The sequence below is a fragment of the Pipistrellus kuhlii genome, unplaced genomic scaffold, assembly GCF_014108245.1.
Source record: "Pipistrellus kuhlii isolate mPipKuh1 unplaced genomic scaffold, mPipKuh1.p scaffold_m20_p_3, whole genome shotgun sequence".
NCBI classification, from domain to species: Eukaryota; Metazoa; Chordata; class Mammalia; order Chiroptera; family Vespertilionidae; genus Pipistrellus; species Pipistrellus kuhlii.
Window position 1 is genome coordinate 134,178,885 of NW_023425529.1, and position 72,089 is coordinate 134,250,973.

Genomic DNA, 72,089 nt, shown 5'->3' on the forward strand with positions numbered 1-72,089 from the left:
TCTGGTATAAATATTGCTATCCCATGAGCAGTGTTTCCAACTTAATTCTTTCTGTTGTGTCTTAAATTCATTCCAGTCATACTTTTACCCTTAACACTCCATTGAGGCCCCCAATGCCCTCCACATTGCTAAAGTCGTGGTCCAATCTCTGTCTTTGTCACCTTGCCATTTCAGCGGCATTTGAGACAGGTGATATCTATCTTCTTCTAACACCCCCTCAGTGGCTTTGAGGATACCTCACTCTCCTGGATTTTCTCCTATCTGTCTAGACACTCCATCCTGATATTTTCTGCTTCCTTTTCATCTCTTAAGTCTCTAAAGTTGAAGCAGCCCAAGCTCAACCTGAATTATCTTCGTTCTCTATCCTCACTCCCTTAGTAGTCTCATCTAGATTTACAGCTTAAAATATCATTTTTTCATACTGATGTCTTCCAAAGATGTCGAACAAGCATCTTAAACATATCATGCCTAAAACTGAACACACGGTATATGTACTGCAAGATTAGCTCCTTTGCTAGTTAATTGCAACTCGATACATTCCGTTGCTCAGGCCAAAACTCTTGGAATCATCTTTCGCTCCTTTTCCTCTTACACCCCACGTCAGCTCTATACGCAAATTCTATTGACTATTTTTGCCTCCATCAGCATCTTCTATTATTCTTAAAGGGCTCGAAGCCTCCCACAACTACAGAAATTCAAAAGAACCACAAATGCTATTAATAATGTCAAAGAACCCAGAGGACCCCACGAAAGAGCCACAGTGCTGCCTGACCCTCAGAGCCCTGCTCATTCCCTGCCTCCCCTGAAGCTTCTGCCCTACCCCACGCCAGCTAAAGATATTATTTAACTTTTCATTTTGAAATAATAGCATAGTCACAGGAAGTGACAAAGATAGTACAGAGATCTCATGTACCCTTCTCCCAGGTTTCATGGATGCTACATCTTACATAACTATAGCACAACACCAAAACCAAGAAATTATTGTGGTGTGTGTGTGTGTGTGTGTGTGTAGCTCCATGTCATTTAATCACATTCAGTAGTCCCCCTTATCCATGGGGAATACACTCCAAGAATCCCAACATGTTCTTGAACTGTGAAAAGCACCTAACCCTTTAAATACTCTTTCTTCCACTAAGCACATATCTATGGTAAATTTTAACTTATAAATTAGACACAGTAAGGAATTAACAACAACTAATAATAAAACAATTGCAATAATATACTGTAATTAAAGTTATGTGAATGTAGTCTTTAATCCCCCTTCTCTCTGATAACCAATCTGATAACATTGGACAAAGAGATGATTCACATCCCCAACCAAATGAATCAGGATGGCCCAAGATTTCACCACCCTACTCGGAATGGCATGCAATTTAAAACTTAGGAACTATTTGTTTCCAGATTTTTTCATTTAATATTTTCAGACAGCTGTTGACTTTAGGTAACTGAAATTGCAAAAAAGCCAAAAATGGAGGAAGGGGCTATTGTCATTGGTGATCTTTTGAGATTGACTGTCTTTCACTCTTGATACCCTTGAGGCCCATAGAAGTTATTGCATATCAATAACCAGTTTCTTGTTTATTGTTGTGTAGAAAATATTCCATGGTATGCATATTTCTCAGCTGTTTAACCATTCACTGACTGGAGGACATTTTGGTTGTTTCATTTTTTGACTTTATGAATAATCCTGTATAGGTTTCATTTCTCTGAGGTAGCTGCTCAAAAGTGCAATTGCTAGGTCACATGGTTAGGTGTATGTTTAAGGGTTTTTGTTTTAGATTTGCTCTAGGAATTTTTGAACTACTTTCCAGAGCAGCTATGGCATTTTACATTCCAGAATGTTTCCAGAACCCAACCACTTCTCACCACCAGGTCAGCACGCTGATCCAAGTCGCTGTCCTTTATCTACTGACTCTACTTCCACCCATGTCCTTTCCCTACCCCTTCAGCCCATTTTCATTCCCAGTGATCCTGATAAAATAACAATCAGCTGGTGGTAGTCCTCTGTCTGAGACCAAACAGTAGCTTCCCATGCCATCCTGAGTAAAGCCAAACTTCTTACTATAGCCAATACAGGCAGTCCTTGGTTACATCAGACTTGACATACGTCGCTTCATTGTTATGTCGCCATCTCCCATCCTATATAATAAAGAACTAATATGCTAATTAGACTGAATAACAAAATGATTGTCCAGAGAAATCCAGGGCTTCGAGGGCCATGGCTCTTACACAGATTTGGTGCATTGGGCCTCTAGTTTATTTATTTCATTTCAATGTATGTACATAATATGTGCTTTATATTTTTTATTAAATATTTATTTGCCACAAGTAAATGTCAGGAATTGTTATCTTTCTTTTAATTTTTTTTACTGTGTTACTTATTACTGCTGTATGTGCTCCATGTGAGTAGGTGCTTATGTAGCTGGGTTCCAACTTACAGAGAAAATCGAGTTACATGCGCCATAGAAACAGATCTCCGATATAACCTGAGGACCTACTGTATAATGTGGCTCTTCTCTACTCTCTAATTTTCCAGTTATTGTTCCCTCACTCACTCCTCTCCAGCTATGACAATGGCCTCAATGCTCTGCCCTACCTACAAGTGCCAAGAACCCTCATGTCTTCATTGAATCTGCTGTTGCCTCTGTTTGCAATGCCCTTCCCACACAGATCATTCCCACACTCCTTTAGGTCTTTACCCAAACATCTCTCTCAGTGAGGCTTGCTAGCCACCCACCTTCTTACCAACCTTCCCTGCTTTGTTTTTCTCCTTAATACATTATCAGGACCTAACAAGCCACATACTCTACTTATCTCTCACCCTTCACTAGAATGCAAGCACCTTGAAGACAGGGACTTGTGTCTGTTTTGTTCACTGCTGAATCCCCAGTGTCTGGAATAATTTCTGGTGCATAATAGGTGCTCAATAAATATGTTCTAAGTCACATGTGTCAAACACAAGGCCCACGGGCCAAATCCGTCCCGCCAGGCCTTGCAATGTGGCCCGCACCGCGCTGTCATCACTGCACTCCGCTGCGTTTCCATCACAATGACAGTTTATGACTGTTCAGTAAACCATTCGGCCCGCGATTTAGGCTGGATTTTAGATTTTGGCCCCTTCTCTGATTGAGTTCGACACCCCTATTCTAAGTGAATGAATGGATAGATGTGGAAACAATCACTAGAAAAATTTGATTGCCAGCATTTCATATTTGTTCCCTGTGAAGAATGCCATTCAGGGCAAATTTAAATGGAGGCCCAAAAAAAGCACCCAAAGCAAAAGGTTCCTGGAAAACAAGGACAAATACGTATTTATAAATGGGCACGTCAAGAACTCAGAGGGCAGAGCCCTTGCATTTCTGCGTCACCAGAACAAACCACTGGAGCCGCCCCAGTTCTAAAGTGTCCCATTGGAACACACAGCTCAGGAAGCTAAACAGGAAGCTGCAAACTCATTCCCTGGTGACCTGGAGAACAAGGCCATGTGCAGTGTAGTAGTACACGTACCATTTAGTTGTCAACCCAAACACAAGGACAGAATCCCTCACCCCTACAATGACTCAGCGCCTAAAGGAAAACATCTCACATCATTACCCATTGCATTATGCTTTGGAACCAACCTTAGGCTTGGTAAGAAATATAATAGAAATTAACCCAAGACAATAGGCACATCGTTCATAGCAGGTATAAGAAAGTTCAAAGCCAATGAGGAGAGCTTGTTTACAGGCTGACAAGTACCGATGTATGATAACAACTGCTATTTGTTGAGTGCTTGCTATAAAAACACACAACACTGAGACAGAAGGAAGGCCAAGAGGCACATGAAAACATGCTCAAAGTCACTAATTATCTGACAGATCCAAATCAAAATGATAATGCAGTACCATCTCACACATGTCAGAATGGCTATCATCAACAAATCAACAAACGACAAGCATTGGCAAGGATGAGGAGAAAAAGGAACACTCATGCACTCCTGATGGGAATGCAGACTAGTGTAGCCACTGTGGAGAACAATATGGAGTTTTCTCAAAAAAATGAAACTCCCATTTGACCCAGTAATCCCACTCCTAGGAATATATCCTAAGAAACTAGAAACACCAATAAGAAAGGATATATGCACCCCTATGTTCATAGCAGCACAATTTACAATAGCTAAGATTTGGAAACAGCCTAGGTGCCCATCAGCAGATGGCTGGATCAGAAAACTATGGTACATCTACACGATGGAATACTATGCTGCCATAGAAAAGAAGGAATTCTTACCATTTGCATCAACATGATGGAATTGGAGAACATTATGCTAAGTGAAATAAGCCAGTCAATGAAAGAAAAACACCACATGATTTCACTCATTTAGGGATAATAAGGAACATTATAAACTATGAACAAAAAGATAGATACAGAGACAGTAAAGGATCAAACAGCCTATCAAATTACAACGAATGTTAGGAAGAGGTGAGGGAGATAAGAGATCAACCGAAGGACTTGTATGCATGCATATAAGCATAATCAATGGATGTATAATGCTGAGGGGTGAGACCATGTATGGGAGTGGGATGGGGGGGCGGGGGGGGGGGCGATGGTAAGATATTTACACATATAATACCTTAATAATAAAAAAAAAGAAAAATAAATAAAAATACACAACACTGGGATTTAGATACTATAATAGTCATCAGACTATGAGTTTTAGTAATATGTCTAAGACACACAGCAATGAATGAGGCCCCCAGGTTTGAAGTCAGGCCACCTTACTCTACAGATTGTGTTCTTTACTTTGCATCTTCACTTGTGCCTGCATCTGCTAAAATATGACACCTCCATTATCTCATTAAATGTTCAAAACTACCCTGGAGGGGAAACTGACAGGGAAACTGAAGCTCAGAGAGGTGACATAAATAGCCTGGGAAATGGTGGAGAGGGCCTCACACACAGGCTGGCCTGACTCTGGCAGCCCATCTGCGTGGCCTCCTCTGGCTTCTGCTCCCTTTCCTGTACCAGTCTCCCTTGGCAGGAGGGGAAGGCTGCTGTCCATTGGCTGCCCACCCTCACCACCCCCGCCCCCCTCGCCCCAGCCTGCACAGCTACACTCACGCATTAACCTCTCCTTCTCTCTCCTTCAAAACACCTTTCCCTCAATTATGCTGGAAAGGAATGTTATTCCTCTTTTATTGGGACATTTCATAAAAACTACTACTCAACTCAATTGAGTTTTTCTTATTTTGGCTCTAGACATTAAGACACGGATCTCAGAGAGCATCATGGAATGCTTTCAATGGGTAGGGGTGGTATTTCATCTCTTTCTGATAGATCACAGATCACACCCCCTGAGCAGGTGTCTTTGTCTACAAGCAGAGCCGGCTAAAGCCACAGTCTGTCACATACTGCCTGTCTGATCTCTGACAAGTCATACCATCTCTCAGTACCCCAGCTGCCCATGTACAAAAAGAGGTAGAAACATAGCTACCTCGTGGGCTGGGAGAGGATTGGTTAAGCTATGTAAAGAAAGCGAGGCTTAGAAAGGTTCCTTGCACAAGGTACGTGCTATGTAAACATCTGTTTTTATTATCACTAGGATTATTAAATTGAGTTGATTTAATAATATTGCTATTTAGATAGTGTTTTTTCTTCCCTGTTTTCTGTGTTTTGTTTTGTTTTGTTTTGTTTTGTTTGGGGGGGGGTTGTTGGTTTTTTATTTTTACATTTTTTTCAATTACAGTTTACATTCAATGGTATTTTGTATTAGCATTAGATGTGCAGCATAGCAGTTAGACAATCATGTATTTTGCAAAGCGTTCCCTCTGATATTTCCAGTGGTGTGTTTTGTCTTCCTCAAAAGACTTTTGTGCAACCAACATTTCTATCCAGGAGACAAAACAAAGAAAGATTGTATAAAGGGGAAATTTTTTAAAGAAATGTCATGGGGCTCATTTTCAGGAATGGCCTAGCAGCTGGGCCGCCCTAGCTGATTGAGGTGTGTTTAATGTTAGAAAAGGGACACAAAGTACCACAGAACAAGAGCTTCCATGGTACAAGAAAATGCACTTTATTCAAATATGGGAGAGGGGGTTTGTTTTACATGTATCAGGATTTTAGAGTAAATTTTCATTATCCTGAATGCCTTACATGCTGATTCTTAGGCTTTAAAAAAATATATAAGGGGGTGGGAAAGAAAAAAGAACAGTGTGATTTGAAACATGCATCCTTTGCTTACGTAACTCATGCTGTGGAGAGTTAGCAGAGACTGCTAAGGCACACTATCTCATTTCATTGCACAACCCGCTCACAATTCTCAGCTCACTTGATGGAAACTTCTATGTTTCCTCCTGCTTTTTCAGGTGATGGTTTCTCTTCCTCATTCAGAATCTGCTGACCAAGCCATGAGTCTTAAATTGCTCTCATTTAACTCTTGCCTCACTGTAAACACTGAGGAAAGTTCTGGGCCTTCCATGCAGGAAGGGAATACTGCTTCCTGCCACTTTCAGCAACCTGAACATGCGCCCACAACAATTCACTGCAGTAACTGGAAACACTGAGACACATGTTGAAGCTTCAAATGAAAGGATGTGTTCAGGCAATTATGAGAGAAACCCACAAAGTGGTTAAATACCTGCATGGTCAGAAATGAAAGGGTAGCATCAGACACCCTGCTCCTTCAAGCTGAGGGCAAAAGCTGCTGCCCTCTGAGCTGAGGGGTCTCTATCTGGCCAATTAGGACTCTCCTCAACCCATCAATCTGAGTAAGAAATCAGCTTTTGTGCCTACACGCCTTTCCTTTCCGGACCTCTGGCCTGTTTTTGACATAAGATACATTGGGTACTTACTGTTGGGGGCCCTGGGATTCTGCTCCACAAATAAAACATGCTTAGTTGATGGCCCATTTCATAGACAAGTTGATGGCTCTGTCCGGAGCCGTGGCTGTGGTGCTGTCACTGGCTCTCACCGGCTCTCACCATGCCCTGATTGTAGGGGTAGACTGCCCTTCTGCCAACAATGCAGCAATTGCTCTGACATGTTTCATCACATGTCTTGTTCACAGGCATGGACAAAACGAACTGTGTCCAAAGAAGCAGAGGGCTGTTGCATTTTCTTTATTAGACTGAGTGATTACCCAGTTCAGGGTATCCTTTGGCCCATGGTGGCCTGACTTATATAGTCGAGCAGAATTTGTATTGCTGATTGAATTCAGAGAAATTTGAGTTTTTTTTCATTTGTTCCCTGTAGCTTTCCTTGGTTCTCAGAATTCCTGAGTCAGTGCTCATTTCAGATGATTAGCACATTATTTTAATAAGGCCAGAGTCATTAATCTATTCATTTGCCAGTTAATGTCATTCACGTCCATGATCACAAGCTACACAAGCCTTAGTCAAACATCTCAGAAATGACTATCCATTACTAAGAACACCAACTTAAGAAAATGTGGCTGGGTCAGCATAAGTCTACCATCTTGAGAGATAAAACAATACAACAAATAAACAAAACAACAAATAAAAAGAGGGTTATTTTTCTTATGTAAGCAGCTGTATTGAATATGAAAGAGTTCTGTTAAGAGTGCCAATCTCCCAGAGTTTAGGTACAACTCCAAACCAGCACCTGTCCTAATACCTGCTGTTTGCAGTTAATATCTACAGCGTTAAAATTTCAGAGTCTAATGTTCACACAAGTAATGACAATACCATAACCCAAGCTTTCATGGGTTTTCTCTGTGGTTTTAGAGCATAAAGCGCAATGACATTGGCTCTGCCCCCAGAGTAGTTGTGACAAAGCTTAGTATGGCCTCAGAATCCGGTCTCTTAATAAACAGGCATTAAAGCTTTTCATCAATATTGGTCATTTTTAACATGAAAACTTAAAGTCTGAAGTCAGCATTTCACATATCAAAACAGCCAGAAGGGTGGATGTCCAGGCCCCAGGGCTGGCCCATCTGTTCCAGGGGTAAACATATTCCCACGATGAAGGCGAATTAATCAAGCTCCCTTTGCCAAATGCCGTGGATTATTCAAGTCATGCCACTATCCCTCTGGGTTCTAAGAATGTCTGTGGCTTTTCTACAGGAGTAAGATGCACTTACCTGCTGATACCAGTGCTCATTTATTAACTGAATTCAACAGATAGGCATTAACTGCCTATTTCCGGCTTAGACATAAAGTATCCTTTTGGAGCTTGACTTCTAGACAGACATTGATCAAAGAATTACATAAATATACATAAAATCCCAGTTAGGATAAGTGTTATGAATGAAAGGTAGCTAGTCCTAGAACAGCAGAAAATAATGTGAATACATAAGTATTGTTATTTACATGGATCAAGCAAAAATAAATATAATATTTACCTTTCAGAGGTCTTGCATAGATTAAATTTGATATCTATAAACATATTTTTAAACTCTACATACTGAGATAAAACTAAGGATCATTTTACAAGAGTGGGGAGGCTAAGCTATGATATAAAATAAATAACAAATAAAAGCTGGGTGCCTGAAATCACCAGGTTTGTTTCTCAGTTCAGGCAAAATCACCTGTCAGTCTGCAGCTCTGTGGGGCAGTTCCCTCCAAGCAGCTAATCAGGAACACAGTGCACTTGCACCTTGAGGCTCCAACATCCCGATTTGTGGCTTTTAGGCCACAGCGGCAACAAAGGCCCATAGAGTGAGGGACCACAGAGTCATGCACTGGCGTGTAAATGCTCCATCTTATCGCAGAGGCCCTACTCACCATGGGGGAGTCCAGAGATATTCTGCCTCAGGTGGGAAGAGCATGGTTCTTGAATAAGTCATCTAATTTTCTGAGACTACTTTCTCATTATTCAAGTGGGAAGGGTAATATAAGCTAGCTCACAAGCTTAAGAGGATTCATGTGAAGGCCTCCTATGCTGCAAGGAGCCCTAGGAAAGAGTATTATTGTAATTTCGACCACAACCCTCCGTGGCACCAGCCTAAGGAGAAGAATAAACTTGAGCTGAAACGTAAGTCTGGACTGTTTATCTCAATGCAACAGGCCAGCTGGTCAGGCTGGGCACCTCGAATTGGCAGCCTCCTGCACCATGTCACTGGAAGGCAGAGCAGGGTGACTAGAAACAGCAGTGAAGCAAACTAGACCCCGGCCCTCTCCTAACCTCCTGAAAAGCACAGTTTGACTTCTGGGTCACTGCACATTTACCTCATTTTCCTACTGGACTAGTGTAAAATGGTCTAATTAGGTTAACAGACCAACTTTGTGTGTGTGTGTGTGTGTGTGTGTGTGTGTGTGTGTTTTAAAGCTAAATATCCTTAGTTACCCAAGTGCTTTCTCATTCCAAATAATATTATTTTGGGTCAGAGACAAGGTACATTATTTGTTTAACTGGTATTATTAGTCTCTGTTTGACCATATAGAGCCAATGACCTTGATCTTCAGCCTTCTTTATCTAACTAAAAACCACAAAACCCATAAAGATACAGAATCTCTGGTTAACATTATGGCTCCCAATTGTCATTGTGAAGTTGGAAACTCTGGTAGTGTTTATCTACTTGAGAAATATTATATTTATTTATACCCTCTTAAGCTACCATCCTCAGCACCAATATATCTGCTTAATATGCTCCTTTATTGCGTTGGTGATAGATACAAACATTAGGTCCACAGCATAACAAATGTATATTTGAGACCTTGTGCAAATGATTCCAGGCTCCTATCATAGGTCTTAATGTTCTAGCTGCCTGTGCAAAGAAGCATAGCAAAGAAGCAGGGTGCAGTGATATTAAAGACAATACAAAATAAGGAAAAGGATGTTTCTATAAAAACAAGTAGAGGTTACAAAACAATCAAGTGAAGGTAATTGATTGCAAGAAAGAAGTCTCAGAGATTCCAAAGATCAAAGACAGAAAATCCAAAGGCTTAGGAGATTAATTTCACCACTGCCAAAAGATGATTCTGAAGGGGGGGTGGGGGGGAGCACCTATAACACTAATTGAAAAATAAAGGTTGTTTCAGAAACTAGAAAAACATTTAAAATGCTGAGAAGACAGAAAGGACATGGTTTCCAAAACTTTACTCATTTATTTTCAGATTCATTGCCAAAATGTATGTCATTATTAAAAGAGATGACCCAAAGGAAATTAAAAAAACAACAACACAGAAACACTATTCTTTTTGTTGTTTATTACTAGAAGTTATAGAATTTTGGACAATTTCCTACAAAAACAAAGCTTGAGAAATTACAGAAAGAAAAGTGACTCACTCTATGACCTTTATGTTATTTTTTTAAATATAATTTTATTTACTTCAGAGAAGAAGGGAGAGGGAGTGAGAGGTAGAAACATCAGTGATGAGAGAGAATCATTTATCAGCTGCCTCTTGCATGCCTCACACTGGGGATCGAGCCCACAACCCAGGAAAATGCCTTGACTGGGAATTGAACCATGACCTCCTAGTTCATAGGTTGACACTCAGCCACTGAACAACACTTGCCAGGCTATGACCTTTTATTATTATTGGTAGAAATTCATTCTTAACTAATACGAGAATATCTAACCAGTTTAGCTTAATTTATAAAAATTGTCTAATATGTGACATATTACTATTATGTCACATAAAAATAAATATGTTGGAATATTTCAAAAGGTGCACGTTGTGTTTATGCATCTATGTATTGTGATGGGTAGGAGTATGTGTATCACTGCTTGTATGTGTATAATATGTTTAGGTGTCTTCATGACATGAGAGTATTTATGTCTATGGCTGTGCATGACCTGTGTGGTTGTACATATGAGTATATGTGTGTCATGAATGTATATGAATGTGTAAAAATATGAGACTACATGTCTGTGATGTATGGGATTGTGAATGTCTGCAAGTCTATGCAAGCACATGTGTGAGTGTGAATGTATGAGTGGATATGTGAGTATGTAAGTATACATGTGAAAATGTGTAAAAGTGTGTATGAGTGTAGGTGTAAGGGCATGTGTGCATGTGGGCCCATGTGAACATATGCAGGAGTTGTTGCTAACAGCAGAACACTTCCAGTAAACCTAGAAGAAGACAAGAAGTGGAAATGTTGAAGGAGTAATTAGCACAGCAAGTTCTTCTTATGAGACCTCTTGGGCCAGAGCCACATTCTGTGCCAAAGTCATTTCCTAAATGGTCCCTGGAGGCCGAGGCCTGCTTTCCTGTATATCAGCTCTCTGCTATTTTTATCCTCGTTAGTCAAAGAAGGCAAAGAGAATGCTAGTATATCACTTCTTAGCTCCTGAGCAGGTCATCCTCATTTCTAGGTGCTCTGCCCATAAGGTCTTCCCTTCCCCGATTAAACATTTTCTTCAAGAAATCTTCTCTACCCCGCCTCCCCTCACACAGGTCTCCTCCTCAGCTCTTAAAAACAGCATTTACCATTTTGAATTACATAGTTTAGCTCTTTGCTAAATGTACATCTACAAAGTCACTACCAGCTCTAAAAGTCTGTGATTCAATGCTATAACCTTTTCACTTAGAGTACAAATTTATCAAAGAAAGGAAGCCTCGCTTCTCTTCCTTTTAAACGTATAAACTACTACTTTATACATTTGCCATGCTCAAAATAGTTGCTCAAATGGTCTTCCATTAAATGGAAGTTTTATGAGTGTTTCTGCACTATTCTTACAATTTTTCTGTATGTTTAAAATGTACAAAAACAAGTTGGACAAGCTCTGGTCAGTGTTGCTAAGTGGTTAGAGCATTATGAGTTTTGGAGCACATGTGGGAGGCAACCAGTCAGTGTTTCTCTCTCTCCCTCTCTTTCTCCCCCCGCCTCCCTTCCACTCTCTCTGATAAAAGCAAAGGAAAAAAAATATCCTCATATGAGGAACAACAACAAAGTTTGGCAAAATAGTCTTAGATGAAAACTAAAATTAATGGAACTAACATTTTACCCTCTGCTGTGTACCAGATGCCCACTTAAATCTTTCCAAAAAAATGTATCCCTTTTTTTACAATTTACTTTCTGCTTATTTTGCCTATTGTAAGATATTACTTTTTTTTTAAACTTCTCTTTCTTGTTGAAAGTATTATAGATGTCCTCTTTTTTCCCCCATTGATATCCCCTCCACCCCTCTCTCCTTCCCCCTCCCCAGCCTTAACTGCATTACTGCCTGTGTCCAGCGGTTGTGCATATAAGCACGTAAATTATTTGGTTAATCTCTTCCGCGCCTCCCCTCACCTCTTTACACCACACACACACACACACACACACACACACACACACACACACACACTCTTCCCTCTGAGATTAGTCAGTCTGTGTATCCCTTTTAGGTGGTTGCTTTGATCTCCATCTTTTAGACTCCATTTTGAGAAATCAGAGTCTCAAAATCATGTCCAAAACCACCCACCTAGAAGGTGGAAAGTTCTGGATATGAATCTAATGCTTTTGAGTTTGCAAACTTAGGCCCTTTCCCTTAGACCATGAAACCTAAATGGTATTTCTTACTGGTACCCAGCTGTTGATTAATAAATGCTAGTTGAATTTAATTAACTGTACAAAGAAATGAAAACACATGGCTGTCTACACGGAGAGCCTTTTTTGTAACTTCTGTTTCTTAGCTGAGATAGCCTAATTTTTCATTTGTTTCAAGAAAATCCATAATTACTTGTAACACATGTTTATGAGACTACTTTAGAACTGTTGTCAGATCATTTTAAAACCTGATTCATCTTGCTGTTGGCATCTGTTAATTGTCTTTTCTCATTCATGTTCTGATGTTTCCAGTATTTGGTAGGACAAGAGGCTTTCTAATGTAGGCTGGACATTTTGGAGATGCTACTATGAGATTCTGGATCCTATTTAATTTTCTGATTTTAGCAGATTGTCCCTCTGATGAAGTATATTGAAGGGTGGGGTGGGTGTGTTTGTCCAACTTCCCCCTGGGCCCTGACACGACCACCTTGGCTAGAGCAGGGCACCGACTCACATTGCCATATCATAGAAAGAGGGGTTTCTAGTCAGCTCCCCCATCTGCCCTATTGACACCTTCTGGGTAAAAGTGGGGGATCAGCTCCCACGCCACTGAGCTGTGCTGCTGAGAGGGGAGGGAAGGAGGGGAGAGGAGATCTAACAAGCCATGCTTTCAAACACCTAAGTCTATCTTGTTGCTACTGGATATGTTGATCCCAGGGGTAAGTTGAGGTACTGGCTACCCCAGAATGTGTCACCTCTTTAAGTCTCATTGCTGCTGGGTGAAGGTGGAGACTCGGGCCAACACTGGGTCCTACTGACACTACCTTAGCACAGCGTTTTTCAACCGCTGTTCCGCGGCACACTAGTGTGCCGCGAGATGTTGCCTGGTGTGCCGTAGGTGCAGACAAGACAAGAATTTTATAATTTTTCACTATTTTGTTTACTTAATATTTCATAATAAAGTAATTATAAAATACTTTCTTTGTGTTTATTTGATTCCTATTCAAGAGAATTACTTTATATATAGTCAATATAGGCACAGAGTTAAATTTTTTAACATTTTCTAATGGTGGTGTGCCTCATGATTTTTTTCATGAAACAAGTGTGCCTTTGCCCAAAAAAGGTTGAAAAACACTGCCTTAGCAGAACAATTGCACTGTCTGGCTCCCTTGTGCGGGGCACAGATCAGTTGCTCATGTGGTCCTGCTAACGTCATGGGGTGAGGGAGTGGAAGCACTGCCAGCTTCTGCCATGCACAGACAGATCAGCTTCCCACTCAGCCCTGCTGACACCACCCTGTGGGGTTCTGGGAGCATGCTGCCTGCTTCCATCCAGGTAGAGGAGAAAGGAGGCATTTTTCTATCCGTGGTTAGCATTTGGCTGGAGTAGGTGTCTTCAAATGCATTCTGGTCCTTTTCCTAGGGGAACAGACTTTTTTTTTAATTTCTTTATTGATTAAAGTGTTACATAGGTGTCCTTACTCCCCCATTATCCTCCCTCCCCTCCCCTCCCCAACTCATGCCCTCATATCCCTGTTGTCTATGTCCATTGGTTAGGCCCATATGCATGCACACAAGTCCTTTGGTGGATCTCTCTTCCTCACCCCACCCTCTTAGATTTGATGGCTGATCGATGCTTCTCTGTCTCTGGAACTGTTTTTTATGAACAAAAACAGACTTTTTTCTTGAAGGTTTTTGTGTCTATGGCTGTTGGTGGTTTGGGTTTGGAGGCGGCGTGTGCAATGACTGTGGAAATATACAGGTGTCCGTAGATAGTCCAGGAACTCGCTGCCATGTTCCTGCCCGATAACCAGGTCCCAGCTCATCCTTCTCTCGCCTTTCAGAGGCTTCCTATGCTTGTTTGTTTAATTGTAAAGAGGGACCTGGGAGGAAACCCAGCCAAGAAGGAATGCTATGGGGGTGATGGCTGCTGTGAACTAGTTCTCTCAGCACGTATACTGTGCCCTGGATGCTAGGACTGTGAAGCCCTAACACGCAGAGAGGAAGAAACCACTGCTCTCACCCTGTCAAGGAGAAAGAGTTGGTATTCAAACACTGGCTCACCTCACCTCAATGCTGGCCTTCCTCAGAATCCCCCTTTGTCTCTGGTATGGACACTCCCAACATCCCTGGAGCCACACTTTAGATCTCAGGATTAACATGTATCCATGAAAAGAGAGAAGTGCAGGGCTTCTATGTATTTGAATGCATTCTCTCAAGTAGGCAAAATGGAAAGAGGGCTGAACCCTCTTCTTATCTCATTGTAGGAAATTCATATTCTTCAGCATTAGAATATAGTCTATCTCCTTAAGATCGGACTTTCAGCGAATAAATTACTGAAACACATAGCAGGTCACTGGGCGCTTGGCCTATTTTTACCTCTCATCTGCACGTTCAGGGAGCATGCGTCCTTATTCTCAAACTATGAAGAATTTCATGAAGCAAGGAGAATTCTGAGCACATTTTAAATATCTGAAGTAAATGAGTTCATTATTTGTTCTGTGACCAATGCAAGAATTGTGCATAGCTACCAACCTGGGCTTCCCAGATAACATTGTAGCTGTTGTCCCAAGCCGCACCATAGCCATAAAGAAATAGTCCCACTTACTTTGCGCTGAATCTACAAAGCACACATTTTGCCTGCCAAGCCTTCAAGCCTTGGAAAGTCTCCCCCAGTGTCAGAGTGTCAGAGCCATGAATTCTGTGGTCCCGGTGGTATTTTACCGCACAGAATAAACAGTTCATTGTGGCAAATAGTTAGCAGAGGAATAGCGCAGGTCTGGAGACAAACTAGAACAATAAAAAGTCAAAAACTGGCCCTTTGGACACTCCCAGGTCTCTCCCTGTGGACTAATTAAACTACACATGCAGATGTTGGCAGTACTTCTCATTTTTAGAACCGCAGGGCTAATTACTGGGCTCCAAAAAGAAACTACATTTTATAGCTGAAATGATTTACAGCCAGTGTTTTCACTGCACAGTACGTGTGCCTCTTTGTTAAACAAAAGTTCGCCAAGAAGAATGGCAGTGAGGAGGGAAGGGTTTAAGATGGAAAGCAAAAGCCACATGCAAATTCAAGAGGGGAAAAAAAAATAGCAGTCTTTGGATTTCAGCCCTTATTCTTCCGGATTCAATGCCAAATGTGTATTTAAAGACACAGAAATATCATCAATTTAGAATTTATCCCTTGCCTCTGTTGGAAGTGCTGTTCTGCCATCAGATTTGTTGAACAATAAGCCCAATTCAGTCACCCAAGGACAAAAAACTAGCAGTCTATCTGTTTTGCTTTATTTATGAAAAAGTCAGACTTTCTGAGACCCTCTGCATTGTTTAATCCCCAGCCGTTAAAAATATTTGGAGGGAATGGAGGCAAATGGGCTTTGACACTTCATGCATAAGCAGGCAAAGTCTCAAACCTACAGGCAAGCCATCCCCGGAGGGGAGGGAGGAGTTTGCTCTCACTAACAGGTTTGGCCTCTTCGGTTTAAATAAAGGAGGCATCCACCTCCTCCATATGATTGTACAAAGCCATCCTTCCCTGTCGTGTGTCTTATAAATGAATTTTCTATCCAATGTTCAGTCTTGGGTAGTTAAGAAATTTCAGATGATAAAAAGGGACACTAACTCACAGAGTGGTACGGTTTTAACTTCTGTGAAACATCTAACCTCCGTGGTATGCAGTGCAGGGAGGGAGAGATGTTACCCTCCAAAGATAAGTTGGCAATGTCTGAGGCATTGTTTTTGGCATCGAGGGTGAAGAGTGCCATTGGCATCTAATGGGCAGAGGCCCAAGACTTGGTTAAACAACCTATAATGCACAGGATATCCCTCCCCCCTACCCCCTTACCCTTTTTCTCTTCTCCCCCCGCCCCCCACCACCAGTAATGAATCACCCAATCCAAGCTGTCAGTGCAGATGCTGAGAAACCCCGCTTTATATGGTACTTTCCCGATCAACCCTTTCAAAAGTTTAGCTAAGCACAGGGTTCCATAAGGTTTTATCTGAGCAAGGGTGCCTAGGGTGAGAAGGAATTACGGAAAGGACAGGGGGCGTTCTTTCTCTTTGTAGCACACCCAGTACCTTTTCCTTCCCCTTCCCCCTTCCTGCCACTAAAAAGAGCAAATAAATAAATAAATGGATAGGAGGTACTTCAGAGGAAGTAAAGAAAACTAAGAAGGGCAGTTAGTTATTGGAGTTGAACAGGACCCTTTCCTACATTTCACTTGGGCTGAAAAACCAATTACCTACAAGAGCCTTATTGATTGATAATCAGCCTTGTCACCTCGTCTCAGTTCTAAAGGACAGCTTGGCTCCAGTCCTGCTCCCATAGGTGCTCAAATTCTTCACTAACGTCTTCACATGAGAAAACAGATTTTTCCTTCTTTCTCACTTGCCCTCTTGGAGCTTCTTTCTGGACATGTGCATCCTGGTACTTCGCTTTTGGTATTCAAAACAGAAAATCGGCCTTTATAACAACTTTGGTGTATTCGAAGTCAAAGTCAACTTCATTATTCACCAAAAGTTCTGCACACTTTGCCTATGAAACAACACTGGGAGAGAAGTGTCAGCTAACTCAACAGAGAACTCACCTGACAGACTCGGTATTGGCCCAGGTCTTTAAAAGTTTTGAGACATGTCTCAATCTACCAGATCCGCGTTTCCCATCAGGTTTCCTTAGAAGAGGAGTGTCTTGTGTGTTGCCCCCAGAGTCATGCGGTCGAATGAGATTAGAATATTTTACTAAAAGTGAGTAACTGAGTGCTGACCGTGATCCTGACACTCTGCCAAATGTTTTTGCATGCATATTGTGTGCTCTCCACCCTAAGCCAGGAGGTGGGACTCATTAATCCCATCATACACATGGCAAAGAGGGGATTCCCACTGCACAAGGAAGTAACTCGTCTAACTGTTGTAGATAATAATGAACCTGAGTTTTGAGTCCAAGTTTATCTGTTGTCAAAGTTAGTATCCTTAGTTACTGTGTTCTATTGCTGGGTTAAAGAGTTTAGTAGGAGTTTTTTGTTTTGTTTTGTTTTGTTTTATCAATGAGAGAGAGAGAGAGAGAGAAAACATCAATTTGTTGTTTCACTTATGCATTAATTGGTTGATTCTCCTATGTGTCCCGATCAAACCTCAACATAACCTTGACATACCAGGAGGATGCTCTAACCAACTAAGCCACCCAGCCACGGCAATAGGAATTCTTTCCTGCAGAATTTCATAGACCCTTTAACATGCTATCTCTAATTATAAGCTCTAAATTTTTTCCCAAACTGATTTGTCCCATGCACCCTTTGACCATGAAACATGCTGCATGTGCAATGTTCCACAAGACCTGTTTACATGCTCTCTACACCATGTTCTCCAGTTGGAAAAGCAGGGTCAGGAAAAGATCAGGAGAGAAGCTCACACAGTTACTGGTCACTAAGGAGCCTGACCGATGGCCACAGAATCACCACTGAAACGCGGTGACGCAGCAGCAGTGCCCAGGCGCTGAGGGAGAAGACACTTCCTGAGAGCAGAACTAAAGAGAGGCAGGGCTTTTCCAGGGTCTCTCATAGAATTTAAACTAAGTACAGTTTTCTCCCCATGAGCCTCATGTCCAATGGACAGCTGGAGAGTATTAAAGGCTGCATGAATATTTTCTTACCTTCTGGAAGAAAGATGTTAAAGTAAACTGCCAAGGGAAGTTTGGTGACTTATGATGTGTCCTATGTTATGAGCAGTTTGGTTGGCTGCAAGATTGGTTCGTGCAAGCCAAAAATTAAGTGTCACTATTGAATGAGTTTCCACATTCCCCATGATAACATTGTTAGCTTATTATGCTTTTCAAGCGTTCCTTATTTTATAGTCAGTATTTAATTGGGGTCATAAGTCTGGAAATATTCAGACTCTGAGAAACAAGGGAAAGTCAGGTAAAGCACATCATATTTCATAGATCACATAAACACTAGGGAAGCCAAGAGAAGAGACAGTTAGCAAAATAAAACCAGATGTGAATTTGACATGATTACAACATCCCTTCCAATAGGAAGAGTACTTTCAAATCCACTTTTTTTAGTTGGCATGAGTTGCATCACTGAATTCTTTCAAATATGTAAAACACTGAGCAGCTCTTGCCCAAAATGAATTACATGAAGCCCACACAGGGCTTCTGGAAATTCATTTGCATTTGAATGATGCAAATTGTAATTAGTATAATAAAGCCTGTGTAACTGAGGAGAAGTAATATGAACAACCCAAATTCCAGTTAAGTCTATTCCTAGTTCTAATCACTATGTCCCATCTGAGGTGCTTTTCTATAAAAGAAGTTATATTCTTTCTGATATGAACCTCTGTCAACCTGCCTGATATAATAGGATTAAATGTGTCCAACACATTTGGTTGCTTCCATGGACTATTTTCTCAAGAATTCCCTAAAAACAATGGAGGCTTCTGGCTCATTGTTTGGTACAGCAGATACAGCATTATGGAGCCACGGTAAGAGTAAACCTCTCTGAGATCTGTTTGGGTTCTGATGTGGAGTTAACATAATAACAAATTGTATTGTGAAAGATTATATCTTTGCTAGAAAAACAATATTGGTCATTTGACTATCAGACTGCATAGAACTATGAGCATAGCCAAAACCGATTTGGCTCAGTGGATAGAGCGTCTGCTTGGGGACTGAAGGGTCCTGGGTTCGATTCCGGTCAGGGGCATGTACCTTGGTTGCCGGCATATCCCCAGTAGGGGGTGTGCAAGAGGCAGCTGATCGATGACTCTCTCATCGATGTTTCTAACTCTCTATCCCTCTCTCTTCCTCTCTGTACAAAATCAATGAAAAAATATATTAAAAAAAAAAAAAACTATGAGCATACCTTCTTATTTTCAAATGCAAATAGGATAACAATGCAATAAAAGTTGTCTGATCTTTCCTTAGATGATTCATTCATGTAATTTCTAAGCCTGGATATTACAACATGGGAAAAGGAAAACTAAGGTCACAATCTAGGGAGAACATAAAGGGGAAATACTATTCCCTTTACTGTGCAGGTGTGATCTGTCACAATAGCATGGTACTGTGGTCCCCTTGAAGCTGAACTAAACTTTTACAAAACACTTTCATAAAAAGTCTGACTTTTCAGACTTAGAAATCAGCTAGTGTGCTCACCCAGCCTGCCCCTCACCCAAATCAGGACTTACTTCTTAACTGACAGTCAGTAAGGCTGTTTTTAATGGGGAGGCAGCTAAAAACATATTGAGATAGCTACATCTTATTTGTGTGTCTTTGTCCTTTGAAAAGATTCCATAAACAAAAGCAATATTGACTTCCACAGAGTTCCTCAGTGCTCTTGGGAACAATACAGACTAATTGTAGTCTATCTTTTAAAAAGCTGAAAGATCCCTGCCAGCATTGCTCAGTGGATGAGCATTGGCCTATCAACCAGGAGGTCATGGTTTGATTTCATACCTGGGTTATGGGCTCCATCCCCAGTGTGGGGTGTGCAGGAGGCAGCCGATCAATGATTCTCTCTCATCATTGATATTTCTATCTCTCTCCCTCTCCCTTCCTCTCTGAAATCAATAAAAATAAATTTTAAATAAATATAAAAAATCTGAAAGACTCATTATCCCATCCTTGGAAGGATCTGCTCTCCCTAGAGCCAACCATGGCCCATTCACCCAACTATTCCTTGGGGATGGGTGGGGAAACTCAAGCCCATACAGGGTTTGGGTTTTCTCCTTTTCTTACACCTCCTTCCTTCTCTTTTCAAACCACCACCCTCTCAACAGTCATATAGATGATCTCCAATGCAGATTTCTCTCTCCAACTCAGTTCCTGACTGAACCACATGCCTGTACCAAAGGCATCTTAATATCAAAATGTCACAGCATCTTTTCTCTGGTTTCCCTCTCAGTTAATTTTATTTACCATCATCCAAGGAAGACACTCTTTAGTCATAATAATCCTCATTCTCCTTTAATATACCCTGCCAATAAAACATCCTTGAATTCTGCTTCCTCTTCTCCATGCTCCTTAATTTAGGTCATTACTATTTCCTCCAGGGACTGCTGTGGTACTCTCAATCTGGTTTCCCTGGCTCCAGTCTTATCTCACTTCCCTCGCTGTGGCAGAGTAATCTTCCCAAAGCACAAGAATGTTCGTGTCACATCCATTTTCATCACAATAAAAGATTGTTTCTAACTATATCCCTTTTTATGTCATATATAAAAGGTACCCTTACTGGTCATGTTTTGTAGACAAAAAATGTGCAATGAATTACATTCTCTTTTAGAAGAAGTCTTGAGTTAAACAAAAGAAGCAGTTGTCAGAATGGAAGAATTGCAGCTTTACAAAAAATTTCAACACACTTCATCAGTTCTAAGCTGTTCGTTGACAAGATACATATGGAGGAAACTACAGTATAAGACAAAGATGTAAGAGTTCCATAAAAACACCTGTATGTTTACATAAGACATTTTTCCAGACCCTCAGACCTGGATAAAATCAAAGAGCAAGTTCTGAGATGTCTTTCAGTGTTGAAGAAAAAGTTAGTCTTTCATTTCCCCCATCATTTATAACTCCATGGTATTTTTGGCACCTGTCAACTCACACAGATAATAGGGAATTTCTGATAGAGTTCTCTAGTAGGGATAAATGCACTGGGAAAAGAGATTGAAAGGATTGTGACTGAGTAACATAAAAAGAAACCTTTACTACTGTTTCCCTATGAGGCAGCTTAACTTCTATATCACATGAATTGCCTCTATCACAAGCATCGTCACAGTGGAGATGACACTGTATCTGTTAGACTTCACTCACTTTTACGGAACAAAGCAGAATGATTTAATTATATGTCCTTTGGTCCCAATTGACTCTCCATTTCTTGGCTCTCACAGTTGTCAACGAATACTAAGAGTCACATCTTTGAAGTTTCTTGAACCCTCCCCCCCTAAAAAAATTTTTTTCCCCAATTTGTTCATTTGTCTAAATTTATTTAGGGGGAAAAAAATTTAAGGATGATGATGGGCTGAACTCAGCCACATTCCAGAGGAGCAGGACTTGTCTTCAACAAATTTCTAAATTCACCTACTTCTCTTTGACAAAATCCATAGTATGTTCTCATCTATAGTGATATAAAACTAAAGGAAAAGTTCTTTGTTATAATTGTTGATTAAGCATGAGAGTAATGAATTCTGGGGTGGGGGGGGACAAATCATGAATAATAAATACTTCCAATTATATCCCAAGCCTTAAGTCTGACTTTTCTCATCTCAAAAGAAATGACATATACTCTACAAACAAAATTGGTTTTCTTGCATGTTTATAAGTATTTAAGTAAGTATGAAGCCATGAGTCTTATTCTTCTCTTTAAAAAAACAACACACACACACACACACACACACACACACACACACACAAAAAAAAAAAAAAAATTGCCCTGGCTGTTGTGGCTGTTTGTTGAGCGTTGTTCTATGTCCCAAAAGGTCACTGGTTCAATTCCCTGTTTGGGCACATGCTAGGGTTGTGGGCTCATTCCCCAATAAAGGGCATGCAGGAGGCAGTTGATGGAGGTTACTCTTTCACATCAATGTTTCTCTCTTTCTCTCTCTCTCTCTCTCTCTCTCTCTCTCTCTCTCTCTCTCTCTTTCCTCTCTAAAACCAATTTTTTTAAAAACATTTCAAAAAATAAATACTTTGGTTTATATTTTCATTGTCCTTTCATGCTTTGGAATTGTGTCAAGATGCTGGTGCAAATCTGTAAAACCACAGTTAAATGTTGCCAACAGATCCTGAACACATTTATCTTTACTTGTCAATTTTAAAAATCGATTTTTAAATTGACCCATTATCAGATATTATTTTAATTGAATTTTCACAGTTCTGTGGAAAATTAACAGAACACACATTTTTGTGGTCTTATCACAAATTCTTCACCCTTCCCAGGGACTTTTGAGGGTGGATATGTTCATAGACCAGTTACTGCTCTACCCAAAAAGATATGGTTTGGATCAAAATTATATAGATGTTTGATTTTCTGTTCCTAAGAAGAAAACAATCATCTTAAAAATCATTACAATTCTAACTTTTGCCAGAAAATAATTTTTTAAATTCTCTCCAGGAACTTGGAAACTTGGAGACAATTTCAGATGCAACAGAAAAAAAAATAAATAAATAAAAACTTGGTGGGAGGCAAGGAGGAAGGTTAGAATGGAAAAGAAAGAAGACATTATTAAACATGATATGATATCTTAACAGTACCAATTCCCTACCTAAATGCAATAAGAAATGAGGACAGGATCTCTCTATGGTGGATTAAAAAAAAATTAAACTTGTTTGTGAAAAATAAGAGCACTCTGAGAAGATATGTTAACAGAGGATTAACCCCTGAAATGCAAATAAAATAGGAGGGGACATGATAAGAAAATTAAACTGCATTTCTCCATGCTGACCCAAAGAGATCCAAAGAGATTAAAGTGCATCATTAGTCAACCAAGAATTTTTATAATGTTGCCATTTATGAAAATATACATATACCAATTTTTAAGCATGAAGAATACAAACAGTTTTAAACACCTCCAAATAGCACTAATTGTGATTTTTTTTTCCCATTAACTTTTTAAAGGACCATAATTCATTAAGGACTCATCTTTATATTTCAGCTCTTGGTTGAGGGCCTCTAGTATCACATATGCCAATCCAGGGCTATTTAGAACATTAACTTAAAATGTCAAAAGTGTAATTCTTCATTACAGCAGAAATAAAATTATAAAAATTAGATCTTTCAATTATACATGACATTTACCACTCTAATCAAGGTTAGCTGTCCATGTGGTTGGGGTCAGAGGTAGAAAGAGAATGATTCTCTACTTCAAAATAATTCTAGCACAGGTCCACCTTTGAGGTTTTGTTTCCACCTTTAGTAAATACTTCAGAGTCATAGCAGCCATAAAATAGCTATAATTTATTTCTATGTACCAAATACAATGTTCAGCTCTTGATGATTGGCATAAAGGCATCCTGAAGTACAAATGCTCAAGTCAAGCTTCATGTACATGAACTCTGTCCCTTGCATAAACCTACTAAACTTCTGTTTGCTCCTGTGTGAAATGGGCTTCCTATTATTTATGTCATAAGCTTGTTGTGAAAACAATGCAAAAGATGATGAACAAGAAAAATTCAGCAATTTTTTCTAAGATCTCACACAACTAGGAAGCAGAAGGGCCTGATTCAAACCTAGTCCTTGTCATTCCAAATTTCTAAATTCCCCTACCTTTCCACCATATCACACCATGTCTGAGGATGACCAGGATGACATGCAGATAGAAGGTACCAAAGAGGATGAAGACACTAACACAAACAGTATTTCTGTCCCTGAGAGGAGACACAGGCCTTTGGGGTTACTGCAGTTACCTAAAGCAGACAGGTCCTGTTTGACTCTCAGAGTCTTGGGAAATTATAGCAGTAACATATTATTCAGCTGGATAACGTGGCAGCTAATAAAGAGTTTCCAACCAACAAGGTTGGACAAACTAGAGAAGTTAAAAAATAAAGCCACTCCCAACAAGGTGCCACCTGGATTTGCATTCCCCAAACCTGAGCACCACAGCCAAGCGCAGGGTCACAGAGGGAAGGAGTACAAGCCACAACTGGGACGTTTAGAGCTGGCCTCCTCAGAGGTCTTCGCCAGGGCCTCTGGCAGTGAGTGAGCTGCAGGGATAGAGGCCACAAGAGTTGGAGCCACCCTCAGTGGAGGGGGCAGCCTTGACCTATTACTCCAAGCCCCACCTACACTGTCCTGCAGGCACAGCCTCACTGGCTAAAGGGTGACAAAATAAAACGGTGAAATCTGGTGCAACCCCCTACAAGCCTCGTTCTATTATAATACCTCTAGTGGGGCACCGCTGAGCTGTAGGGCAAGTGACTAGCCCCCTTCTTGAAGGCCCAGGACCCATGCCACCCCTAACAAGGAGCTGCCTGGACTTGCATTACCAAAACCTGCCAGCGCCAACCAGCCAAGCACAGAACCAAATGGGGGAGGAATTGTGGGTCAGAACTAGGTCATCTGGAGCCACCCTCTTGAAGGTCTACATCAGGGTCTCTGAAAGTGAGCTGCAGAGACAGAAGGGGCCCGTAAGCACTCTCTCTTCTTCCCAAGTGCCAGCACTACCCCAAGCAGAGGGGGCAGCCTCGAGCTATTGCTCCAAGCCTCCCCACACTGCACCGTTCCTGCAGGTGCAATCTCACAGTCTCACAGGGTAAGGGATCACAAATCAGAACTGTCAAACTGGTGCAACCCTTTGGAATCTCCCTTCCAGAGCTCTGACGTGGAACTAAAAGGAGATCGGCCACTTCCCCTCTCCAGGGCTAAAGACCCACACCATCTCCATCAAAGGGCAAGTTAGATTTACAACTCCAGATTCAGCTGGCCCCACCCTGCTATCCTCATACCTACTGGGGGAAGGAAGCACAAATCAGAGCTTGCACATTGGACCTGGCTTACTCAGAGCACCCCTATAGGGCCTCTGACAGAGCACTGCAGACATAGAAGCAGGCGAGCAGCTCTCTCTCCCCTCCCAAGGGTAAGTGTCACCCTGACTGGAGAGGGCTACCTTATTTTGTTCCTCCAAGCCTTGCTGGCACATCTGTGTGATACAGCCTCACATGGGAAAGGGACACAACTCAGTGCTCAGTCATCTGGTGTGACCCCTTGGAGTCTCCCCGCGGAGTCTCTGATGGAGCAGGGCTGAGCTAGAAAGCAAGCAGCTACCTCCCCTCTTGAGGTCTGAGGGCCTGTATTCCCCCAATCACAGGGTGCATTGGATTTGCACTCCCATTTTCAGCTGGCAACCGATTGATGTTTCTCTCTCACATCAGTGTTTCTCTCTCTCCCTTCTTCTCTCTAAAATCAATTTAAAATTTTTAAAAACTTTAACGTATATTATTCATTGATGCTAACATTCACCTTTTTCCACATTTTAACATCTCTGAAATTGGAATGTGTCATAGTAGCTGGCATCTTATTATTCCCCTCAGCCACACAGAGGCACAAAGTTCCTGTCATTGCAAGGCACATGTGAATTTGGTCAGAGATAGTCATCCTGTCATTATCTCAATTGAATTAAGGTACATTGTTGGTATTACACGTGTTCATTTCATTGCTATTTAAAATGTCTTCAAAAGTAACACTATGAGTTGGCATAGAGATGAAAAGTCATTGTGTAAACAAAAAGGCATGTAAACAGAGCAGCAGCTGGGAAATGCTATATTGGTGCAACAAATATGCATTATAGGGAGAATGATCACTACTACTTCAAAGCAACAAATCTGGAAGCGCTTTATGGAAACTAAGCAGGTGAAGCCATGTTACATTTTGCTCTCTGGAGCATATGCAAAACATCTTCTGGTGGCCAAGTAATGAAACTAAAGGCAAAAGAATTGCCAAATCTGTGGATAGATGAAAGAAATGTCAAAGCATTGAGAGACCGGTGTCACCAACAAATGTGACATGCAAGGTGATCTTTAAGGCTTTGTGTCACAGATTAATTGAAAACATTTTTGTCTTTTATAACAGTATGTAAAATTATAATGTGCCTAGCCAGTTTGGCTCAGTGGATAGAGCGTCAGCCTATAGACTAAAGAGTCCAGGGTTCAATTCCAGTTAAGGGCATATGCCTGAGTTGTGGGCTCCATCCCCAGAAGGGGCCATGCAAAAGGCTGCTGATCAATGAATTCTTTCTCATCAATGATGTTTCTATCTCTCCCTCTTCCTTCCTCTCTGAAGTCAATAAAAATATATTTAAAAATAAATAAATAATAGAAGTATAGCCTTCTTCTCATATCTCCTACCGGGTATTCCTAGATTGAGCCAATGAATGTTAACCCAATCTATATTCCTCACACTTTCATAACATTCAATAAAACCTTCTTCACCTTTGCCATTCCAACCAAAATGCTAATTTACTAATTTTTTCTCTAAATATTGAAGCTCTTTCAGAAAAATTAAGAACCTTTCCAAGCTGTCTTTCTTAGTACTTATAATTATTCCAAGTTTGCTACTTTAAGCTCTTCTGAAATCCAGTCTATTGCAGACCAAGCATATTTTCAAATTTCTTAATAGTGGTATCTTTCTATTTCTTTCCTATATGATAGAAACTAAGAGGGACAAAGAGAAAACACAGCTTGGCCTGGGTATGTTAGTGATTGAAAGTCCTTTTAGCTGGCATATTTTGCAGTCAAGGACTTTTGGGTAGTAACTTAATATCAAACCTTAGAGTTTCTGAGGTCGCTAGGAAGATAAATGAGGAGAGTCGAAGGAGGAGCTGGAACAGAAAGGAGACCTCCGAACCAGGGGCTCCTAAACAAGCTGGATTCATGCTGGGGAATGATTCCCAGGCCCATTTTTCCCTCTGCCCTGTATCTAAGTTTCATTGCATTTACAAACACCATCTCTTATCCCTCTCGCTCTTCTACGATGGAAATAAAGAATGTCCAACTGCCACAGATGGCCATATGTTGCAAATAGAAAGCAAGATGAACCCTAACTTCACACATTTGGCTTCTCGTCAGTCAGTGGCTGAGAGAAGATTCTCCCCAATAGAGATTCAAAGACAGTCTCTGTTTGTCTCTGCAGTTAGTAAGGTTCCATCCATCCTTGAGCCTCATGAACTCTTCCGTCATTCACAGAATCTGTGGGTGACCTTCTGTGGATGAGGTGAGGGTACCAGACAGCCACCAATCAATTCCACAAATGATGGTTGCCATGCCCCCAGTTTAACCTTCCCCACTGGCACCATCAATAAGCCAGGTCCTTAGATCAAAATTTGATTATCAGAAGCTCTGTTTTCATTTTAAGTCTCTCCTTTAAAGTAATCTTATTTGATGATGCAATTATAAAAATCCTTTAGGCATTTAACCTGTAGCCCATTAGCATGTTCAGCTGCCAATTCATGCCCTATCCCACCCCTAATTTGTTAAAATAATGAATAAAAGTTGGCTTTAATGCTACTCATTTAAGACTAATAATAAAAGTCAGGATTAATCTAAGATTTTGTCAAGGCTTATTTTACTAAAGACAGACTTTCCCAGAGACTTGGACACAGAAACCTGATGGAATAAGAGGGGATGCAGAGATGCCATCGCCATACATACAGAGCTTATTTTAAATCAGAGCCACAACACATCTGCTCAGCACAAAGAGAGGGACATCCTGGGCACAAATTTGGAGGAGCGGGAAGGGCCTGCTAGAAGTGTCTTGACACTGTTCCAGGAAAACCTACACTTTTGTCAGAATCTGCCCAAAATAGTAAAATAGGGATCCATCTGATTGCTGTCATGTGAGATGTTCATTGGCATTTCACGCAGGCAGACAGAAAATTACTGGAGAAAGAAAGAAATCACATTCCCAGCTCATCCCCCACCAAGAGCTACAAATTTGGCATTTCTGCACAGGAGGAAACCATACCCTGCTGGCAACAGACTCATCGTCAGCCCAGCCCACAGGGAAAGCACAAAGAAAGCAAAATACTCCTGCGTGGTTACTGCTCTCTGTACCTTGTATTTATCAGACCCGGGAACATTTTCTGGAATCATTACATACACTCTCTTTTCACCCAAAGTACTTTGCTCCCTACCTGAATTCTGCTTGTTTCATTAGAACAGAGGTATAATTAGCCTCTTTAATTATCTATATACTAGATCATTATATATAGATCATTTCCACTCTTCATGGGGAAGAGTGGAAAGGAAAAGCGTCATTGTGCCCAGAGCCCTAGAGAGAAGCTGGCTTCATCTACCTCGCCCCATTCTCCCAGTGAGCACTTTTCAGAAGTGGGGCCTCTCTAATCATTTACTCGGTTTCCAGTCCCAAATGATAAACCAGCCCTGATGCTGGGTTTGACTTTCACCTGTGAGGTTATGTCAGCGCTTGCTACTCTGCAAGTTCCCAATCATCAGCAACAGGCAACCCAAGAAGTAAATGAAGGCAAGCACTTCCCATACTTTACCTCATTCTTCACTGCACTGTGCCGCGCCAGCACAGCCAATGGTGAACCTGAGTGGGGGGCGGTGAAGGATTGAGAAAAGACAGACAAGAGAATGAAAGCTGGGTCTCAGTGGGACGCTGTCCTCTGTGATGGAGTTTGTGGCAGCGCCAAGGACTGCAAGCCAAGCCCTGTCTTCATTTTATAGCCAGATGCCACGAGGCAAAGGAAGGGCGTAATCAAGATGTTTACAACATTCTCGTAGGTTTGGATCCTACTCAATTACATGCACCTGAACTCTATCAAGCCCATATCACTCAGGCACGTGGGACCACGTGTTCGGACCATAAGTTTAAGCTTACAACTACAGCTGTTGGCTATCATTGTGCTGGGAGGGCTCTGCCTTGCACATGGCCATGAGGGAACTGTGCCCTCTCGTGAGTCTGAGGCTTGAACCTGTCCAAACGCTGTAGCCACTCTCTACATTGCACCTTTTCGAAAAATTGATTAACATGGAGCAAAGTGGGCTGCTGTGAACTTTACCCCTTCCTGCTTTAACTGCCCAGCTTCTACTGGAAAGGTAATAAGCAGTGGCATGGTCTGAAGTCCATGTGCTGAAGGGAGACAAAGGAGGCTGGGTAATCAATGCCTGAGTTCTGGAGTCAGTTACGCATCTGACTCACTTCCCCCGAAAGATGAGTCCTTGATAGCATGGCAGCCTGCAGTGCCCACTCTGTGGCTGGGGGAATGCTTTGTAGTATATGTTGATGCTGATGAGAGGACAAAGTCAGAAATGATTGCATTGTCTTAGGTGTGTGTCTTAGAATTGACTTTCTGTCACCTGCCTCTCAAGGCCCTCGTGTGGCTGCTTGCAGAGGACTGGCAGCCCTCAGCTGCTGCTGTCCCTCTTCATTCCAGGCTCACATCTCAGACCACAGCACCAAACCTCAGCACCCCCTTTCTTCTCATTCCGCACTTATTCCATATCATGCGGTTCTAACAGTCCATCACTTAAAACAATCAAAATAAAAATAAAACAACAACCTGAGAATCTTATTTAAACTTTTAGAAATTGTATGTTTTCAGAAAATTTGATGACATGGGAAAATGCTCATCATATAATATTAAATGAAAAAAGGATAAAAAATTATGTATACAGTATGATCTGAGTTGAATTTATATGTGTCTATGTATGTGCACAATTTCAAAATATTAATCTTGATCATTTCTTGACAATGCAATTAATAATTTTAATTTTCTTCTTTGTGCAAAAACATTTGAAATTGAACATTTATCATTTTTGTTAACAAGCAATAATAATCTTTTCAAGCTGGCACACAGATGTAAAATATCCCTCAGGTTAAACCCGAGTTCTATTGTTTATTTAGATGACATTCTGTTCCACTAACTCCATTTCCTATCCTCTGGATTCCTCAAGTTCCACATGGTTCAAATTTGTTTCCAGTGTCCAGAACGCAAATAAAATGAGCAGGCTGACTTCTGGGTGACTCCTCAGCTCCCGGTGTGTCAGGAAGAGGAATGAGCCAGAAGAGCCGGCGTCCAGTCTCCATCCTGCCCCTGGCAGTGATACAGGGACCTTAGGAAACCCCTGTGAGCATCCTGGGCCAACTTCTCCCCATATATGAACTGAAGGTTGGGCTGGATGACCCCAAAGGCCCGTCTTGATTGAAATTTCTACTTTTCATGAGCTGTGGTATCCAACCACAGCACAAAGTTCCAATCACTGTGAGTGTGAGGTGACTGCAAAACTCCATTCACAAGGCAAACAACTCTCATTCATCGGGAAGTGGTGAAAGCCAGGAGTCATAAATATCCTGGAGATCCAAGAGGCTGTTTTATCTCAGAACAAATCTCCCAGGAAAAATATTCACTAAAGATGTAAACAACATAATTTGATGAACAAGAATAGATCTAGAGACAAATGGTAGGGGATGAAGGTTAGAGAGCAACCAAAGGACTTGTATGCAAGCATATTAGCATATCCAATGGACACAGGCACTGGGGCAGAGGGGGCTTGTCCAGGGTGGGAATGGCGGGGGAAGGAGGGTCAATTGGGGAAAAAGAAGATATATGTAACACTTCAGACAATGATAAAAGAAAAAAGAAAAGGAAAGGAAAAAATATTCACTAAAGATGTAAACACAGCCCAATACCCACAAGTATTGGGGGCGGGGGGGGGGGGGGGGGGGGGGAGACTCAAAAAGCCACAGGCTAAGAGGGCCTTTTGGAAATACTAAATTATGTAATATCTCAAACATTAAAGAAGAGTTAACTGTATACCTAAAAATTAAATTTAATGGAGTCTAAATTCACCTGAATTATCAGATAACTCAAGTATAAACACCTGAAATGATTAGGATAATCTGAACAATTAGCTATAGAAAATATCATCCTTAACTTAGATGAAATTGTTGACATTTTACAATTTTTATTCTTTTACATTTATTAAATTTAGTGGCCTGGTGCACATAATTTGTGCACATTAAAAAGGAATTAATTAGAGGAAAAATTTTAATATTGCTATTTGACCTTTCTCTATAATAGAAGTGTCAGAGATTAAAGAAAATTAGTAAAATGTATATGAAAATCTTCCTTCTGTCAAAGTCTGGGATGCACTGCAGGACCCAGAGTCAAGTCCCCACCCACCCGCATGTGCCTCAAAATTGTGCGAGACCCAGATCTGGCTGGCCCCACCCCTGTCAAACCCCGCTGAGCAAGGGGCACAGCCTCATGTCCCTGCCTATCGCTCATTAGGGCTCCTGATGGGAAGCCTGCCTCTGCTGTGGGTGCAGCCATCTTGTGACAGCATAATGGCATGAGCACCACCTAGGCTTTTATTAGTAAGATTGTGGTGACATTGGTCAACATGAACATATAGGTTTCAGGTGTGGGTTTCTATTTTACAAAACCTGTACATTGTACTGTGTGCCCACCACCCAAAGTCAAATCTCCTGCCACCTTATATTAGGACTCCCTTCTCCCTCCACCCTTTTCCCCCTAACAATCACCACACTGCTGTTTGTGTTTCCCCGATTCAGTTTTATATCCCACCTATGAGTGAAATCATATAGTTCTTAGCTTTTTCTGACTGACTTATTTCACTTTGCATAATGTTCTCAAGGTCCATCCATGTTGTTGCAAATGGCACTATTTCATCCTTTCTATGGCTGAGTAATATTCCATTGTATTATATACTAGTATATGTACCACATCTTCTTTACCCAGCCCTCTATCTAGGGCACCTTGGTTGTTTCCATGTCTTGCACTGTGAATAATGCTGCAATGAACATGGGGGTGCATGTATCTTTGTGACTACATGGTTCCAAGTTTTTCAGGTATGTACTCAGGAGAGGGATTGCTGGGTGGTATGATAGCTCTATTCTAAATTTTTTTTTTTTTTGAGGAATCCCCAGACTGCTTTCAATAAATAACTGACATTTTTAAATTTTCTTCTTAAAATGATGCAAATAATACATAAATGCACTGTAACATAAAATTCAAGCTAGACAGAGGTATATAGAGTGAACAAGTGGAAGTTCCCCTTCAAATGTCCCCTCTGCCATCCGCTCTTCTACCTATGGGCAACCTCTGCTTTAGACCCTTTTTCCTTTAAATGGACTTCCCTCCCTATGATTCCTATGATCTCTCCCAAAGCACCACAAAAATATCTGTAAATATCACATGTCTCTGTTCTGTCGTATTTAACGAAAAACTTGGCAAATTTCTTACTAAGATGAAATGGTTGTTTTCAAAGAAAAATCCAGCATTTGTATCTTCTAGAATGGATTCTAACCATTATTCTCTGGCTCTGCTGATCTTTAACGTAATAAGCAGACAAGCCCAGATATTCAAGGAAGAAATGTTCCTAGGACAGCAAGAACAGCACAGAAGCCTCAGCGAGTGCCGTTTCTGGCCTCGCAGACACAGGCACATGCAGATCTTCATTAGCTCAGACTCTTAACGGAGCTCAACAGATGCCCCAGGTTAGTTACCATTTGACAACATCCCTTCTGTGGGCGCTGCTAGGAAACAGCATCACCACTCCTCCCTCTCACTCTTCTCACTCTCAGCTCTGCCTTCTCTGCAAAACTATTCTCAAGCAGAGCTGCAGGTCGGAGAGGAAGAATCATGTATTATGGAGGTACTACAGGTCTAGAGATGGTTCTTAGAGGTCTGCCCCTAAGGCCCTAAGGCTTCATTATTTAAATGCTGACATGTCAACGTAATACTGGCAAGACCAATTCTGTGGGGAGACTAAAAATCAATGAAGATTTTGCAGAGATCAATGAAGTGTAGAGCCTTTAGGAGAAAAAAAAATAATTGAAGTAATTAAATACAATTAACCAAACAGCTCAAGTCTCAAAATTTATATTGGGTTCAGAGTTGAGAGGGGGAGGAAGGGAAAATGATGATGCTTTTTTTGTTAAACTAGAAGGAACATACTATATCTACTAATAAAAATTATTATTTATTGACTGCTTGCTAGTCTAAGCATCGTACATAAGTTTAACGATTTAGTTCCACAACAAACCTAGAGTAAGACACTAATCATCTCCATTTTTTTAAATATATTTTTATTGATTTCAGAGAGGAAGGGAGAGGGAGAGAGAAATAGAAACATCAATGATGAGAGTGAACCGTTGATCAGCCACCTCCTGCATGCCCCCCAACTAAGTATCGAGCCCACAATCCAGGCATGTGCTCTGACCTCCTGGTTCAAAGGTCAACACTCAACCACTGAACCATGCCATTGGGGCTATCATCTCCATTTTAAAGGTGAGGAAACTAAAGAACAGAGAGACTTCATCCTCAAAGGATCTGGGCTCCCCCTCAGAGTAGCAAAATGTCTGTAGCAATGTTAGCCTTCACATCTACTTACCACATCATCCAGAGGAAAAGAAGGTCTCCTCTGGAATTCACATTCTCATCGGCCTCATGTTCTTCCCATGTGATCCAGGACACTGGGATATGCTAAGACTAAACCAATTAGGACCACCTCATTATACAGGGGTGGACAAAAGTAGGCTTACAGTTGTGTTGTACATAAAACACACATTTATCCTTGTATTATTATCTATTAACTAGAGGCCCAGTGCATAAATTTCATGCACCGGAGGGGGGAGGGGGTGTCCCCTCAGCCCAGCCTGCACCCTCTTCAATCCAAGACCCCTTGGGGGATGTCCCAGGGATTGGGGCCTAAACCAGCAGTCGGACATCCCTCTCATAATCCTAGACCGTTGGCTCCTAATTGCTCACCTGCCTGCTGGCCTGCTAGCCCCCAACTGCCCCTCCTGCCGGCCTGGTAGTCCCCAACTATCTCCCTGCCATCCTAATCACCCCCGCCAGCCTAGTCACTCCTAACTGCACCCCCCCCCCAGGCCTTGTTGCCTCTTACCACTCCCCTCCCCACCAGCATGGTTGCCCCTAATTGCCCCTCCCACCAGCCTGGTCACCCCCAACTGCCCCACCCTGCCAGCCATGTCACCCCACACAGCCTGCTGTTCAATTGTTTGGTCGTCCCTCACTAACACCCTTGCTGGCCTGGTTGTAGGCAGCCATCTTTGTGAGGGTATGGGGGTCAATTTGCATATTACCTCTTTATTATATAGCATTATTGTATTATTTTTCAGATGAACAACTGTAAACATACTTTCTCCCACCCCTGTATACATGGAAATAGAAGTAGGGTTAATGTCCTTTAAACTTCCTGTCTGAGAATGGAAGTGGCAGGAAAAGGGAAATAATGTATGCTGGAGAGGGGACTGCCAAATGTGTACCATATTACTTATCAGCCAGAATGAGAACAGAAAGTTTCTCCAACAGTTCAATTATAATCATATTCCAGCTTGAAATTATTAATTCCTATTGGCACTATTTGTTCTGGAACAATATGCTCTCCATGCAATTCCATTTTCAATAAACGTCAAAATTTTATTCTGTTCCTTCTTCCCCAAAATAAAATTCTCCCAGGAACTATAGTAAGTTTTCAATACATGTTGGGGAAGCATGTGATCATTTTTATCAGGAAATTTGATAGTGCTGAACTCGACTATCATATATTTTGTGATCAGAGGAAAACCACAGTTTCAAACGAGATGATTCTCTTTTTACCCAGTCATCTTGTATGTAAGTGTTATTTCACCCCTGAGTTATGGATTTAGTGATTTGCTTACACACAAGCAAAGCTCACAAGAGAAATCAAGAGCTGTACGAATCCTTATGAAGTACTCAGAATTATTCCTCTACTTTTATTCTAAACAGATAATTAGCTATCCAATTCAAAAAATGTTCTCAAATGAAGATGCCACAGTGTTCCTTGGGAACACATTTTAAAGTTTAATGATCTTCACTACCAGCATGTTGCTTATATTAAAACTAATGTTGAATTCAATTTAATCCAATGAATATTTGTTAAATATAGAATATCTACTATGTGACCATCTTGAAGCTCAGGCCCATGTCTCAATAAAAAATACCCTCTCCATTAGCCTTCATGAACTTGAAGACTACAGTTAGTTAGATATAAGTTGATTAACATATATATATATTTAAGCGGGTGTGTGGGGAAAAGTGGCATGCAAACACATGTAACCATCACTCCCAACCTTATTTCTCCAGGATACATGTTACCACTTCATTTTCCTAGTCTTTCATCGTTTCTGTGGCTTTCCTCTGAACCTTCTGCTAGCTTTCCACAGCTATGATAAACTGATGTCTCACAACTGAACTCCAGAAATAGAAACAACCAAATGGATCCTAGGGGGGAAAAATGGTGGGTTATTTTGGGAGTCAGATCCCTACCACACACTATTACATTAAATTGTGTTTGAATGGAAAAGAAAAATAAGTATAAAACTGAAAGAGTAAACAAAGCAGATATCAACTAATAATCCAGGGAGAAACACATTGTTACTAGGCATGACTAATTCAATAAATCCCTTTGCTAACACCAGCTGTCCATAATCGAGCAGACCAGCAACCATTCCCAGGCCTAAGAAGCACTTACATGCTGCTTCTATCAAGGCCTAAGCAGCTCCAAAGTTCACTCAATTCTGCTCCTGAAGAAGTTCCAATGCCATTTCAGATCTCTCCAAGGTAATATAAAACTCCAGAGTGGACATATTAGGGGGTGACTGAGGTCATCTTATTTAATGCAAGAATTTCTCTACAGCCGAAACCAGTTGGCTCAGTGGTAGAGCGTCGGACTGCGGATTGAAGGGTCCCAGGTTCCATTCCTGTCAAGGGCATGTACATTGGTTGCGGGCACATCCCCGGTGCGGGGTGTGCAGGAAGTGGCTGGTCAATGTTTCTCTCTCATCGATGTTTCTGGCTCTCTGTCTCTCTCCCTTCCTCTCTGTAAAAAAATCAATAAAATATATTTAAAAAAAAAAAAGAATTTCTCTACAACCCTGATTTCCTTGACTCAGCAATGGAAAGCTAGGCAAGTTGTCAAGATCCAAATATGGGGAAGACATTTCTAACACTAAGTCAAAAAGTTCATATGCCCTTCCTCTCTGTCATTCCCACCACAATATGTCTAATTTTTCCTTCCATGACAAGCCTTTAAAAAAAGGAAGACAGCTATCATTTCCCCTTCTTAGTCACATCTTCTACAGTCTTTTTCATAGAATATCTCCCAGCCTGCATATATTTTGCATCTATCTTTCTCCTTTTTGTTAAGAAAATGAAATAAAAAAATTATATAAAAATCTAAGTTTTTTAAAAAATAAAACTTATCTGCTTCCTCTTCTACTCTACTTCTTTTCATAAAGATGTTTATATTCATTTTGAGGTCACTCAGAAATGAGCAAACAAGTGAACGAGTATATATCATAATTAATGTTCTTTTTTGTCACGTTCAACATTTAGACTGCTACTGTCTATTTAAATAGAGGCCGCTGATTTCCTCTGCCTTTGAGTCTCTGTATTCTATCCTCTCCATTCAGTCCATCTTAGCCTGTGGATAGCCAGTGTTTCTATTCTGCATCATCTAATTGATCATGCTGGTGTGACATTTCAATCTCTGCTTCATCTGAAGCAGCAGCCTCCTGTTAGAAGGTAATGCTGTAGAGGAAAAAAAAACAGGTCTAGAAAAAAGTCTATTAACCTTCAGCAAATGATAGTACATTTTGTGCTTCTTTTGACACCTGATTATTTTCTAAGCACTAAAACTTTCAATGTATTAAGCCCTAGCTGTGTCAATGATGCTTTTACAAAGAGAGGGCATGAGATACCACTTTTGAGTAATTTTGTGGCAATCACACAAACTGGGAGAGACTGAAGTCAATGACAAGCTATGAAAACCACAGGCTGGGGTTCCAAACATTGAGGTGTTCTTTCTACACATTTCCACGTTGTTATTTAGAAAACTCTAACGTGTAACTCCAAAAGACAGAATTCAGGCTTTGTCTGAAAGATCTGGGTTATAATCACAGGTTAGACCAAAGTATTCACTATCCATCCAGCTTCCACTGTGTATGGCACTCAGTTATTCTTTAAGACAACCCACCAAGACCGGGACAATGAGTTCTGTCTTACCGATGAGGTCACTGAGGCTTGGAGACTTGTGACTTGTGACAAGGCTCACCTAAGTGCCAAATGGAGTTAAAATAGGAAGTATATCAATCATTCACTCGATATAACTATAATGTGTTTATGGTAGTATTATTCTTTAGTGTCTATTGTAGTCCTTCCTCTCTAAATCGAATATGACAAAATTAACTTCTGCCCTTACTTGTCCTGGATTTTGACGAGTGACACAGACAAAAGAAACAGTCAGAGAGGAAGAGGCATCCTAATAATACTGAAAACATGGGGCCAGGGCAGCAAACCCTATCTCAGCCTCAGTGACTTGAGGGAGAGAAGGAAGCCATCATACGTCACTGATCATGCATGAACACTGTAAGTTTCTCTTGTTACCTGCTGGTGACCACTCCTCCTTCTGCTCCTTTTTGCAGTAACCTGATTCCAGACTATTTTCAGTAAGTATACAGGACCTTCTGATGTACTGGCTCTCAAGACAGTACCCAGTTTTTCACTCTCTGAGTTGAGGTATGAAAACCTATTTTTAAAATGTTTCGGGGCAAGAGGGCACCATTTTTTTCTTGCTTATTTTCTGAGGTCTTTGAGGAATTTCCCAGTGAAATTTTTTTTTAATATAAAAATAAGAGAAAGAAATCCTTGGTGGTGGATCAAATTTTCCTTCTACAGTTTTCCAGATATTTCTGAATCTTCACACCACTTACTCTGGGATTAATCATATGAAGATGATGAAACTATTTTAGGTCACTAAGCACAGAACAATTTTCTAATCTCTACTTTGCCATTTTCTTTATAATTGTGTGCTACTGACATATGTTCCTTCGTCTGTAAAATAGTGATAATATTAGCTTACTCCAGGGAGATTTTGTAAGAATAATAGAAGAAAAGCTTTTTAAACCCAGCTATGGTAACCACCCCCATAGACAAAGGTTTCTAAGGGATTTGGGAGGAGTGGGAGAGAGCACAGATTGGGTAGGATGATAGAGGAAAATTCAGAGAAAAAAAGCTCAGCCCACCTATGCCTAAGGCACAACACCCACCTTTTCTTTCTCTCATACAGCTTTCTCTTGTGATCTGCTTCTGTTCTTCCGTTTCTCCATCAGATCTCCTCCAGGTCCCAGGAAACTATGTATATCCCCAGGTTAAAGACCCTTGCTTAAAATGTTGCTTGAGATTCTCACACTTCTATATATGCATTGCTGCTTAATATGATGCCATGGGTAAAGATTCTTTCATTCAGAAAATTATAGTAATGTGGAATCTGTTGACTTTACCTTGGAGACCAAATACTTTACCATTCACTTTCAGTTTTAGTTCTTAAACGGTTGACAAGCTCTACAGCACCATGTTAGTAAAACAAAGGATGGTCTACAACAAGCATGTCAAACTCAAAGGCTAACACGGGCCAAATAAACGAGGCATGTGGCCCCGATGGCCATGAGTTTGACATGCTTGTTCTACAAGGTAAATCATACTGTAATTCTTACACAGGGGTGGGCAAAAATAGGCTTACAGTTGTAATACAAATAAGTGTAATAGTTAATAAATAATAATACAAGAATAAATGCTGTTTTACATACTATAAACCTACTTTTGCCAACCCCCCCAAAAAAAGTATACATACATTTTGAATAATTATAAAGACAATGTTTATTAAAATAGATTTCATTTTCAAAATTGAGCTATCAGCTGTTAAAGTGTGCATACATTTTGTGGGCACCTGGTACAGTCATCCTTAGAGATAATAAATTAATACTCACCATTGGAGAGCTATGGGAAGGTAGGAGGAGCGAGGGAGAGACCAATCTCAACTGAATACCATCATGAAAAAATACTGATTAAAAACCCACAACTGAATTGGTTTTAAAGGGAAATTGCATTTTTTGAAATTACGTATGGTGACAAATGTTAACTAGACATTGTAGTGAGTGTTTCACATGCATACAAATATCAAATTATCATGTTGTATACTTGAAACTAGTATAATGTTATATGTTAATCATACCTCAATTTTACAAAAAGGAATTACATAGAGAAAAGCACATTTCTTTTGGTCCATCCAATTAAATAACACTGAGCTCCATCAGTAGCTTGGAAATGCCCCCTCTTTGAGTAAAAGCACTTTCGTGTAGTTTGCAGAGAATATGTATCAGTAATCACAGATCAAGGCACTAACACAAAATCAGAATTCAAAATAACTTAGAATTGGTTTTTGTGATTACAGTTGTCACAGCATTTTCAAATTGCTATAACTTACTTTAATAGTAACCACTATAAAGTTAGCCTCTTAATTTTATTTGTACATAAATCTAAAATAATGTGATCGCCCCACTTTTAATTAAACAACATTTTAGTATCTCTATTGAGCTTGACTAAGAGCTTGTTATATATATATAACAACTAACTCCTTCTATAGGTACAATCAAGACAAAAGATATTAAAAAGAAATTTTTAATTTTTTAAAGAGACAAAAGATATAGTTACTAACTATCCTGATTCCACCACTCTAGGAGGAGATTTCTTTGCTTTATGGCTGCAGAGCATTAATGTAATGGTACAGATTTTAAGGTCTTCCCTTTTACAACCTTATAATATCCTTTTCTCTTTCTGTGCAGCAAGCCTGATATAATTATCTCCCAGAAATCAGTAAAGATACTATTTTTGTCTTTGATTGCCCTTCATCTTTATTTGATTAAAGTACCCATGCTTAATTGGACTGGGTTTACCTCAACCTCCTCAATTCTAAATATCAAAGGTGGCAGTGAGACTGCTGGGGTGGTTTTAACAGTCTCTTTGGATTCAGCAGACTGTTCTGGGATAATCAGTAAATCAGCATCATCTACAACATGCAGTTCATCTTCTTCTCGCTGCCCTGTGCTGCCACGCCCCCCACATCTCTCCTGAGCACAGGGCCCTTCTCTTTCACAAGAATGAGGAGGGTGTGCGAAATCTATTATTACCCATTCTAACCGGCCGAAGTCTCTTTTACTCTTGCAGGTCTTTGAAAACATTTCAAGAGCTATTTGAGGCCCTGCAGCATTGACAAGAAAAGGGCTCAAGGAAAACTTCCCCATATGAAAAGGAAAGCGAAAAACGTCCACATGTTTTTAAAGGAAGTATAGATTTCATTGTGATATTTTATCACTGAGTGAGCTTTTAATATACCAGGACAGCGATGGAGGGGAGGAGGGGGGAGCATTTCTCTTGGCTCCAAGTGGAGCAATATCACATCAAAGTCATTTTCCCACCAGGAGACATTTCAGGGCTCTCCCCATGGCACAAGACACAGCGGTTAACACAAGCAACGTTAATGGAGGGAAAGACTGATTTCCACATTACCCTCAGTGTTCGTTTCCTATAGGGCTGCCATAGTAGAGCACCACCAATTGGGTGGCTCAAAGCAGTAGAAGTGTATTTGTGTGTTTTTTTTTTTTTTTTTAATATTTTATTGATTTTTTTACAGAGAGGAAAGGAGAGGGATAGAGAGCTAGAAACATCGGAGAATCATCGATCAGCTGCCTCTTGCACACCCCCTACTGGGGATGTGCCCGCAACCAAGGTACATGCTCTTGACCGGAATCGGGACCTTGCAGTCCACAGACCGACGCTCTATTCACTGAGCCAAACCGGTTTCGGCAGTAGAAATGTTTTCGTGTCACAGCTCTGAGGCTAGAAGTCTGAAGTCAAGGTGTTGTCAGGGGGAGGTTCCTTGTGGAGGTTCTTCTTGGTGCCTCTCCCCTAGCTTCTAATGCTCGCCAATTCTTGGTGTTTCTTGACTTGCCACTATATCGCCCCAAGCAGAGACTCCGTCATGACATGGAATTCTTCTTGTGTGTGTCTGTGTCCTTCTGCACAAATTTACCTATTCTTATTAGAATACCAGTCATCGACTTAGGACCATAATCCAGAATCTCTCTCTCCCAAACTCACCTTTACGTCTCTCTCCTTCAGAAACCTCCTCCCTACTTTTCTCCATGAAATACTCCAGCCAGAAATTCCAAGCCACTATACTAATGCGCTGACCAAAGTAATACGTACCATTTCACAGGACACCCTGGTGCTGCTGAGTCCATTATGCCTGTTGGTGTTGAGGTGGCAGAGACTGGTAACCGCTTTCCTCTTCTTTCCTGGGCACACAGCTGAACCATGCTTCCCAGCTCATTTGTGGATTTGAGGGCTGTGCACCACTCACAGGTCTGGCTTATGAAAGTCCCACGCACAGTGATTTGTGCTCTTCCCCTATCCACTGGCCTGATGTAACAAACACTTTGGAGGCTGTATGAAGAGGATGACAGAGCCACAAGATAGAAGGAGCCTGGGTCTCTGACTAGGAGCTTACATTCAAAAAATACCCTTTAGGATATTACATAAGTGAAAAATAAACTTTTATTCTCTTTGAACCATTATTCATTCTTACTCAGGTTTGTTTGTTACAGCAATGAATTAATTAAAATGCACCTTCTTTCTGAAGTGCCCCCATGTAGACTATATGCTTCCCTACACTGTTTTTCACAGGAGCAATTCATGGGACAATCGTGCTTCTGAGAACATAATAGATGGTATAGGATAAACTCCCCTTTTATTGATGAAGTAAAATATTATCATTAAAACAAATATCTTCATATTGCATATTACATGAAGAAAAATATATTACATAAAGACAAATACTTTTATTATTAAACGGACTTCTTAAAAACACACCCTGAAATGATGAATGTCTTAGAAAATAAAGTAATAAAGCACTTTGTTCCATCCAAGACAAGACTGTATCACACACACAAGAAGGGCTAGCAGGTGTTAAGGTAATAATTTCACTTCCTGGAGATTGTTTCAACAAGGAGAAGACTCATAAGCTGCTTTTGAAATGGAAAACAGGACTTGGGAGGAGAAGTCAGAGCAAGGGCTAAGGTAAGAAAAATAGGTTGAAATTAAGCTTTGATACACCTGGAGGAAATGTAGTTCAATTACACTGTATATAAATAATTGCCCTGATTACATTCAAAGAACATTGAAAGAAGATGTGGTCAGGTTCAAAGTGTCACCAGGAAAGCTGCCAGGTTTAAGGCCACATGACCCTGCAAACTTCCAGGGCTTTCTTCCCTAGGCAAGGCCAAGTTGTCTCCTTCGTAGGTAATGATAGTTCATGGTGTCCACACTCTTGAATGAATACAGATCATGAGGACTCTAAGCTCATGGGAGATTGAGGGATAAACAAGAAAGCCAACATATCTATCATGTACATGGAGTCATACAGTATTCAGGATATTCATATATGTCCTTCTGGTCAGCCCAAACTCTCTGATTATTAATACAATGTGGAAATACAGACTGAAAATAGAAGTCCATTTAGTGAATCTGGTCTCGGAACTATTTGGACCATTCTGCTTATATGACTGCAGTTCATTCATCACCACACCAGGAAGACACTTGCCTCTAGGAGGCAATGCATCAAGTCGGGGAAAATCGGAGCCCTCCAACTTCCTAGGAGAGAGCTTGAATGGACAGTGCCAACTTTAGCCTCTCTGTGTCTTATTTTCCTGCATCCCACACTCACCTGCCCCTCACTTTCACCTATGCCTGGATGGCATATTCTTTCTCATTCTTTACAACAAGGTTCTTGAGCTTCCTGTTGATTGCATGTGAAGTGCTTTATTTTTTGTTTTTATTAATTTTTTAGAAAGAGAGTATGGGAAAGGGATAGAGAGATACAAGCATGGATGAGCCTCTAGAAGCCACCTGTGCAAAATGTTACACTGGCCCAGGATAAGCAAGTTGGGCACCTGCTAAGCCACCATTCAAGAGTCAATTCTTGCCGAAACCTGTTTGGCTCAGTGGATAGAGCGTCGGCCTGCAGATTGAAAGGTCCTAGGTTCGATACCAGTCAAGGGCATGTACATTGGTTGCAGGCACATCCCAGTAGGGAGTGTGCAAGAGGCAGCTGATTGATGTTTCTAACTCTCTATCCCTTTTTCTTCATCTAAAAAAATCTATATATATATATATATATATATATATATATATATATATATATATATTTTTTTTTTTTTTTTTTTTTTTTTTTAAAGAGATGATTCTTCTGAAACAAGACTGCTCCTTCCCGAGGCTCTCTTTCAAACTGAATATTCCACGAATTGGGAAGCAGACACTCCTTCCTCTGAGCTGGTCCATCAGATGCAGCTGCCAAGGCAAGAGTTCTCCAGATGCCTCGAGAAATTGGGAAAAGAGAACTGATGAGAAGGCGAAAGGAGAAGGAATAGGAGGGCACTCAAGGGCAACCACCTACTTCTCCCTTTGTTGGGACCAATCCAAGAGTGAAGAATTTTGTTCCTGTCTTGAGCTGGGATGCTAAAGCCATTATTTATAACCTCCAGTCCCCTAAATCAAGTGTGACTACTCATGTAGGATGGTAGCCAGAAGAGGCAGGAAGCATGTCATAGTGGGGATATTACTACAGCAGATGGTGGCCATGTGAGCTACAGTGGCAGCTTGTTCAGAGGGGATTCTATTCTGCTTTAGTGGCATCTGTTTCCAAGCTAAGGCTGAGCCTCCAGATCTGCTGACGTGGCTCCTCCAGTATCCAAGTCAGTCGTCGGCTCAGCCTCCGGACACCTCAGGCTGCGGACAGGCTGAATTGAGCTCAGGCAGAAAATGGAATTTCCCTTTCCTGCCTCATTAAAGGAACCATCTGAGTTCACTTCTCTAATAGGAGCAAGTCTGGCTGGATTCAGTCCTACACAGTGATAAGCCAAAGCATCAAATTCCATCATCCTTCCTCTGTCTTGGTAAGAGATGCACTGGAGAAAGAAAGAAATCTCTGCATTCGTCCTCACTCCCCTGGGGAATATATGGCTCCATCTGCCATTGCACATGCTAAGTGCTATGGATGGCAGTCAATTCTAGAAAACCGTAAAAAAAAAAAAAAAAAAAAAACTTCACGGGCCTCACTCTGCATTTTTACCTTCATTGAGCATGTCACTGGGCACCAGGCAGAGAAATGCTATGGATCACAGAATCTCTTTGACTATATTCAAGAAAGCAAGCCATTCTGAAATTTCATCTGGAATATCCAGGTAGTGAAGGTGCCACATGGATAAGATTTTTCTTACGATATCCCTCATAGCCCATTTCTCCATTGTCCATGTGTTGATCCAGCTTTCCTTTCAGCTTCTTCACCCCTTCGTAGGCCAGAGATGTGTGGTTCCAGTGTGAGAATGAGAACACGGATTTCATTAAATCTGCTTCCCCAAAACACAATGAGCCACTTTTAGCAGCCTAGCCAGTTGGACAGGAAGGCCAGTGGCTGGGAAACAGTGCTGAACGTTAACTAAGCACTCAGTGTTGAAAGGTTTCATGTGGAAGTCCTGAAGCAGAGCAGTGAAACTTTCAGGGAGTGGAGCCCCTGACTCCTGTCCTAGAAATAATATCCTTTGGATGGTCTGTAACTCCCAGCAACCTGGTCTCAATTTCCACCAGGCAAACAGAAATAAATGCAAACTTTCTGTTGCCCATCCTCCCCGCCCTTCCAAAGCAGCCAAGGGTTTGCAACAGGCTCTGACTTCTCTCACTTCCTTCCTGAGCACAAGCTCTCAGTATCCTCTGCCCCACACAGAAAGTGGGTGGCAAACAGCCAGGCTGTGGAACAGTCAGGGGAGCAGGGACACAAAAATCAGAGGCCTGAGCATGTGTACTGGGCATGTGGGGGGGCGGGGGGCGGAATGTGAACGAGGTTCTAGGTACCCTTAGAGTTTAAGGTCCAGGCATTTCAATGTAGGGGGACCCTTGTCCACTTTCATCATTTACTGATTTAAAAAACAAAACAAAACAAACAGCTTAGTAGGAACACACGATTACACAGGCCAGAGCCAGGACCAGAATTCAGGTCTTCTGATGACTTTCTTCTACCACTCCTCACTGTCTCCTGGTGCACAAGATGAGAAGAGACAGGAAGTAAATTGCTTCTTGGAGTTGTGTGAGGACATCTAGCCCATGGGTTTTCTCAATCAGAGATCGTGCAGCTTTCAACGGTTCTGCCCACACTCTGCACAAGGCACCTGGTAACCTGCTTCGGAGCATGTCAGAATCGCAATGTGCCAGCTCTGGATGCCCTGGGGCAGAACAGAACTCAGCTCCTCCCTGGGCACGCAGAAAGAGTCCTGTGGGTCCAGGCCTCTCCCTTGCAGCCCAGGCAGCCTGCAGCTACAGTGGAAACATGTGGAAACTTACAAAGGGAAGCTGTGGTCCCGCAGAGCAGACAATATGCAGAGATAGAGTGTCAAGGGCTTTAAGCTAACCCACAGCTGCAGAGGGCTCTGGCCTCCACAGGCATTGCTCAAAAGCTAGCGTGAAACAAGATGGATTTTTCTGCCTGTGACAGAAACCGTCTCATTAACTTGTTTTAAAACAGGGTTTTGAGAGTTTAAAAATAAAAAGCACAGTTTCGTCTTCTTTAGATTGTGGATCTATTTATAGGAGAGAAAAAGAAAAAAAAAAAACTATATTTTAACCCGGGACCATGCCATCCTTAGGAAATGCTGACATCCAAGCTTCCAGAATTTTTCATGTGGGTCCTCCAGCTGTTGTTACTTAGTTGCTTATGTGCTCAGATAACAGGAACCATTTCTTGTGGTACATGCCCGAGATCTCAAATACAACAGGCAAAATAGGTATCATTCTTCCCATTTTATAGATGAATAAGCTGAGGTTAAGAATTGCTGTTGTTCCAGATGTCACCTGAGCTTGAACAGGTAACAGTTCAAGGCCTGAGTGTCAAACCTGGGATCTTTCCATGGTCTGCTCTTTCCACCCATCTCAGGTGCAGCTAGTCAAAGCACACCTGTCAAGTCATTCCTCCTCTCCTTAAAGCCGAGCACACAGGGAGCCCAGTACCCCCATCCCACCACTCTCCCTGACCACCAGGACTCAGCAAAGGTGAGCTTTGCTGTCACGGTCCCCTGGAACACCGAAAGAAAGGCAATCTACCTCCTGTTCCTCGAGGTACCTTCTCACACTTACATATCTCCTTTGGATATGCCAATCACACACCTACTTTTCAAATGAGCTCCTCATGCTGGCTGACATCAGTTGGTTTCAACTTTCTGTAATTTCTATAAGTTTGTGCCCATACCTGAGCTTTTAGTGTCTACTGTAGGTTATAATCATCGACAGATTAGACAGGAATTTAGACTGTTTAGCATTAACCATATTACCCAGAATTAGGTTCTTAATGAATGTTTGAGCTCTACAATGAAGATAAAGAAGAAAAAGGAGAAGGAAGAAGGAGGAGGAGAAGGAAAAAGGAAGAGAAGATGGAGGAGAAAGAGGAAGAGAAAAAAGCCTTGAGACTCTGTCCTGTAAAAGCATGCAGAACACTTGGCTAAAATTTCCCATAGAAATTTCACAAAGAGCTGCAGCAGAGGACTCAGTCAACATGGAAAGCAGAGCCTTTGAGAACTGGTTTTCTCTGGCAGCACCAGATAAGAGTTTGCTATGTCCTCTCCCCAGGGCATTGAGTGAGGGGCGGAAGGGGCATTTGCTTTAGGAAGAGCATCTTTTGGCAAACAGGAGCATCACCTGTTCTGCACAACAGAGAAGCAGCCGTTCTCAGTCATAATTCATCAAGCCCAGAGCCAAATGGACAGGTTGGAGAAAGAAGCTAACAAAAGCCTCATGTCCAGTGTGTGGGCTCCTGGTTTCCCTGATGGAACTGAGCATAACAGTAAGGGTTAGGCTGAGCATAACACTAAGTGAGGGAAGCTGGAGCAGAGAGCCCAGTCCCCGGGCAACCCAACTACATGTCTCCGCCTTCTCAGAGAAGGCTCTGTGTGCCTATTGGCAAGCACACTGACACTCCAGGCCTCACTCACTAACCAGCAACAGCCATAGATGAGGTCTGAGTGTGAAACGGGCCAGAAATAAAAAGGTACGAACTGTGGAGACACCTTCACACCCAGATGGGACTGTTTCCAGAAGCCACCCAGACCTTAGCTTTTAAAATGATACTTCCCCCTGTTGGGAGCTAGCAGAGTTGAGGCAAGCAACTCAGTGTTAAGGAAATAGAATTAAGTTCCTTCTAGCAGAGGTTGTGTGGTGCCCTGAGGGCTTGGCCAGAAGATAAGATTAACCTGGGGTTTAGCATCTCCTGTCTTCCTGCCTCTTCCCCTTCCTGATCCTCCCCCCCTAGATAGCCCAGCCTTTGAATATTGCACCTTGGAATGTCACACCGCCTCTGGCAATTAGTCAATCCTGTGTTGCCATACCAAAGACCCCCCTGCATGGGCGGCCCTGCCCCCCTTTGTCTCTGCTGTATAAATACAGCCATTTCAGAGAATAAAACTGAGGCTTGATCAGAACCTTGTCTTGCCTCCATTCTTTCGCGTTCCTTGTTTGATTCATTCTCTTAGGTGGTTCCTGCGTGCCCCCGTTGTTGTCCCGCGGGTCGGGACAAAATGGCGCCCAACTCGGGGTACTTCTGAGAATCTCTAGCGAGAACGTCTACCGGAGAAGCCCTGGCCAGGCACCCCCAGAGTCGCCGCGAGGACCCGCGAGTGAAGACTCAGCACTGGATCGCCACGGTCCGCCCGCCGTGAGACAGATCGGAGTAAAGGTAGGTAGATGACTTTTCAAACAAGATTTCAGAACATTTCACCCCTTTTTTTTGCTCGATTGTTATTATTGGTTCTCTTGGTTGGTTTCTTCCTGCACACTAATAAGCACTCACTTGCCGATCCGGGGAAGAGTGAAAGGTACCCGTCTTTGGCTGTGAGAACTCCGATTCACTTGAACTAGTACCGCCTCCCGGTTTTCTTGGCGAGAATCCTCTCCAATTAGATCTACTCTTAAAACCTTGAGCTTGCTTTGAACAAAAAGTCGTTCACCTTTCAGACTCAACCACGGGAGACCTGCGCGCCTGAGGAGGGCAAACGGGGTCTCCCTGTCTGTAAGGATCCGTGTAGGCGGATTATACCTACCGACCGTTTCACGCAAGCAAGGGAGTAAAGGGTAGAGTCGAAAAGAGAGTAATTCCGCCTGAATTCCTGGGTTGACGAGAAAATTCAAGCTGACCTGGCACGGGGTTTATACGTCCTGGAGGCTTACGTGGAGAAGGAACCTCTTAGAGAGCCATCCAATCGACCGATAATGGGGAATTTGAGTTGTCATGAAATGTTCCTTGACGGTGTCAAGATTTCCCTCAGAACGCGAGGAGTAAGGGTTAAGAAAAAAGAATCTTAGAAAAAGGGCTCAGGGAGTCCCCTCAGGCACGAGGAATTAAGGCTAGAAAAAAAGAATCTTAGAAATGAAAGTGCTCTTTAGAGAGAATGTTGAAGTTTATGTGATCACAAAATAATGTTGTTTCTTGTTGAAATTAGAATCTTAGTATATGTATGGAATTTAAAATCTGTAATAAGTGGAACTCCACTGCTGAAACTACCGCCTTGTTTAAAAATTATAAGAAAACTCACAGGGAAATGCACATCTTGACCAAATTGGGTATTAATTATTATTTCAGAAAGCCAAAAAGGAAGAAAGAAATTGAGATCTGTCTATCTTTTAAGCATGAAAAGAAATTCAGCCAGATCTGTTGCTGATGCTTCCCCTGAAGTAAGCAGAATATGGGGGGAGGGAGAGACATGGGGCGATCCAATATAGAAGCCCGCTCTCCTAGTATATTAAATTAAAAATTTCCTTTCTCGCCATAAAAAAGTTTTAAAAATTTAGAAATGAGTCTGGGATATCTGTGCACGTGTAAGGAGTAAGCTAGTGTAAGACTAAATGCGCGCACGTCCGATTTTGGATATTAGATAAGTCTTGAACTGGCCTTAACTCTTTACAAGAGCTACAGAAATGAAAAACCCAGAACTGATTCTTTTTCCTGAGAAAAACAGCAAAAAAATCTTCTTGAAAGAAATTCAAGCTAATTCCAGCAACAAGATGTGCATTTCCATAATAAGAAATAGTTTTCAAAATGCTAGTGAGCCTTTTTAAAAAGTTAACTTTTAAGGCCTTCAAGAAAATAAGTAAATTTGTCTCTGTCATAGAATTTATCCAAAGTAAATACTTTAAAGATCTAAGTAGTCCAGATAACTGGCTACATCCTTTGTTGAGGGAAGAAAGGGTAAAGGCCCTTCCCCCAGCAGACAGTTAAGATAGTGTCCTGCCAGTAGCCATCTTAAAGAATGTGTTCCAGAGCCACTGGCAAATAAAAATTAAAGTTCAAATTTGCCTCATAACAAACCTAGAGGACAGAATTGATGTCTTGTATTTTTCTTAGGAATGTAAAGTGTTAGTTGGTCCGAAGTTTGTGGGTTATTGTTAAGCTGATTAACATGAAAGTATTATTAATCTAAGAACTACTAAAATATATTTGACTTGCCAGTTTTATAAATTCAAAGTTCAAATTAAATTAGGAGAAATTGTAGAGTTGTAGTGATTAGGTACTTGAAGCATAAAAACTTATTTTTAAGAAAATAAAAACATTTCCTCTAATAATTAGGAAATCAAAATAAGTTGCTTATTATTGATCTAATTAAAAAGAGAATTAATTCTGTGATCTCCACCAAAAATTTTTTCTATACAAAAACTAGTCTAAATCTAATTGTCTTAAGATAATAGTAGGTATTAAAATATTTAAATCATATATAGATATTTGTTTGATGTTTTTTTTTTCCATGTTAAAATTTCAATGCCTTACTTTTTAAAACAGATCTAATACTTAAAATTGCATGGAAAGCCTTAAAGACAAAAGCCATGCCTTTGGATCAGACCAATAAAATCTTTGCCATTATTTTTTTAAACTAAAAATACCTACTTAAGTTACTTTATAAATTAGCTTTTACAATATAATCAATGTCATATAAATTAAGTTACATGAGAAGCCAATGTTTTATAAATAATTGAATCCTAACTGTATATGGCCGCCTACATTTTAATTAAGCTAAAGGCAAGGCAACATTTGTGGCTTATGAATTCAAAAGTAAATTTGCTTTATCTTTAAAGTAAAGATACCTTACCATGATAGCAGTCAGCACCTGTGCATTGCTACAGGTTGCCCAGGACCAAAGGCAAGGAAGATCGGTGTACACACCCTTCTACATAGAAGTCAAAATACTTAATATTTTATATTCTACCAGGAACCCTAGCTTAGGGGCTTAATTTACTAATCTAACACAGAGAATAGTATTAACTACCACAGTAAAAGAAATTTTTTATCTCAGGTATTAACCATTTTTACAGATAGATCCAGTTCTAGAAAGGCTAGATATACTACAGCAGAGGAGCAAAAGTCCTTCAAACCTCTTATACTTCAATAGAAATACAAGCTCTTATTTATGCCTTAACGGATTTTACTTTACAGAGCCCATCAGTCTATAGTAATAGTACTTATATGGTAAATATAGCAAAAATTATTGGAACTTTTCATTTAACTTTCAGTCTCTAAAATATTATTTGAGAATGGCAATTTCCATATTTTATTAGAAACAATGTCCTCAGTATATTATCCAACTTCCTATACCAACTTTAGGGATAAATCCCCGAGGACTTAACCCTAATCAAATCTGGCAAAATAAATGTCACTCAGTGGTAGAAAGAGCCATTAGTATGCTTAAGATCACTTTAAAAACAAAAAAGGAGACAGATATTATGTGTCACCTCAAGAGAGGCTCAGTCATACTTTTTATACTTTAAAAATTTTTAAATTGTGATGCAGATCGTACAGCAGGCAAAGGCATCAGGCCTCCTGTACAATAGCCTCCACCGAGTCAGCTAGGTGGAAGGAAGCATAAACCAGAAAAGAGTTTTATCAGATTCAGTAATAATGCGGGGCTAGGAGTGGCTGTACATTCTTATACTAAGTTATCTAATCAAGTAATCAATGATGTCCTAGCTCTCTCTAGTATCATTAATGATCTCCAAGATCAAATTTACTCCTTAGCTGAAGTTGTTCTACAAAATAGGAGAAGGTTAGACTTACTCAGAGCAGAGCAGGGAGGGATATGCTTAGTCCTACAGGAACGTTGCTGTTTCTACGCCAACAAGTCCGGAATCGACCGAGACAAGAAAGCGGCGGAAAGAACTGTTCGAGAACTCTCTCTGGAGCGGACTAAACGGACTTCTCCCCTACCTTCTCCCCATCCTGGGCCCCCTCATAGGTTTCTTATTAATCCTATCCTTTGGCCCCTGGGCTTTTCGGAGGTTAACAGATTTTGTAAAACAACACATTGACAGCATCTTGGCCAAACCCATCCAGGTACATTACCACCGTTTAGCCGTAGCTGATCATGAGCAAGATTATGAACTTTACCATCGCTCCCTCCCTGCGGGGACAGCATGATGACCAGAGGAATGCTTACCTACTCCCCACTAAGGAGAAAGGTATGGGTACCGATATGGGTGCAGAGCAAAGCATTGCAAGGGAAGGTCCAAAAAATTTTCCGACCCCCTCTTCCCAAGGGAAGGTCACGGGAAAATTTCGACCCCCTCTGGATTTCCCTGTGAGCATACCTGGTTTGCATAGAGGTTGGTATCAATACAAATCCAATCGGCTCTGCCTCTCCTCCCCAAAAGATACCAAGAGCCACTAACACTGGTGGGCCTGGGAAGCCCACGGGAGGAACCAGGTCACTACTCCCCCAATCGGTTAAGGCCCACCTTCAATTAAGACAAAGGGAGGAGATGTTGGGAGCTAGCAGAGTTGAGGCAAGCAACTCAGTGTTAAGGAAATAGAATTAAGTTCCTTCTAGCAGAGGTTGTGTGGTGCCCTGAGGGCTTGGCCAGAAGATAAGATTAACCTGGGGTTTAGCATCTCCTGTCTTCCTGCCTCTTCCCCTTCCTGATCCTCCCCCCCTAGATAGCCCAGCCTTTGAATATTGCACCTTGGAATGTCACACCGCCTCTGGCAATTAGTCAATCCTGTGTTGCCATACCAAAGACCCCCCTGCATGGGCGGCCCTGCCCCCCTTTGTCTCTGCTGTATAAATACAGCCATTTCAGAGAATAAAACTGAGGCTTGATCAGAACCTTGTCTTGCCTCCATTCTTTCGCGTTCCTTGTTTGATTCATTCTCTTAGGTGGTTCCTGCGTGCCCCCGTTGTTGTCCCGCGGGTCGGGACATCCCCCCAGGTTTCCTACAAGAGTCCAAAATTATCTTTAGCTTCTAAAGCAATCAGACTTACATGATTGTAAATAAAGAAAACACATAGTTTATGTTTTTTACTAGAGCAGTACATCACACATCCCTGCCGAAACTGGTTTGGCTCAGTGGTAGAGCGTTGGTCTGCGGACTGAAAGGTCCCGGGTTCGATTCCGGTCAAGGGCATGTACTTAGGCGGCTGGTCGATGTTTCTCTTATCAATGTTTCTGGCGCTCTATCTCTCTCCCTTCCTCTCTGTAAAAAATCAATAAAATATATATTTTTAAAAAATAAAAAATAAAATAAAATAAAAACATATCACACATCCCAGACCAATAGCTGTTGATCTGAATCCTTCTTACATTTAGAATAGTCCTTTTATTTCGTTCATGGTTTGCTAAGTACTTTCAGGCAAAAGGAATGAGGCTTTAAATGAATAGCTTAGGAAATTTATAAATTGGAACTATTTTCTTTTACTTTTAAAATAATTCTACATTTTAAGTAATTGTATGTCAATAGCTTACAATCTTCTAGAAAGCTTGTTTCTGAAAAGGAAAATCTACTTTAATAGAAACATTTTCTAGCTTGCTTTAGAAACAGGACACAGAAATCAATCCACAGACTCCTATTTCAACCATCTCTCGTCATTTTCAGTATTTTATTCCACAGCTCAGAGAGATGAGACCTGGAAAAGAATAAGAATTAGCTGTTTTGACTCACATACCTTTCTTCTGTTTTTAATTGCAGGAAAAGATGATGCCCTTTAGTGAGGACATTTCATTACAATTCACGGGGGTGGGGGAGGCTGTCAGTTATGAGCTGTATGGGATGGGGGCATTGAGAACTGCGTGAGAGTTAAATGCAGAAATGCCCATCATTTCCCTGTATATGGTAGTGCAACAGATAAATAACACATGTCATTGATAGCATCTGCTAAAATAAATGACGCAGACTTTCCACAAATATTGAATGTTCTCTTTTACATTACAGTAATGATGTTGCTGTATCTGCATTTTAGGTTAAATAAGAAAATTAGTGAGCCAGTTGCTAAGATGAGGAACTCTGACTATTCCTTCTCTCTAATACCTACATCCAAACAGTTACCAGTCCTGCCACGTGATCCTAGAGTGTAAGGGGAGAGGAGTGGAGAAGGGCACACCCTCTGGAGCCAGCCTAAGTCCCAACCTTGACTCTTGCTCCCACTGCAACCTTGACAAGCTTCTTGGCCACTCACGCTGTGCCTCATTCTCTTCATCTGGAAAGTGAGGCTAGTTGCCCTCCTGTTGTTCAGATTCACTGAGTTACATGGAAAATAGAATGGTGTCTAGCACATAATAAGTACTATCCAAGCATCATCTCTCATGATTGCAATGATTTTTGATATTGCTGCCTTCCTTAGTTCTTCCACTTCCATTCTTCTCCAGCCCCTACTGCCCAGTCCATTGCTTCCCACTTTCTGCCCCAGTCAACAGCAACAAGTAGGATCCCAGCTGGGATTTCTGCTTCTATTATACAATAGTATATCCCACTACCCACCTCCAGTTAAAGTCTAGCATGCCCTCCTTTATGGCTCACACTAACCAATAGGTATTTCTATCATAGTACCTATTGAATTTTTGTTTTTTGTTTTTTATCTATCTACCTATCAATCTATCTTGTAATGGGGCTTGAAAGACATATTCTAATCGCTGATATTAGAAGCTCACTCAGATAGGAAGTTTTCTTTCTTTAAGAAATACCTAAATAAGTAAATGTGGGCAAGAAAGATGAGTCCCAACAAGTCTGACTGTAAGGAGAAAGAGAAAGAGAGGTCAAACTCCTCTGCATGAGAGGTACACATACATTTCGGGTTTATAATGAACAGTGAACAATAAATTGGGTGAAGGGGGAAAGGCAGTCAAACTAAATAAGGATAGTACTCCATGTGACCATGTGTCCTTATGCCTTACATCCACCTCTCTGCCTCCAGATCTTTAATGAAGACCGTAGGCTACCAGCTTCTCCTAGCCCAGTCATTTAGCTGGTGGGCTGGTTAGAGGGCTTTCTCTAATTGTCTTCTTCCCAAAGTCTGCTTAGGGCAATTTCTCGGACTACACTAAGGAGCTTCCTCTCAGAGCAGCCATTCCCACAAAAGGCCATAAAGCCCAGAATGAGAAGCTTCTTAGACCCCAGCCAATGGCCCTGACCTTTGGCCCTCTTGACTGAGATTTCTCTGTTTAAAAATAAAAGTACACTTGTTTTAATGAAAATAGGCCGATGGCATTTCTTTCCCACAAAGACTTCTGCCAGGTCAGTGGAATGACAAAGAAAACCAGAGTGAGAAGCTTGGCACAAGGGTTCCGGGTGGGCTGGCGTCTCTGGGGGCATGAGTTCTGTGCTCACAACAAAGAGGATACTGGAAGGAGCGGAGCAGGAGGCACACCTGAGCCCTTTTGGTACCAAATTCCTTCTAGTCTCCTTTTGCTCATGCTTCCACCTTACATGAGTTTCTTCTTTTTTTTTTTAACTCTCACCTGAGGATATGTTTATTGGTTTGAAATAAAGAGAGAGAGAGAGAGAGAGAGAGAGAGAGAGAGAGAGAGAGAGAGAGAGAGAGAGAGATCAGTTGCCCCCCATAAGCACTCAGACCAGGGATCACACCTGCAACCCCAGTACACAGGTCGACACTCCAACCAATTGAGTCACACGGCCAGAACCCAACATGAGACCCTTAATCATGAGACCCTTCTCACTTTCCACTCTACTTTAGGCACTGACACTGAATGACTGCAGATGCTTTGTCATTCTTCCTGCACATCTGTCTACTCTATTACTTTTACACACTAGAAGTTCCAAATCATTAAGAGCACTGAGTTTCACACACTCTGTGTTCAAGACATTGCATCAAGTACATCCAATAATATGACACATTAATGTGGAGACACTGGTCACTCATGCTATGAAGGTAGCAAGACAACTGATTCGAGGCACCAATAGGTCTAGAAACACCTAAGCTGATTTATTGTCAAGGCACCTAAGTCTATAAATTGTTCAGAAGGTCAGGGAAAGGGGGACAGGGAGGGCATGGGGTGTTTAAAAAATGTGGGTGTTCCCTACAGTGATGACAAGATGCTCAGAGTGCCTATCCCCCTCTAACCCCTGAGCACCTTGCTGTGTTAGTTTACTTTTAGGTAATTCAAAACCATTTCCTAATAGCTTAGGCAGAATAAAGTTTTATTAAAGGAAATTAGTGCACGTGATCTTTAGATAAGGCATCTATAAGTTTGGGAGCTAAGCAGCCAAAAAAATTCCCCAAATCGTACTTAATCAGTACAGTGGTTACGGAGAGCTCAGCCCACACAACAAACGCTGCCAGCGGGGTGCACCAGGCCTCTCCCACAGGATCTCCAGAACCTGGGTGCTCTTACCACTATACCAGTCCAAGTGGAGCTCACACCATCGGGGGCTTCACCAGCCTCCAATTCAAAGTGTGGTTGGTGGGGTCTACATCACACACCTGTGTCCTAACTGGAGGGATGCTGGGTACCTAACTGGTAGTTCTTAGTTGAGGATTTCTCCAATCATGGGCACAACATTTATAGGTTCTACTTACAAATATCGGGCAGCCAAAAAGAATGGAACACGATCCTTGGAGGACACTGCTGACACCAAAATGCTCTACCACTTCTGCGGCCCAAAGCAATGCTTCAGAGAAAGCTGTGCTGCCTAGGAACTGGGTTTTATCTTTGCTAAGAGAATAAGAAAGGCCAATTATGTAGACTCAAATATCCCCAAGGGTAACAAAAATACCTCCCTGCCTTCAGGAAAAAAGAGCAAACTGTACCATTCAGTTTTTCACAACAGAATCCAATCTGCCTTTTTAGCATTTCTCCACTTCACTTCCAAAACTCTCTGCATTACTACAACCACGCTGGTTGGCTCCTGCTTCCCGTTCTGAGATCCGCCATATGCTTTCACATTGAGCATTGTTGCTCATATCATATTCCTGCAGGGCCATTCGCAATGCACTCTGCCTACCCAAAGCCTATTTCCTTAAACACATAGCTCTGAGCCCACATCTATTGCCCTTCTTAACCCCAATAGGAAAAAATTGTTCTCTTCTTCAGACTCCAGTGGCAGCCATTGTCTTCATAATCCATTTATCAGATGATCGTGTACCATGTGACATACCTTCTATCATTGTCTCAAACTTTTATTTGTATCTTTTGTTATTTATTTATTTACTTACTTATTTATGCATAAATACATTTTATTGTGATTGAGAAAGTGGAGTATCCACCAGTGGGGTTGGGAATCCTTTTCCTCACTGATATCTCGAAAAGTCCCATTTCCCTTAATCCATCCTGGAAAGTGTGCAGCTGGGAATTCAGTAGAACTAGAAGCAAAACCAGTGTCCAGTTCCATGGTGAGCCTGGTCCAGTATGGCATCAGGCTAGTTGCAGTCATCAGCCCATTGTGTGGAGTCCACATGGCTCTGGGTCAAGTGGGCAGATGCAGGAGCATCAGAGTCCCACAGCCAGGAGTGCAAGAGGCAAGAGAGAGAACTCCTTTGTTTAGAAGCTTAAGTATCTCAGTTCTTCTCTTGCCCTTGCAATGGCCACACCAACTCTGGCCAATGGCCTGTTTCCAGGTGTGACCGACAGACAAGTGCCTTCACCAGATCTTACTGGGCATACGTCTATTCTCCCTCTGTCTGGTCCGGTGGTTTCCTGGGGAGTGTTAAACTGCAGCTTCCTGGGAAAGGTGTGCAAATGAATGTCTATAACATTTGGCCTTTCCTTTTCTCGTTCCCAGTTACTAGTAACTGGGTTTATTACAATGATATCATTACTTCCCAGTCAACTACTAACATCCTTGATGGCCTAGATGCTTTGTTAGACTTCTTGGAGTCCACATAGAATCTCACATAAGGCTTTGCACACTACAGGCAAGTCAACAAAGATATATGACTTTACATTTACTCCACAGAGTTTGTATCTATCTAAGTGACTACGAATGCCCTTGCTTATTATTAGCATGACCCTGCTCCACATGCCGACATTTGTGCATTTTCTCAAGTAGGACATCTTTCTTAGAGGAGTCAAGAGGAAGAAGTCAGCAGTTGATTCTTCCCCAGCACACATGCTGGCAGGAACAGAGCTAAAAACCTCAGCAGCTCTCATTAATCTGGGAACGTTGGTCTGATATTTATGTGGCTAGTGCTGATTTAGTGTTAGGTACATTCCAAGAGTTCACAAATCCTTATGGCAATTGCATCAAGTAAATGCCGATATCCCCACTTTACAGATGGGCAGCCTGGGTACCTCAGCCAGGGTCACACAGCAAGGAAGGGACAGACCCAAGCTCAAGCCCAGGCAAGCTGGCTGCACTGCTCCTAACCACTGGCTAGTGACCAGAGGGTCCGTTTCTTATTGTGAGCTTAATCATGCTCTCTACAGAAGGAATATGTTCTAGCATTTTTAATTTTCACAAAGCATCTCTAGATAATTCTCACAGCACAGCATTTCAGTGATTTCTCTGCTATCCAGTCAGCTGCCACTGCACCCTCCCCAATGAGATCTGGATCTCAGCTCTAGAGGGTCGGTCCTTCCTGCTCCAGCTCAACCCTCTTTGTTTTTTTCTCAGCTGTTCTGATATTCTGTAGAGTTCTCTTTACTTCTTCCCAGGCAACCTCTTATTGCTTCAACCCCCTGTTATCTTTAATAATTCTTTATAGTAACCTTTCTAATATTCAAAGGACTATGGTTTCTCTCTTCTGATCAGGTCCACTTAGCATGTGAGCATTTTGTATTTTCTTCTTATCCTGATATCTACTAAAATAGTTTTTACCCCCTTGTACTTATTGTTTTTAAAACTCACATAGCATTAGTTTATTGTGTATTTACTTTTTTTAGTGCACTTTAAACTATTTGTGGAATTAAAGTATATTAAATAACTGAAATACATACACAAAGGAAGGTCACGCCTGTTTAACTTGCTTCGAACCATTTCCAGAAAGGAACAAGGCTCAACGCAATAAACAACTGATTTTTTTATGAAGATAATGAGGCTGATGCCTCTATGTTTTTCCATTCCAGATTAGACTTTCCTACAACTATAATAGGACCTTTAAAAATTTGGGTGTTAGTACAAAGAATGACAAAGCTACTAGGCCCATTATAATAATAGTTCACCATTGTGTTTCTCAAATCAAAACTTTCTTTTCCTAGACATTTCCTGAAATGTGTCCTTCCCCAGGCTAGGAACTGATTCAGGAGATTCTAAAACCGAGAGAGATGGGTAGAAACAGATGTGAGAAATTGTAATCTGCAGAATAGAGATTTTTCAATCTAGTGTAACAGAGCAGAGGATGACAATTTCAAATGCACAGAGGAGAGGCTGGTGAGCACTGTAATTATTAAGAAGTGAAGTCTCAAACCAAATTCCCATGGTGACCTCAAATTGAAAACTTCCCAGGTTCACCATCAATTCCATTACCACCACCCAGGGGGGACTGAGAGCTGTGTTGTGGTGAGAGGAGCTGGCTTTGGTTTGAAACCCCAGGCTTGCTGCCTACTAATTACAAGTCCTTGAGCAATTTCTTAGCCTCAGTTATCATAACAATGCTTACCTCCCGGGAGGATAAAAAGAAGCAGGACTATGAATGCCCTTATCCCAGTGCCTGGCACATTGGAAGTCTTAGCAAATGTAATTACCTTCTCCCCTGAGGTTAGTTTCCTAGGGCTGCCCTAACGAAGTACCTCAAACTGGGTGACTGAAAACAACAAACATTTATTCTCTCACGGTTCTATAGGCAGGAAGTCCAAAATCAAGGTGTTGGTTTGACCATGTTTCTTCTGAAACCCAAAGAGGAAGGCTCCTTTCTTGCCTTCTCCAGCTCAGGAGGCCCAGACATTTCTTGATTTGCAGCTGCAGCGGCATAATTCTAGTTTCCGCCTCCATCTTCAGGAGGCGTTATCCCTGTGTCTCTTAACTCAGTCTTCCATCTGAGCGCATTTGTCCCTGCATTCAAATCTCCCCTCTTTATCAGGATATCCATTGTATTAGATCAGGACCCACCCTAATGAAAGACAAGGGCCCACCTTATCTCTCTAAAATCTCTATTTCTAAATAAGTTCACATTTTGAGGTACTGAGGGTTAGAATTCCAACATATATTTTTGGTGGGGAGAGGCAAAATTCAACTCAAAATACCCTCTCAGTTTTCTGCCCAGAGATAACAAGCTAACCTCCTTCCCCCATAGTCAGTTATTTAAAGTATAATTTCTACTTTAATTATAGTATTTGTAATGCAGGATATATATATCATATACTCAGTGAGGTAAAGCACAGGCAAGTCTATCACTTAAAGACCTCCTAACTCTTCTCTACCTTCCCATTCTGGACACTGGCCTCTCCTGGTCTCTATCCATGCCCACTTCATGCCCACCCCATACCCAGTCCCTGCTCATACTGACAGTCCTGCACTTACCAGATTCCCTTCCCTTTCCCTCCCCTCTTAATCTGATCCCTTACACTGAAGACTCATAACCAGATAGCAGCTGCATTAAAATCTCTATACTGTGCCAAACAGGAGTAATCTATTAAAAAAATAAAAATAAATAAAAAGGCAGAGATGGTAAGAAGGCCATTTTAGTAAATCTGAAGGAAAGCCCCTCATGTTCCTCTGCCGAAGACGAAGTCTTTATTTGAAACGTGAGAACCAGGGACAGGCCACATTTAGCCACCAACCTCTTTGTATGCACTGCAAGGGTAGGGGTTATATTAGGGCACAGGGCTCCTCTCTGGAACAGAAAACCCATAAAGGAAGGAGCATAGACAGTGTACACATGTGTGGGCAGACCGATCAATGTTTATTCAATCTGGCCCCAGGGAACTGAGAAGAATTCCTAAGTTTGGTTATAGGCCAAAAGGGTTGGCAAAAATGGATCCCTAAAACATTGTCTCTCTCTATGTCACCCCTGTAACTATACTTGATTCTCTTGGTGCCTTTGTAATTAACTAGTGATGGATAACTAGAAAGGAACAAAGAGAAGGCCAGGTGTCATAGACATGTCATTTGGGCAGCTTTGCCAGAAAGATACAACTTTACACTCCCTTGGGGCCCAACAAAGGGGAGCTAGATATATGCCCAATAAAGTTGGGGTAACATAAGGAAGATACTTGCCGTCAGTCACACCTGGGAACACAGAACGACCCTGTGGACGCTGCCTGTGCCCCAGCCACATGGCACTTACCAAGGCCCATTGAGAACCTGGCACTGGATTGTGGCCATCCTTTCCCTCCAGGAGTGAGCCAGAAGCATTTGTCTAAAGGCTTTGCTGGTGCCACTGAGGTGCAATAAAACTCAGGAGGGTGCGGTGGGGAGAGCTTCCACAAATTAGAAAGTGGCTGTCCTCAGATCTCTGGAACTGAACTAGATAAATAGGGAGCACACAGCCCTGGAAATGAGGTGTCCTGGATACCCAACAGGACCCAGGGGACACTCTATAGCCTAAAGGAGAGGCAAAGTGGCACAGCACAGTTTCCAGAACAGTGCCACAGGTGGCTCATGGGGGATGGAAGGATGACTCAAATAGGTTTCTGGGTTATACATATTTCTTTAGGGTGGGATTTCAGAGTTTTTAATATGCCTAAATGCATATGACCCTCCGGAAGTAGATACTGTGCAAAGTGATTCCCAAATGCAATGAGGCCTATTTTTTAAGAGTGTCCAGAGACTGGCGTCCTGCTTGAAATCCCTGAGGTTGTTGACAAATGCTGGACAGAGCATCTCCTGGAACCAGTCACCTAGAGGTTCCCAGCTCTAGTTTCCTCCTCTGAAAAACAGAGACTCCATCAATGGTCTTAGCTGAGGCACTGGTACAGCCATGGACCCTCTCTCTGTGACAGGCACATCTTATACATGATCCAAACATCTTGTTTTCATACAATTTCAGCGAATCATGGATCCCTTCTTTTCTTTTTTATTAAAATATATTTTATTGATTTTTTACAGAGAGGAAGAGAGATGATAGAAAGTTAGAAACATCGATGAGAGAGAATCAGTGATCAGCTGACTCTTGCACACTTCCTACTGGGGATGTGCCCACAACCAAGGTACGTGCCCTTAACCGAAATCGAACCCAGGACCCTTCAGTCCGCAGGCCAACACTCTATCCACTGAGCCAAACCTGTTTCAGCCATAGATCCCTTCTTGACTATAAAATGTTCCAAGTTCCTCTCCATCTCTAAAATGGTGAATGTATCTGCCTAGCTGGTGTGGCTCAGTGGTTGAGCATCAACTTATGAACTAGGAGGTCACGATTCCATTCCTGGTCAGGTCACATGCCCAAGTTGTGGGCTCAATCCAAGTATGGGCCATGCAAGAGGCAGTTGATCAATGATTTTTTCTCATCATTGATATTTCCATTTGTCTATCCCTCACCCTTCCTCTGTCTCTAAAAAAATCTATAAAAATATATTTAAAATAGTGCATGTACCTAATTTGGAGTTTTATGATAGATATCCATTGCTTTTGCCTGCCCACCTTCCTTCCCTTTCCTTTTGGTAACAGCACTAGTTTCTTTTCATGAAATAAGCTCATTTCTGTTTGCAGTCCATAGATTTTAAGAAAAGTTGGCCATCCCCCCACCAGCTCCAGAAGTAGGCATGTCCCCCAAGTCTGACCAATCAGAATACTTCACTCCCTGGCCACAGGCAGGGAGAATGGATACATGCTGTTGCTGAAAGTGTTCTCTAGGACATATGTGAGAACTAGCAGATAAGGAAAAAAGGAAGGGAAAGGAGGAGTGAGGAAAGTCTTTACATTGTGGTTAGTCTTGGCAGCCATCTCCATCTTTCAGAGAAAAAAACAATCCCTGATGCATTAGCTGAATCATCCCTGAAGTTCACTTCATTCCCCAAAATAGAGAGCCAATAAATATTCTCTTCTGTTTAAACTATCTTGCAACTGAAAGAGTGCTGAATAATTCAGACATCAACCTGGGGATTCCCAGGGCTGCTGTGAGGCTCAATTAAGAGACTCACAGTGTTAATACTGAGCCCTCACTTGACAGAGAACCACTGTGAAAGGACACGAGTGGATGACTGTGCATTAGTAGGTACCAGCAGGACCTGTCCACTGACCCTGACCCAGGACATCTGTGCACTGAGAAGACCCCAGAGATCTCAACTAAGTTCTTCCACCCACTACCTGCTCCCTGAAGTGCCACCATGGAGCATCTGAACTGTTCATGGGGAGTAAGGGGAGGTGTGGAAGGTGTTGCAGAGGTTTTTGAGAACCTTTTGGGGTGAAAAAAATGAAAATACTTACCTGCAGTTTAAGGGATTTACACACTCCCTGAAGCCCTGAATCAATTCTTTCTTCAATGGATCTCAGGACTCCACGGCCTCACTTTAGGTAGATACGATTCCCTGGACTTATTTTAGGAAAGCACCCAGTTTCTCAAAGAACTGGGTGTAGGAAGGAAAGAGAAAAGGAGATCTCCATTGGCACAAGAAGAGAAAGGAGCTTGGTGCCACAATCCACAAAGATTCTGGCATAAAAACAAGCAGCCTGATTTGGTCTCACTACCTCCCTCTGCCCTGGGGAGCCAGCATAGTGAAAGCCTCTTCTTACTCGATTTGGAATTAACTTGTGGCCTAGGGTTTGGATTTCTGTGCAAAGTAATCCCTGGAGAGAGAACACTTTAAACTCTTATTGGTCACACCTTATCCCAGGTAACAGATTTTAATATGAAGAATAAAAGTAGAAGGGGGGTTCTCTGTAATCTGGCTTTGTCTAGGCATGCATGGCAGAAGTACTGATTCTAAAAATAAATAAAAATAAAAAAATAAATAGCAGCTGCCTAGCCAACATGGTTCAGTGGTTGAGCGTCAACCTGTGAACCAGGAGGTCATGATTCAATTCCCAGTCAGGGCACATGCCTGGATTGCAGGCTCAATCCCCAGTGAAGGGCATGCTGGAGGCAGCCAATCAACGATTCTCTCTCATCATTGATGTTTCTATCTCTCTCTCCCTCTCCCATCCTCTCTGAAATCAATAAAAATAGAGTAAAAATAAATAAACTAATAGCCAACGCCTCATAACCAAGGAACTACTGAGTTTACCGCTGGCTGTAAATGTGATAGACAAATTCCACCCATTTTCCTTCACACCTTTAAAATTTTTCATCCAAACTGGCCTTCCTCACCTGAAGCCTAACTGTCTATTCCCAGCCTTCACCCCACATCAACAGGCTGTGCTGTGGCCATGCCCAGGCTTCAGGAGGCCCCTATACATCCAAGGACAAAGGCAGGGCATGAGGTGGCCAGCAGCAGCTCAGCTCCTGGCCACAATCCTTCCAGCAAACCAGTCTCAGATATTTTCCCCCCACCTCCAGAAGCTGTCAGATCTAGGGTCCCATGTTAGGAGGGCTCCCATGAATCTCTGCGAAAAGCCTATTTTACAAGCCAAAGCCTTTTGCTAAGAATAAAGGCCTGTGTCTATTTCAATCTCAAACTGAGAGCAGATAATCATTTGTTTGCCTACCTCCTCCACAGCTTGGAAAGTGCTTTTCTTTATCTTTCTGCCTGTTTGTTTGTTATTCCTGGGACCCCAGAGGAGAACCAACACATCAAATCCGCTCCATGGCAACCGTATCTCTCTTATGGCAGCAGGGCCCACGTCATCATCACCACACGTGCAGGTGGACACTGGAGCTGGGTCCTCAAGTTCCCTTCCACTGTGCTGGTAGACATGAATGTATTTTCAGTGCTTGCCACCATCAATCCGAGAAAGAAGAAAAAAAAAAACTTATTTCTTACATGAAATAACATATGTACAACTCAAAAGAAAAGAACTAAGCTAAGCTATCTATTATAATTTCACTTTGTTTTGACAGACTTGCCCTGGACCAAATCTCTCTGAGCTTGATGTATTCCAATAGCAAGTTCATTAAAACCTAACGAATACCTGGCAAAGGCCTTACACCATCAGCTTATGGCAAGAATGTGGAAACCGCCCTAAATGGTTTGGCTCAGTGGATAGAGCATTGGCCTGCGGACTGAAAGTTCCCAGGTTCAATTTCAGTCAAGGGCATGTACCTTGGTTGCGGGCACATCCCCAGTGGGGAGTGTGCAGGAGGCAGCTGATCGATTTTTCTCTCTCATCAATGTTTCTAACTTTCTATCCCTCTCCCTTCCTCTCTCTAAAAAAAAATCAATAAAAAAGATCTTTAAAAAAAAAAAAAAAGAATGTTGAAACCAAGACCTGTATTTTATGAATGAGCAGCCTATACTGGCACATCCTCAGACACTGAATATGGACTCACCCAGCACCACTAAGGAAGATTATCACACATGTGAAGTTGGCATTGGGTGTCTCCTCCTCTGTCTTAGAACCCCCCAGAAGCTTGTTTGTTCTCCATCTGCAGACCCCATCTTTGTGGGGCCTGTCCACATCAAAGGCTCTGAGCCCTGACCTTCCCACCCGAGAGGGCGGTTGAAGACTGTATTGCAAGAACAGGCTTGGCTTGTGAAAAATAGCTTCATGCCATGGAGATGTCAGGCACCATCTGCCAGGATGCTCTTGCCACCCCCTAGCAACTGCTTCCACATCCCTGTCTTCGGTTACTTTGCCTGCTTCCCTGGTTACCAGTGCCCCAGGCTCCAGCACACCTCTGACACCACCCCCGAGTGTTTGCAGCTTCCCCAGGGAACTGGAACCACATGGAGGTATGGCCCAGGCAGTCTGCCTCTTGGATTGCAGATGGACTCTCAGCACCAACTCTGGCTTCAATCCTGCCAAGCTCACAGTGTGGTAGCCCAAACCGCTTGTTCCAGCATTTCAATTCATTATTAGACCATCTGAGCAGCTAATCAAGTAGTCTTCAATTCTACAGGCACATTTGACTCCTCTGGAAGCCTTTAAAAATCATTAACTCCCAGGCACAGAGATTCTGATTTTGTTGGTCTAGGGTAGAGCAGTAATTTCTTTAAGTTCTGCAAGTAGCTCTTATCATCTACCAGGGTTATGATTTAAAAATGCACAGTGTTGAGTGCCCTTCTACATGTGAAAAATAATTGCTTAATAATGACTGGACAGGCAAATATGAAGAAAATACCCCAGTTAAACTGAAACAAGAAATTCCTCCAGGTTTTTAATTTCGCCTAACATTCAGTTAAATATGTCTTATAATGATATTTTCTAAAAACCAACCCAATTTTCTATTCTCCATGGAACTGCATCATTACCCACTAAGGGTAGACTTTATCTGTGAGATTCCTTGGATAAATATCATGCACCTTTGGAAACTGTAACTCTTTCACGCCTCTGAAGTGCTATGTAAAACCCCAAAATAATCAGTTATATAATAAGCATGTCATTAAGAATTTTTCCAATTAAATGTTCACAGTTGTTCCCTTAGCTCTCCAATGCCTTGGTGTTGGAGGTGAGGTCCGTGGGTTAGCAGAGTGTTAGAAATGCAGAATCTATGACCCCACCTCCAGACCAACTGAATCAGAAACTGCATTTTAGTGAGACCCTCAGGAGAACCTGCAGCTACATTCAACTTTGAGAAGCAGCACCCAGTAGCCTGCTTTTATCAGTCTTGGTGTTGGAATAACTTCTTTCAAGACTCTCCCTTTGCGGTCTTAGCCTCCAGGAATACTCTGCTCCCACCAAATTGGACCACCTCAGCTGCCAGGCCTTTGCTCTTCCAACCCCTCCCCTACCATCTCCAAAGCCCTCCCCACTCCATTCTGTCTAAAAGCAGCATTCCTGTTTCCCTGAGTCCCAGCTGAGCCTCTCCTCTCCAAAACCTTTGCAGATCTTTCAGCCCTAGGGTTCTCACCTGCCGCTAATTGCATAGCACTTGTCTAGCTACATATTCACTCAAAGCAAGAACATTCACCCAATGTTCTATTATACAACCATTATTTCACCCTTAACTTTCCAAGTACATCTGCCTTGCCTCCCATCACTTATATGCCTTTCACCTGCCATTGGGCTTTGCAGATAATAAATACAACAAGTCTGTGGTGTTTGATTTTGACTTAGATCTCTGATAGCAAGCTACATAATACACAAAACCTATACATCTGAGTCAAGAAATTAGTACAGCCCTAACCGGTGTGGCTCAGTGGATAGAGTGTTGGCCTGCGGACTGAAGGGTCCCAGGTTCGATTCCGGTCAAGGACATGTGCCTTGGTTGCGGGCACATCTCCAGTAGGGGGTGTGCAGGAGGCAGCTGATCAATATTTCTCTCTCATCGATGTTTCTAACTCTCTTTCCCTCTCCCTTCCTCAATAAAATATATTAAGAAAGAAATTAGTACAAATTTTACAACAGTTAAGCTTGTTGCTATTAAAACCTCCAATATCCTGAACACAGGAGTTGCAAAATAACATGTTGTATAAACAGGTACTGGGCTATATTAAACAACTAGAGAAAATAAATATCAGAAATGAAAGCAAGACAACATAATATCAGGTATTAACTAAGAAGTAAATAGAAACATCTCACATCGTTGTTACTTGGGAAAACTAATCAAATAAAGTCCTATAGCTACCAATGGCTGCTTTGACCAAATTATATTCCCAGCCAACTCAGGGCCTGTAATGTGAACATAAAATCACATACGGCTTTTGCATATAGGGTTTTTCCCAGGGTATGGGCAGTCTCAGAGCTCATTACATTCCACTCCAGCATAAAATGACCTCATATATTGTGGTAGCAAAATTCAGGAATGGTTCTTCTATTCTTTATAAAGTCCATAAATATTGAGAATTAACCATGTGTCCTGTAGTAGGGCCCAGAAATACAAAGACAACTAAATATGTCCTTACTGATAAATTATTCCCAGTCTTAGTGGGAGGAGACATAAACAGATCATTTTAATACAATGTGAAGCATATAGCACTAGAGTACACATTCAGAACATTATTGGAACACATGGAGAAGCTGCCTAGCTCAACTTGAAGAAATCAAGGAGGACTCTTTTTTTTTGGGGGGGAGGGGGGTGCGGGGGGGGGAAGAGGGGGAGGAGGGATGACTGAACTGAGTCTTGAAATTAGCAAAGGAATTAGCCAAGTGAAAGATGAAGATTGATATTCCAGGTAGGGGAGATAGTAAGGAGAAGGAAGAGGTAACTGACAGCAGGGCATGTGGAAGAAGTTTGGATCGTTCTGCAGAGTAAGAGGCAGGATGTAATGGTGTTTCTTCCATCGACGTAATGACATCTTGCTAGTTGATAAAGGTCCAAAGGACCTTGGACTTTATCATAAAGGCAAATGGAGAATTTCTAGACTTGAAAGACTTCCTGCAGCTTTCTAGATCTAATATGCAAAGTAAAAACAGCTTGGATTCTACAAAAACTACATTAAGTGCCATAGAACCCTCGCCAACATGGCCACTTAGATTCTGATTCAAACATTTCAAAGGTCATCTCTAAGATGGGTAGTGGAGAAATCTCTGAGATAAATCCTTTCTAGCCAAGATTCTATTTTCTGATTCCAATGGCCAAGAAAATGGTGGACCTGAGACACGGATCTGTCCTGGTGAAGGCACTAATTCATACCGCACCACATGACAAATGCCACAGTGCTATCAAGACAAGGTAATAAGATACAAAGAGCATTAAAAGCGCCATAGAATTAAAGGGCAATTGAGACCAGGAGCCTGGCTCTTCTCACTCCTAGCTAACTTCACTTTCCAGCAAACCATGCTTTTCTCCAATTATAGCTCATTATGTCAAACAAACATATATGTTTATTATTTTTTTATTCTTAATATTTTAGTTTAAAATATTACTTTTTTTCATTAGCAATTAACCAGTTCAGTTACTTGCTTTATACTTAGACACACACAGATTTTTATTCAATTTTGATAGGTGAGAGAGGCTGGGTGATATGAATGTTGACATTTTGTGATATTTTACCTCAGTATAAAAAGTAAATTGTTTACTCTAGATATTTTAAACCATTCACACAGGGGAAAGAAAAAATAAAAAATAAAAAATAAAACACTAGCTGGAAGTAATTCCCTTTGGCTCAGGCAGGTTTTATTCCCAAGGTTAATATAAGCTAGAACAAATCAACGACCTGACTTCTAAACATTTCCTGTCTCCACTCTGATCTGTATATTGAGCTTCCTGACAGGTCCTGATCTGGGACAAACTTTTCAAAGCGGGTGAAACTAGACTAACGCACCCCTTGGGTCAGCTCACCATCTTCGGATGCAGTCTCTCCTTTTCCATCCCACCTATGCAGAAACAGTTTTCCTAGCAGAGACGAGACTTGGAGATGGGGTATGTGCCATATTTACAGTCTTTTTCGTCTTTTCAAGACTATAAAGTAGTCATTAGGAAAAATAATAATGTTATAAAACTTAGAATAATATTAAAGAGGCTACGTTGATACTTAAAAAATGAAAGTTTTTTTTTTAAAAAAAAAAAGCAAGTAGAGCAGTGGTGAAGCGAATGGGGCCAGACTTCAAGGGGTGACTCTTGGTTTCCCCATTTGCCAGCTCCATGGCTTTGGATGGGTCCTTTCATCATTCAAAGGTCTCAGCTACCCAGTGTGCAAAACGAGAATAATAATCCTAGTTCCTACGTTGTGACAAAATTTTAAAAAGTAACTTACATACAACATTTAAATCAGGGCCTGGCACCTAGGGAACTGTATGTGCTGGCTAATCTTGTATTATCATAATCATTATCACAAGGCAGCATAATTCATTAATCTCATCATTTCTCAGAAAGTAGTTTCACGGAATATCACAGGATATCTCATACTCACTCCCACCCTCATCTTTTCCAGTACTTCTTGAAGAGCTTGAAATACAAGAGCATAAAAACCTCTTCTCAAGAGATTGTATTACAAGGATTAGTTAGCAGAAAAGTAAGATGAGGTAGACGCTGTTGGTGGAATGACCCAGCCCTAATCCAGCCTCTTTCCTGGTTCTCTACCCACTTGGGATGTCCACTTGACACAGGGCATCAGGAAAAGGCGCTTTCCTTCTCCTTCTTCCTGAAATGATGGCAGGGCTGCAAGAAGCTTCCCTGGCCAATGAAGGAAATGTCATAAGAATCAGAGACATCGGCACTAACCTTGCTGGGCCCTGGAACCAGGGCCAGCAACAACCTGCCCAAAGATTTTTCATCCTTTATGAAAATAAACCCCTTCACAATTAAGACATCATATCCAAGTCTTCTGATACACGCAGCCAAAAGCATTCCCCACCCATCCATTTACACACTCTCTACATCAAGGATGTCAAACTCTTGGCCTGTGGGCCTCACATGACCCACAACAAATATTTTTGCAGCCCAGCCAATATAACAATACATAAGAAACATTTTAATAAAATTTCATAACTTAATTTTTACAATATCCTGTTATACATATAACCCTATATAATAAAGAGCTAATATGCTAATTAGACCAAACAGCAGAATGACCATCCAGATGACCTTTTGGATGAACCCAGGGCTGCAAGAATTGAGCTCCTTGAAAGAATTTCATACATCATGCCTCTAGTTATTAATAACAAACTACAACGTTCACTAATGACTGATTCCTATAATCGTGCTGCATTCATTTCCCTTACTCGCAGGAGCCCCATTTCTCTCCACTAATACTAGCAGGGAATATTTTAGCAGCCAATGGCCACATCATTAGTCTTGGACTGACTTGTTTTGGTGTGTGCAACAGGAAATACTTTGCTTTTGGAGAACAAGAAAAATGGCTTATTTACTTTATGCTTAATTTGTGCAGTTATTCATTGTCTGGTATGGTTTGTTCAAGAAAAAAATATTAATTTTTATCAAAATATTCTATTATTTTATGTTAACAATTATTCATTTATTTCAGCCTTTTGTATTCAGCATGTCTCTATTGAAATAAACCTATGTTGCTATGAAAATAGAAGCTTTTGTTTTTGTTTTGTTTTTTTGTGACCCACATAAACTTAAACCTTGCTCATTTGGCCCCTGTGAGCCTTTGAGTTTGACATGTTGCTCTACATTGTTCAATACTAACCAAGATACAGCAGCACCCTTATGCACCCATTGCACTGATGCCTAATCTCTTTTTCTAGGATAAAACTAGGGCCTTGGCAATTGTGCTCCTGTGCAGTCGGCCTTCCACCTTATCCAGCCCAAGTTGAATCCTGAAAATAAGCAGGGAATCCTTCCTTCCAGGTCTTTGCCAGTCCCTCTTCCTTTTTTAAAAAAGTTTTAATTGATTTCAGTGAGAGAAAGAAGAGGGGGATGAGAAAGAATCATTGATCGGCTGCCTCCTGCACACCCCTCTTGGGGATGGAACCTGCAACCGGGACATGTGCCCTGACCAGGAATGGAACTGTGACCTTCTGGTTCATAGGTCGATGCTCAGCCACTGAGCCACACAAGCCAGGTGCTAGCCCATCTTCTTGTCTCAGGTGCTGCTTCCACTTCCAGCTGCCTGAGCCGCAGGCTTTCTATGTGCTGCCTTCCAGAGAGCCACATTCTGGGAGATCAGTGGACCTGTTATTGGTGCCACTCATTATTCTCAACCCAAACTTCACAAGATTTCCCTTCAGTGTCCCCCATTGCTCTCTCCACTGTGTCACTTGTATGATATGGTGTTTCCAGTCCCCACTGGTTTTCAAAAGGCCTTCCTGCCCAATCAGTCCTCAGCCCCTTCCTGCTGTCCATGAAAGTCTAGTTACATCTGTCCATATAATAAAGCCAGTAGAAGTTACACAGTTGATGAATAGTGCTACGAAGGAGTGTATATATTTGTCATTGTGTGTTATTGTTAGACAATCACATAATTCACTGAAACAAATACATTTAGACTATTTTAAAATTGCCTGTGTACTTAAGATAGTGCTTCTTCAGATCTAAAATTACTCAACTGGCTCAAAAGAAAAAAGAAAACATTGGAACTTCATCTAGGTTAGTTCATATCCTGGAAACAAGGGTTTGTCTGTTTAATATCATATGAAAAATTATAGTCATCTTGGCTAAACAATAGTGTCAGTAAATAGCTTCTACATGAGACTGGAAAAAAAAGAGAAACTATATTCTTGCTGCAGAAGAAAGATAAATTTTGTTGGCCTTTGAAAGCTAGAGGATTAACCAGCATTTGGGGAGAGATGTTTTGAAAGATACAGAACCTACCGTATTTTCTGCTTCATGAACTAAACATAAACAGGGAAAGGCTGCATGGGTGTGCTACAGCTGTCTGCTAACCGAGGAGGCTTTTGAGTTTGTGAACTGAAGGAACAGCAGACATTCTGTGTTTAATAAGCCATATACCCTCCAGTACTGAGATCCCCCCTGACAGGGAGTTCAAATTTAGAGAAGAAAGAAAAAAGTTCTCCCGAGTCATAGCGATGTGACATAAGAAGTCACACGGATTGGGAAGGGGGCAGTTGTGAGAGATGACATTTCCTTTTAAAAAAAAATCTCTGTAATTTACAAGTGGGAGAAGGCTAAACTGATAACAAATTCAAATCATCCAAATTAGGATTTTATAATGATTTAGGCCACAGGGGACGCAAAACCTTTTTGTTTTCTAGGAAAACATTTATATGTGAGATGAAGTGAATCAGAAAATCTTCTCAGATAAGAAAAAAATTAAATCACCACAATAATAAACATAAAAATCATGTTCAGGCCCAAGCTCAACAATATGCCAAGAATGGAGCCATCACATGCATAACTGAGCCTAATGTAATCCTCAAGACACATATTCCTAAAGTGAAGAGGCAGACAGCCTGGGGCTGGGGGAGGGGGAGGAGGGATTTGGCTCTGGCTGTGTTCCTCTGTGCAGCAAGTCAACATCTCTGGGCTTCAGTATTCATATCATTTTTTTAAAACTATGAAATGTGTGACGTTGTATTTTAGTGAAACAAGTTGATATTTTCCTGTGTTTGGAACAGTTCCAGACACATAATAGGTAATATATAAGTACAACAAATAATCACAGCTGAGTAGCTTACCAGATGGGATCGATTCAAGCTAATCAGTCAGTGGAAGGAACCATAGCCACCTCCAA

General features: G+C 41.5%; 1 long non-coding RNA gene across 1 annotated transcript; it reads right to left on the bottom strand.

Moving 5' to 3' along the window:
• Window positions 1–28,568: 28,568 nt before the first annotated feature.
• LOC118728593 lies at window positions 28,569–46,897 on the bottom strand. Its single transcript, XR_004990935.2, has 3 exons — window positions 46,885–46,897; window positions 34,874–34,876; window positions 28,569–28,779 (listed from the first exon to the last, which is right to left on the bottom strand). It is a non-coding gene; the product is annotated as an uncharacterized LOC118728593 (long non-coding RNA).
• Window positions 46,898–72,089: the final 25,192 nt, after the last annotated feature.